The sequence below is a fragment of the Chionomys nivalis genome, chromosome 2, assembly GCF_950005125.1.
Source record: "Chionomys nivalis chromosome 2, mChiNiv1.1, whole genome shotgun sequence".
NCBI lineage: Eukaryota > Metazoa > Chordata > Mammalia > Rodentia > Cricetidae > Chionomys > Chionomys nivalis.
This window is the reverse complement of record NC_080087.1, coordinates 657929-730017: the sequence shown is the minus strand read 5'-3', so window position 1 is coordinate 730017 and position 72089 is coordinate 657929. Positions and strand designations below refer to the sequence as shown.

General features: G+C 34.1%; 6 protein-coding genes across 6 annotated transcripts in view; 2 read left to right on the top strand and 4 right to left on the bottom strand.

Moving 5' to 3' along the window:
• Positions 1–11322: 11322 nt before the first annotated feature.
• LOC130870128 (olfactory receptor 8H1-like) lies at positions 11323–12270 on the bottom strand. Its single transcript, XM_057762714.1, has one exon. It carries the CDS (start codon positions 12268–12270, stop codon positions 11323–11325), a length of 948 nt encoding a protein of 315 aa, XP_057618697.1.
• An 8732-nt stretch (positions 12271–21002) lies between these two features.
• LOC130870202 (olfactory receptor 8H1-like) lies at positions 21003–21950 on the bottom strand. Its single transcript, XM_057762811.1, has one exon. The coding sequence runs from the start codon at positions 21948–21950 to the stop codon at positions 21003–21005; it is 948 nt and encodes a 315-aa protein (XP_057618794.1).
• A 16858-nt stretch (positions 21951–38808) lies between these two features.
• Positions 38809–39756, bottom strand: LOC130870169 (olfactory receptor 8H1-like). Its single transcript, XM_057762773.1, has one exon. The coding sequence runs from the start codon at positions 39754–39756 to the stop codon at positions 38809–38811; it is 948 nt and encodes a 315-aa protein (XP_057618756.1).
• A 10623-nt stretch (positions 39757–50379) lies between these two features.
• On the bottom strand, positions 50380–51324 carry LOC130862999 (olfactory receptor 8H1-like). Its single transcript, XM_057752866.1, has one exon. The coding sequence runs from the start codon at positions 51322–51324 to the stop codon at positions 50380–50382; it is 945 nt and encodes a 314-aa protein (XP_057608849.1).
• Positions 51325–59618: 8294 nt separating this feature from the next.
• LOC130870193 (olfactory receptor 8H1-like) lies at positions 59619–60557 on the top strand. Its single transcript, XM_057762802.1, has one exon. The coding sequence runs from the start codon at positions 59619–59621 to the stop codon at positions 60555–60557; it is 939 nt and encodes a 312-aa protein (XP_057618785.1).
• A 10602-nt stretch (positions 60558–71159) lies between these two features.
• The window catches only part of LOC130870195 (olfactory receptor 8H1-like), a 948-nt gene continuing 18 nt past the window's right edge, over positions 71160–72089 (top strand). The window contains exon 1 of the mRNA XM_057762804.1: positions 71160–72089. This exon is cut by the window's right edge and continues 18 nt beyond it. Within this exon, the coding sequence (XP_057618787.1) occupies positions 71160–72089 (930 nt within the window).

Below are 72089 nucleotides of genomic sequence, written 5' to 3'. Positions count from 1 at the left end.
TTACAGGAAACATACACTTAATCAAAATATCTGAGGACAATATAATTTATAAGAAGAATATTAATTGATAATGATCAGATAAAATAATCTGCAGACTTTAGAACAACATACAAACTGTGACAAACAGACCACCTTCATATGTTCTCTACAATAGATAAAAAGTTACAGACTCTGAGAGAAGGAAATAGGTTTTCTTTTTTGTTAGCTAACTGATAAGTTGTCAGAGTTAACTATTAAGATACCCAAGTGGTCATCTCTAGGGTCATTGCATAAAAACAATACTGAAGATACTCAATAAGCCATATAAGTCATAATGTAATTAAAGAAATATTTGAGACCAGTTATAGACACAGAAAGAATCAAAGAAAGGAAAGGGAATCCTGGAATAGATAGAGTACTTATGTATGAAATTCTAATACAAACTAACTCAAAGTAAATACTGAAGAAAATGAGAGTTGAGTATTAGTTAAGATTGTCTTTCTATGTAAATTTTACTCCAGAATGCATTGAGTTCAACCACTCACCTTGAGAAAGAGTTATTTGATCTCTATCGATCTTGTCTTTATCCTTCCTCCTCTCTTGAATTATTTTTGTTATTAGGCTATAATTTCTTTTTCTGCCACTACTCAGGAAATGAAAATTTTTCCTTTCCTTTAGGACTAGTTTTTACTTAGTTCATCAGAATTTTACAGTTATATATTTTTATTTTAATAATAGTAACTCTTTCCCTCTATATCCCAACCTCATTATTCAACCTTTCCAAATAAAAACTTTTGACAATCCAAATCAGTTTGTTTTCGTATTTCACGTGTAAGTGAAAACATGTGAATTTGTTCCTAGTCTGCTTAGCTTCACTTAACATAATGTTCTCTATTTCTACCAATTTTTCAACAACCAATAGTATTTGTTCATCAAATTTTCTAAGAATACTGAGTTTTGTATATGAGACAAATTTTCTTTATTCCTCTGTTGTTGATATCTAGGCATCTTCTAACCTTTGGTTATTGTGATTTGTTATATGAATATGATTATCTCTAAAGTACAGTGTCTTTCCTTTGTTTAGTAATATGTAAATGTGTGTGTGTCTATTATAGTTGTATTATAAGGAACTTCTCTTGTCTTTTGAGGAACCAACATAAAAAGTCCTAACATGGATTCAGTGATGTATATTCCATCAACACATGCACACACATACTCACAGACACAGACACACACACACCCCACACATACACACACATGTATTAGTATTGGACTTCATCCTTCCCTGCTTTCTCTGATGTATCATGTCACAGTCATTTTCAATAAATAAGATTGATTCTCAATATAGATTTTCTTTGCATTTTGCTCCTGATGTTAACAATATGTGTGTGCTCTTGAGTCAATTGAACTTCTTTTGTGAATTGTCTATTCCACTCAATTGCTCATTTATGGAGTTCTCTTATATAACCACAGAATGGAAATTTTATGTCTTACTGAGAGTCATATTTTGAAAGGCCCTCACCTATCAAAACAAAACAAGAACTAGAAATATCAGTTGAATGCAGATAATTCCTGTGTAGAAGATGACCATAAAGAATGTTCCTGCCTCAATTGAAATGAAAGATTTTGTTGACTCCCAATTGAAGGCCTCACAGTCTTTGAGGAGTGGCTACGGGGTGTAGGGAAGAAGAGTAAGCAGGGAGGGAGAGGTAACTGGGTTTGATATTCAAAGTAAAAGAAGATTGTTTTAAAAATAATTAAAAGGTAGGTACATTCGTTTTTAATTTTATGAAAGTGTATCTTCTGAATTTCAGGAATGTTTTATCTTCTCAGGAAATGTGCTCCTATATAGAGAAGCAATAGAAAATCTGGGCACATGGACAATGTGATATGCTCTTCCTTGCCTTGTCATCATTTGATCATAATTATTAGTCCACTCACAAATATTCTCCTGTACATTCTTCATAAAATATAAAGAAAAGCATATAAGTCTCATGTTACATAAAATGCTCTATAAAACAATATTGCTTTTCTCTAGCTGAATAGTCTTCCCAATTTTATTTTCAAATACATAAAAACTAATGTAGCCAAAACAAACATTCCTCCTTTGTGATTAATAATCCAAACTCATATATACTCTACTAGATATTGATCAGAGTCAGTTGCATATGTCATTTCATGTAGGTCTCGTAAGCATTCCAAAAATATATTTGGTATCACTACTTACTAAAGAAAACAGTACACAAAATTAAATTTTTCCATGTACATCTCTTAAGACTGACTTCCATATTAAAACCTAGCTTTTATGGCTGCAGTCTCCGATTTTAAGCATAGAATGAAGGAAAAAACAGTCATTCCTTCTGACAGTTGTGTTATTCATTCTATAGACCGTTCTGTAAGAATTATTCTAGGTCTTAAGTAAGTCATAAGACACAGTTAAAAAGAAAAAGGAATTTCTTATTCCAAGTATTGAGACTAAAGATAGCTCAGAGGTTAAGTACCGCTCTTGCAGAGTGTTATAAGTAGGTCTCAGTATACAGTTGGCAGCACATAGCCATTCATAACTTCAATAACATGGTGAATCCCATGGACATGGAGGGAGCTACAGGAGTGTAATATATACACATGTAGGCAAAACATTCAAAAGTGAAAAAAAGAAAAAGGCAGTGAGTGTTCAGCCTCTTAATTTTGGCAAAATATCCAGTTTCTAAGAAAGTAAGATGAGGGGAATGAAATTGCAAGGAAAGTTGAGACAACTGCCTATAATTTTTGGCTCAAAATAAAAGAATAAAACAGTTTAGGTACATAGGGCAAAGACAATTTGCCAAATGTCTAAGATTCAATGTCCAATTACCTATAGAGAAGACAAAAATATATTTATGAATTTTATATTGGAAGAAAATGGAGCACCAATACCAGAAAAAGGAGAAACGGTCTATGTTATATTAGGGGTCACATTAGAGATTACTGTATATCTGACTGTTGATGTATGTGCTTTGAATCCAAGCTTTTGGGAGGAACAGGCATTGTAAAAAAAAAACATACGTAAACTGGTGATTTAACATAATATAGGATTTTATTTATACATTAAATTTGAGCTATAGTTTTAAAACTTTTCATATTAGCATCATAAACTAAAAATTATTATTCTTGTTCCTACATCCTCCAAGCTTTTATCTGACTCATGAAACATGAGATTAGACTCAAGACACAAAATTTCCAAATTTTTACCTCAATTTGCTATGTGATTATTCTTATAACATTGACTAAGTTATGCAATGCAATACAAAGGATATAATATATAAAAAAAGAATAATTAAATTGATAAGTACACATAAAATATTTTATGTTGAATATAGCTTTAGTTGGTAATCATACTATATAAATGTTAAAGCAGGTAAGACATCTCACTTAAAATAAAATATTGTTTGCAATTTTGACAGTCTACAAAGTGACAGATTTTGTTGACTACAGTTGCTAACACAAGAGATGTAAGTTTCCTAGACATAGAAATAGACAAGACAAGGAAAGTAGACTTTCAAGTTAAAATATGGTTGGACAACTGCCTTCTAGGTGTGTGTGATTACACATATAGGTTAGTGCATCTCACAGCTTACTTCAGAGAAGCTCCTCATTTCTATGGATAGCAGTGAATGAGGAGATTCTTAACAGTACAAAGTGCTGAGAGTACAGGACAGATGAGCACTCAGTCCTAATAAGACATCAATATCACCCCCTTACAAGGTCCAGGTAACACTGAAGAAGACAGGCAGCTGGGGGGTCGAGTAGAGTAACATGAAACAAACACTGTTTTTTGTCATGTCATTCATGTCACAATGATGAGCTTACAGTAGCTGTGTCTATTGCCCAAGTCCTAGAAACACACACACACACACACACACACACACAGACACACACAATGTCCACATCTTGAGAAGTAGTCCTACCAGTAATTGGAGAAAGGTGAAGAAAATAAGAGGACAATGATAGCAGGAGCTAACACAGTCAAAATACTGTGTATGCAATACTGATGTCCATTTCAGAGACGAGCACTCATTGTAAATTACTCACTGGTTTAACGATTGTCCTATTGATGACAGAGACTTCCCTGATCAAATCTATGAGTAGGAGTAGTTCTATGGTTATAAATATACATTGTACACAGGAATGGTAAAAGTTATTCTACTGTTGAAATCTGTAATGCATAAGCATAAGGTGACAAGGTAACAAGCTAATGCATAAGGTGACAAGCTATTAGGATATATCTGCATTTAAAGGGATTCAATAAAATCTGTATTTATAAATGTATTTATTTTAAATACCAGCAACAAAATATGACAGGAAATGATAGTGAGGCATATACAAAATCAAAGAAAAGCAAACTAGAAAATACTAATTGTGAACATTTATTAAACTGTTTTATTTATAACAAAAACAAACAAATAAGAGTAAAAAAATTATAAATTACAGACAACTTAGTCACTGGAAGAAAAATAAGACAATTGTCATGGAGTATTCATATAGTCTAATGTCAGTCTTTGAAAGAGATAAAATTGGGAAATAGGTAATATTTGAATGAACTGGAAAGCTTAGGCTTGTAAAAATGATCATAATAAAATATATACATATATATATATATATATATATATATATAGAGAGAGAGAGAGAGAGAGAGAAATGTAGGAAAGAAGTAATCTTAAATAAGTAGATGAACTATTTCAGAAATGTAATATATAAATGTATAATTTATATCTATATAACTGTAAAAGATCAACAAAGTTAACCACTAAGAGAGTGGTACTACATTTTCTAAAAGAATGCTTAATGAAATACACATTAGAAAAAAATGGTATTATATACACAGTTACTTCTGAAAATAAATTTAATCCTCTTCCTGAAAATGTTTTTGATTAGAGCAAAATACAAATTTATAGTCAATAATATGCCTTAGAGTATTATCTTCTCTAATACATTAAAGCTCTGTCAATCATTTAATTCAAATGATTTATTTTAAACATTTTACAATTCTAAATTAATAAAAATAAAAGTCAGTGAAAATGTTCTTTCAATATTGCAGATTTTCTGACTTTAAAGTTTAGTAGCTGCACACATAGGGGTTATTCTGTACCTGGAACTCTGACTTGATGTGTATATAGGATATGAGCCTTAAAAGATCTTGTCCACACACTGAGAATACATTTAATTCACAACTTATATTCACAAAGATAGTCAAATATTTGACTTTTCAGTGAATAAAGGAAGTTATAACAGAATATAGAGAAAATGACATGCATTTGTAATGTTACACTATACAAAAGTACAATCAATTTACTAATTGATAAAAATGTGAAAAAATATGTTAATATTTATTTAGTGCTTCTTTTACTTAATAACCATAAACATTTTCCATATTGTCACCAATATTACAATATACCATTTTAATTTTGTTTCAATTATTTAAATCAAATACAAATTTCATAACAATTGTCTTTATTTCTGGCTATTTGTATAATTTTGATTGACTGTAATGTGGCTAAGTACTTATAAATATTCTTCAAATCAGCTACAAATATAATTTAGCAATGTTTTTAAATTATAATAAGCAGAGAATTTCATTTTATCAATGTGTTATATCCATTTTGTTATCACATTGTCTTGTAATCATTACTTACTTTAATCAGATGAGGAAAATGAGACTTAAAAGGTCACTCAGTAGTGATAACAACAACAATAAAAAACCTTTCATATTACAAAGAGAATCACTTTTGATAATGTGAATTTGTCAGTGTAAAGTTCCCTAAGTCAGATATCTGACATTTAATAACATATTAAATAATATATAAGCTTAAGAATTTAAGAATATTTTTTCAATTGCATGTTATTTCTCCTGATAATCTCAAATATTCAGAGCATGTGTTTCATATGCATATTATGATTTTCATTTGACACAGATTTTTGAAGTCCTGTTCTGTGGAATCCCAAACTTTGGTCTTGAACAGGAAGCTCTACACAAATACAGAAAGGAATCAAAGCTTATAGTTTCATGAAGAGAGAGAAGGTAAAGAAGTAATCAATATCCAAGTAGTGGTGGATCGTACATTTAATTCTAGCTCTTGGAATGGAGAGGCAGTAGGATCTTTGTGAGTCTGAGACCATTCTGGTCTACAGAGTGAGTTCCAGAACAGCCAGTGCTACACTGCCTTGAAAAACAAAAACAAAACAAACAAACAAAAACAAACAAACAAACAAAAAGTGATGTGATCAGTACCAAAAAAAAAAAAAAGGTATTTAAATGTCTAGCAACATTGTTATTTAAATTTCTGGGAGCCCTCTCTCTTTTTCACAAGTCTAAGGGCAGCACTTTTCACTTCTTTGTTTCTGAGACTATAAATGAGTGGGTTCAGCATGGGGATCACAATTGTATAGAAAAGAGAAGCAACTTGGTCCTTTCCCAGAGAGTAAGACTTGCTTGGTTTCAAATAACTAAAACTCATAGTTCCATAAGAGACAGTGACTCCCAGAAGATGAGAGGCACAAGTGGAAAAGGCTTTGTGCTTACCTGAAGAAGAATTTATCTTCAAAATTATAGAGTGGACACATATGAAAAGAAAATAATAAAAAGGGACACCAGTAGAGTAGATCCAGCTAAAATGAATATGTTGACCTCAGTGCTCCTGTGCTTTGTCTGCTCCTTAGGAGTTTTCTGTCTCAGGCCTACTTTGGCCTAAGTTACTGACTCTGACCTGTTTCTGTAAATCTTGGTTGGATCCTATTCTTCAGAAGACCCTGGCTTAGAATTGGTCATGCAAAGGTTTCTGGCTCCAGTCTACTGCCTTGGAGATCCCAGGCTCAGGTGTGCCCAGAACTGTAGAGGACCTGGCTCAGGCTTACTCCCTCAGGGGTCATGAACTCATGCTCAGACCCACAGAGGTTCCAAGTTCCTGCCCATTCTTTTTGATATCCCAGACCAATGCCGAGCCCCACAGAGGTCCTGGCTCAGGCCTACACCCTCTGAGGTCCCAGACTCACTCCTGGCCCTGCAGAGATCTCTGGTTCCTGCCTAGTCCCTCAGAGGTCCTAGATTCATGCCCAGACTGGGAGAGGTCCTGGCTCATGCCTATTTCCTAGGAGGTACAGAACTCATGCTCAGACCCACAGAGGTCCTGGCTTAGGTCTACTCCCTTGAAGGTCCCAGATTCACGTCCAGACCTTCTGTAATATTTGGCTATGGCTCACTCACTCAGCAGTTACTCCCTTGTAACTGTTCAGGTGGAGATTGCTGACTCTGGATCAGGTCACTGGCTCAATCCTGATCCGCCTGTGTCCCAGGACTGAATTGGCTCCCAAGACTGGATTGGCTCCTTGATTCTGTTCCTGTGGAGCTTGCTTTCTTAGGCTCACTCTGTCCTAGGTAGCTGGCTCTGTCCCACTCCAATGGAATTTGTTGCTCAAGGTGGCATTCCTTGCCTCAAGCCTACTTTGGCCTAGGTTACCTGCTTTTACCTGTTTCTGTAAATCACAGTCTGGATCCCCTCCTTCAGAAGTATCTGGCTTGGAGTTTGTCATACAAAGGTCTGGCTCCAGTCTACTGCCTCGGAGTTCCCAGGCTCAGGTGTGCCCAGAACTGCAGAGGACCTGGCTCAGGCTTACTCCCTCAGAGGTCCCGGACTCATGCTCAGGCCCACAGAGGTTCCAGGTTCCTGCCTATTCCCTTTGATGTCCCAGGTTCACTCTTACCCAGACTGACAGAGGTCCTGGCTCAGGCTTAGTTCCTGGAGGTCCTGGGGTCCTGGCTTAGGTCTACTCCCTTGAAGGTCCGAGATTCATGTCCAGACCCTCAGTAGTCTCTGGCTCTGGTTTATGTGCTCAATGGTTACTCCCCTTACCTCTTCTGAAAAGGGCAGTTAGTGTTCAGCCTCTTGTTTTGGCCAAAAATCAAATTGCTAATCAAAGTAAGAGGAAGGGAATAAAATCTCAAGAAAAGTGGAGACAACTGCTTATGTATAGTGACTCAAAATAAAAGAAAAATAAAGTTTAGGTACATAGGTCAAAGGCAGAGAATTTGCCACATGTCTAAGAGTCAATGTTCAATTTCCTATACAGACGAAAAAGGAAAACAAAACTATATTTATAAATTTTATATTGGAAGAAAATGGAGCACAAATACTAAAAATAGCAGAATTGGTTCTTTGCCATATTAGAGGTCATATTAGAGATTATTTTATACCTATTGATGTTGTATGTGCCTTGAATTCAAGCTCTTTGGAGGAAGAGGCATAGTAAAAAATAAGTAAATTAGTGATATAACATAATACGATTTTATTTATATTTAAACTTAAGCAATAGTTTTAAAACTTTTCATATTAACATCATAAACTAAGAAATTATTTTCTTGTTGCTACATCCTCCAAGCTTTTATCTTTCTCATGACACATGATATGATTAGACTCAAGAGGCAAAATAGCTCTGGTTTTTACCTCCATTTGCTATGTTGTGATAATTCTTATAATGTTGACTAAGGTATGCAATGCAATACAAAGAATATTATATATAAAGAAATAATAATTATATTGATATGTATACCTAATGTATTTCATGTTGAATATAGTTGTAGTTGGTGATCATACTATATAAATGTTAATATGAAGCAGGTAAGACATCTCACCTAAAACTGAATATTCTTTGCAATTTTGACAGTCTACAAATTGGCAGATTTTGTTGAATACAGTTGCTAACACAAGAGATGTAAGGTTCCTAGACATAGAAATAGACAAGACAAGGAAAGTAGACTTTCAAGTTAAAATATGGTTGGACAACTGCCTTCTAGGTGTGTGTGATTATACATATAGGTTAGTGCATCACCCCCTTACAAGGTCCAGGTAACACTGAAGAAGACAGGCAGCTGGGGATTGAGAAGATTAATATGAAACAAACACTGGTGTTTGTTCGTGTCCTGGATGTCACAATGATGAGCTTACAGAGACTGTGGCTACTGCCCAAGTCCTAGAAACACACAGACGTATATCCTCTCGTTGAAAAGGAGTTTTACCAGTAATTGAAGGATTATGAAAATAATAAGGGGTTAATGATAGCAGGAGCTAATACAAAGACAAAATATTGTGTATAAAATATTGACGTCCTTTATAGAGATATGCACTCATTGTAACTTACCCACTAGTTTAACGATTGTCTTGCTGAGGGCAGATTCTTCCCTGATCAAACCTAAGAGTAGAAGTAGTTCTATGGTTATAAATATACATTGTACACAAGAATGATATCTGTGAAAAAAATGTTTTTATGTTGAAATCTGTAATGCTTTTACATTCCTATGAATAGGATACAAACTATTAGGTTATGTCTGCATTAAAAAAGATTTAATAAAATATGTATTTAAATATATATTTGTATTTAATACCAGCAACAAAATATGACAGAAATGAGGAAAATATACAGAATGAGGCATATTCAAAATCAGAGAAAAACAAACTAGTATATATTTATTGTGAACATTTATTAAGCTGTGTTTTTATTACAAAAATAAAGAAATTGGAGTAACAAAATTATAAATTACAGACAACAAAATTACTAGAGAAAAATAAGACAATTTTCATGGAATATTGATATAGTACAATGCCAGTCTTTGAAAGTGATAAAACAGCGACATATCTAATATTTGAATTAACTGAAAAAATTAGGTTTGTAAAAATAAGCATAATAGAATATATAGAAATGTATTATAGAAATATAATCTTAGATAAGTAGATAAACTTTCAGAAATATATAAATGTATAAATAATATCTATATAACTACAAGAGATAAACAAAGTTAAACACTAAGAGAGTGGTTCTACCTTTTCTAAAACAATTGTTAATGAAATATATATATAAAAGAAATAGTATTATACATATATGTACTTCTCAAAATAAATTTAATCCTCTATATGAAAATGTTTTGAATTACAACAAAATACAAATTTATAGTCAATAATATGCATAAGAGTATTTACTTCCATAATATAGGAAAATTTCTGTCAATAATTTAATTCAATAATTTATTTTTAACATTTTATAAATGTGAATTAATAAGATAAATGTCAGTGAACATATTCACACAGATGATCTGACTTTTTAAAGTTTAGCAGCTGCACACACAGGGGTTATGTCTGTACCCAGAATTCTGAATTGTTGTGTGTATAGGATATGAGCTCTAATCTAATGTGAGACAATAAGTAAGATCTTACACACACACTGAGAATATGCACAATGCACCACTTATATTCACAAAGATGGTCAAATATTTGACTTCTCAGTAAGTGAAAGAAGTTACAAAAGAATATAGAGAAAAGGACATCCATTTGTTATGTTACACTATACAAAAGTACGAACAAGTTATTGATTAATAAGAATATGGAAATATGTGTCATATACTACAGTGTTTCTTTTGCTCAATAACATTAACTAACCATTTTCCATATTGTCACCAATATTACAATTTCTATTTCCTTATGATTTAATTTTGTTTTAATTATTTAAATCAAATACATATTTTATAACTATTGATTTTATATCTGGCATTTGCATAATTTTGATTAACTGAAATGTGGTTAAGTATCTGTAAATATACTTCAAATCAACTACAAATGAAATTTAGCCATGATTTTAAATTATATTAAGCAGAGAATTTTATTTTCATCAATGTATTATATCCATTTTGTAATTATTATTTATTTTATTCAGCTGAGGAAAATGAGATTAAAAAGGTCACTCACTAACTATTGATACATCCAACATAAAAAATCTTTCATAACACAAATGATTGACTTTTAAAAATGTTAATGTGTCAGTGTTATGTTTCCTAAGTAAGATATCTGACAATTAATAACATATTAAGTACTATATTACCTTAAGAATTTAAGAATATTTTTTCAATTTCATGTTATTTCTCCTGATAATTTCAAATATTCAGAGCATGAGTTTACTATAAATGTCTTGATTTTCAATTGACACAGATTTTTAAAGTCCCATTCTGAGAAATGTCCAAACATTTGGAAGGGAAGTTCTACACAAACACAAACAAGGAAACAAAGCTGATAGGTTCTTACAGAGACAGAGAAGGTAAAGAAGTGATCAATATCCAAGTTGTGGTGGCTCGCACATTTAATTCCAGCTTTGAATACAGAGGCAGGAGGATCTTAGTTTGTTTGAGGCCATCCTGGTCTACAGAGTGAGTTTGAAGATAGCTAGTGCTACACTGCCTGGAAAACAAACAAACAAACAAAAAAACACAAACAAGTGATATGATCAGTAGCAAAAAAAAAAGTTTTTAAATATCTGGCAATATTGTTATTTAAATTCCTGGGACCCTTCTTTCTTTTTCAGAAGTCTAAGGGCAGCACTTTTTACTTCCTTGTTTCTGAGACTATAAATGAGTGGGTTCAGCATGGGGATCACAATTGTATAGAAAACAGAAGCTACTTGGTCCTTTCCCAGGGAGTAGGATTTGCTTGGCTTCAAATAAGTAAAAATCATAGTTCCATAAAAGACAGTGACTCCTAGGAGATGAGAGGCACAAGTGGAAAAGGCTTTGTGCTTACCTGAAGAAGAATTTATCTTCAAAATTGTAGAGAGAATGGACACATAGGATAAAGAAATAGTGATAAGAGACAGCAGTAGAGTAGAACCAGCTAAAATGAATATGGTGACTTCAGCCTCATAGGTATTGCTGCAGGACAGGGCTAAAATTGGGAATGTGTCACAAAAGAAGTGGTGGATTACCTTGGATTTGCAGAAATTCAATGTGCTTAAACAGAACACAGTGACAGAGGCATCCATAGCTCCAATCACATAGGATACAGAGATGAGAGCATGGGAGCACCTTGTGGACATAATAACTGGATAGTGTAGGGGATTGCAGATGGCTACATAGCGGTCGTAGGCCATGGAAGACAGTATAAAGCATTCAGTAGCTGCCAAAAGGACAAAAAAGTACAATTGAATGAAGCAGCCCATGAAAGAAATGCTCCTTCTGGAAGTCAGCAGGTTCTCCAAAGTTTTAGGTGTGATGACAGTTGAGTAACTGAGGTCAAGGAATGACAAGTGGGTGAGGAAGAAATACATTGGAGTGTGAAGCTGGACATCTAGACGGATGATGAGCATCATGGCTATGTTCCCCAGCACAGTGGCCATGTATATAAAGAGAAAGAGCAGAGAGAGGACTAGCTGGATTTCCTTGGAATCTGTCAATCCCATAAGCATGAAGTTAGAATCATTTGTGTGGATCCAGGCATTCATAATTAGTGTTTCAATAATCTGCAGAAATTAAACACAATGGTGAATGATTTAAAATGTTTTGTGTATATGCATTTAAAGCCTTTTATTCTACTTGCATTTTCTCGCAAACAATATTATTTTACAGTTTGGGCTGATAATAAATTTAATTGCCCAAGTAGACAGATATATAAAGCATCACTTGAATGAGTGTTCATATTGGTTAGTATACTTCACAATGTTAGTGGAACTGGTACTGTCATGAATTAACTCTGTTAGCCTATAACAAGTATTAGACTGTATAAACTACTATTATCCATTTATTTCATAGTAGATAAAATAAATGAAGAGAATTCAGTACAAACTGATCTTTGTGCATAAATATATTTTGAGCCCATGTTCTACTTATGATTCTGTGTTCCTAATTTTCATTAGCTGAGTTAATTACGCCCAATTTAATCACTGCATTTAATTGTGAACGATACAAAGCAAACTTAATACATGATTAATTCCTTACTTTTAATAATGTCATTTAACTATGATTTTAATAAAATTCACTTCTAATAAGAATATTAAGGGTGCTGAATGTTTCTATTACCTGACAGTCCAAAGTCAGAGTTTTCTATATCTATGGTATCAGATAATATATGTTTATTATAGAATCTCATTCCACCAACTACACATCTCTGTTCATAAAAATTCTGTATTACTTATAAAATTAACAAATGATACCTGTGCACAGATTTTTCTAAATGGAGCTTCTGTTTCACTTTAACCTATCTAATCCATTCTGATTTTAAAAATACTTACTGTGAACCAAAATTCATGAGGAATAAGCAACAAACAAAAACCTCTTTTAATATTTTATGCCCACAAAATTTTATCTGCTCTTCTTTTTTCAAAATAACATACGAAATCTACATGAGGATTTGAAAACATCTGAGCTAAATTTTTATTTTTCATTAGGTCTTTGTTCCAACATTTTCTCTGAATTTATTATTCAGATTGTGAAGATAAATTTAACAGTCTACAAATTTTATGCAGTTCTCTGTGAAATAAAAATCTTTTTGGTGAAGTATGGTCCAAATGAAGCCCAGGAAGTATTATGTTATGAACAGGTGAGTGAATGCCTGGCCTTTCTGCTTGAGGATTCCAGGTTCTTCTTGTAATAACAATGAGCATCACGCAACATGTGGTCATCTACAGGGGCCAATTTCCAAGCAAGATTCCTTGGCACAGTTTCAGAACTAAAGTGCAAGAACAAATTGAGTCAGGGAAAGCATGATCACTTTGTCTACTTTTTGTTGCATGAAATTAAATCTATGTTTACATATTTTTATGTATTGTGCATATTAAATTGACTAAATTGCTAAATAATTTCATAATTTTACATTGTATATGATGGTGATTAAGTATATTTTATCTTTTGTATAGAGATGAATTTTTCTGTCATATGTCAGCTATTTCATCAGTTCACACATTTTTTTCCTTACAATAATTTCAGAATCATTAAAGCACAGAAATGTTCTCAACGCCCATGCATTATTGTACATATAGTATCACAGCAGTAATTCAAAACAGTTCAGACGTTTAAATTTAAATAATAATGCACATCACCTCCTAATTTGGGATATTCAAATCTTTCCTTTCTATATTTTTATTCTCCCCCTCTCTCATGCATTTATGCACGTTCACTGTCTCCCTTTCTTTCTTCCCTCCTTTTCTCCATTTCTGAACCATTTTCTATTCTTTCACTGCTTTTTCCATTTTTACTTAGTTTCTCTTAATTACATTAGCATATATTTATTGTACATACTAATTAAAGTTTTACGAAAGTTTTCACACAGTGGTATAATAAACTTTGATCATGTTAAGGCTTCTTAATTTCCTCTCCTGCCCTGCCTCCTCCCCCTTAGTGGTGGTCTTCTTCCTCCTTGATCATAGTTCCCTTGTAAGCTTCATATTTCATTTTTTTCTACATTCTACATATTGCAGAAAATGTAGTATTTGATGTTGTTGTCACAATGTGATGATTCCCCATTTACATTTGTTTTGTGATGAGCAATATGTTTTGGTCCATCCAATCTCTGATATGCACAAAGAAAAAAACCCAAGAAACACAGACACACAGAACCACACACATTCATTCACACAGTAAATTAGAAATCAGAATATACTAGCAAGTACCTAGAGGACAAAAACCAAGAAACATCCAGAGAGAGCATCATGAGACAAAACCATCATTCCTACAAAAGCACCATTGAGTTTTTTTTTTTAATTGAGTTTTCTTTGCTAAGAATGGGCCCGCACTTAAGTGTGGTCTGTATAGCAAGTGAGACACTGTTGAAGAAATTTAATTTCCCTTTTGTGAGCATTTGTCAGCTGCAGGTAGCTTCTGAGTAAAGAATGGGGACTTGTGTACATTTGTCCTCTCTGACCTAGGACTCTATCTGGCATAGACCTACTCAGGTCCTTTGCATGTTGCTAAAGTCTCTAAGAATTTCTCTTGTGAACAAGCACTGCTTTTCAAAATAAAAATTCTGTATATTCATATCCAGTAGTCATTTTAAGATTAAAACTTACATGTATTGATAGATCTTATGTAAGTCCCTTTAAATATTATAATATGATGAAATTTACAACACATAAGATTCATACTTTCATTGTATGAACTAGGATTTCCACCATAATAAACACATTTGAACCATCCCAGGGATGGCAGTTCTTTATACTGCTCTATGTTACTACATATCCTGGGACACTTGTAAAGTTTACTTTCATATATTTGAAAAAACTAAGGAACAATAACAAATGAACAATAAATTTGATATTACTAAACATTTTAGAGATTGGTTAATTGTAAAAGCTCAATTCATACAATATAATCAGATTAAACTATCTAATTATATGCTGAATAAGGACAACAAGAGACATGCCAACATAGACTGGAGAAAGACCACATACCCATGAACCCTATAAGAAAAATAACAAGCAATTAAATAATTTTGAGAACAGCAGATATAGTCTTGCTCAAGGAAGAGTTCACCAATGGGTTCTCTAATACTGAGTGGTTAACAGAAAAAAAAAACTACAAGTAATACTATATGAACTCAATTTATTGCATTTAGGAATTTGTTTGTATGTATATATACATGATTACATGTAAAATAATGAAAGTAAGTGGTATAAATCAGAAACAGAGCAAGGAGAGGTATGTAGGAGGATTTGAAGGGATGAATCAGAAGGTGGAAATTATGTCATATAAAATAACAAAATTTAAAAAGTGCTAAGTATGAAATAAACTTATAACATGGTTTTTTAAAGGGTGCAACATTTAACTGTAGATCTTTTCTCTAAATCAGCAAAGGCAGAATACAACATTCTCACAGTAACAAAGAAGAGTAGGAGATTCTTATGTATCTCAATTTATTTCATTCTGTTATTACTTTTCTTGAGGTTTCTTCAGAAAGAATGCCTATATCAGAAGTTTAGAATATACGTTACTTGTGTAGTGGATGGCATTATTTTTCGTGAATCATACACTTGATCAAAATTTCTGAGAACAATATAATTCATAAGAAGAATCTTAATTGATAATGATTAGATAAGATAATCACAGACTTTAAAACAACATGCAAACTGTGACAAACAAATCACCTTCACAACTTCTCCACGGCAGATCAAATGTTACAGGCTCTGAGACAAGGAAATAGGTTTTCTCTTTTGTTAGCTAACTAATAATATTTCAGAGCTAACTATTAAGCTATCCTAGAGGTCATGCCTAGGCATATATGCTTAAAAACAATACCAAAGAAACTCAGTAAGTCATATAAGCCATAAAGTAATTAAAGAAATATTTTAGATCAGTTATAGACACAGGAAGAATCAAAGAAGGGAAAGGGAATCCTGGAATAGATAGAGTATTCATGTATAAAATTCTAATACAAACTAACTCAAAGTAAAAATACTGAAGAAAATGAGAGTTGAGCATTGGTTAAGATTGTCTTTCTACATAAATTTTACTTCAGAAGACACTGAGTTTATCCACCCACCCTGAGAAAAGGTTATTTGATCTCTATCTTGTCTTTATCCTTCCTTCTCTCCTGAATTATTTTTGTGTAGGAGAAGGACTGCTTGTTTGTCCATAGCCACTGAGTCCCAAAATAATCACACAGAAAGTAAATCATTGCTTGGCCTTTTAGCTCTAACTTCTCACTGGCTAGATTTTACATCTTAATTTAATCCACCTCCATTAATCTGTGCCTCACCACGAGGTCGTGGACTACCAGAATGGTTCTGTGTCTGTCTCCATTGGGACTACACAGCTTCTCTCTGACTCTGCCCTTATTTCTCCCAGAATTCGGTTCTGCCTTCCTGGCCTACCTCTGCCCTGCCCTGCCAAAGGCTCAAGCCAGCTTTCCTTATTAACCAATCATATTCACAGCACACAGAGGGGAATCCCACATAATTTTTTGCTATTATCTTATAACTTCCTTTTTTGCCACAACTTAGAAAATGGAAAATTTTCATTTCCTTTGGATCTAGTTTTTACTTAGTTAATCAATATTTCATAGTGGTGTTTTTTTATTTAAATAAGAATAACTCTTTACTTCTCTGTCTAATCCTCATTCTTCAACCTGGATGATAATTTTCTCTTCTCTAAATAAGGCCTTTCAATATTTAAAGTTGGTTAGTTTTCATATTTCACATGTAAGTAAAAACATGTGAAATTGTTTCCTGTCTGGTTAATTTCACTTAATAAAATAATCTCCACTTCTGCTTATCATTAAACAACCAATAGTATTTGATCATCAAACACTGCCCAGCCAAATTTCCTAAGAATACTGAATTCTGTGTAGAAGAATATGTTTCTTTACTCCTATGTTGACGATGCCTAGGCTTTTTCTAACCTTTGATTATTGTGATTTGTTATATGAATATGGCTCTCTCTATGGCATAGTGTCTGTTCTTTGTTAGGAATATATATGTGTATGAATATATGTCTATATATTCGCCTAGCTATAATTCAATCCTAGATTTCATGGCTGCATAGCCTCTTATTTTAAGAATAGAATGAAGGAAAGAACAGACAGTCCTTATGACAGTTATGTTATTCATTCAACACATTCAACAGACCCTTCTGTAAGAATTACTGTAAGTCTTAAGTGAGTCAGAAGACACAATAAGAGAGAAAAAGGAATTTCTTATTCCAAGTATTGGGGCTAAAGATAGCTCAGAATTTAAGTACTGCTCTTACAGAGAGTTGTATACAGCTCTCAGTACACATGGCAGCTCAAAGCATTCATAACTTCAATGACAGGGTTTCTGATTCCCTCTTCCATGGAGGGAGTTAAAGGAATGCATAGCATATATATGCATGTAGGCAAAACATTCAAACATTTAAAATTGAAAGGAAGAAAAAGGTAATAAGTGTTCTGTCTCTTTCTTCTGGCCAAAAATCCAGGTGCTAGTGAAAGTAAGATGAGGGGAAAGAAATCTCAATTCAAGTGGAGACAATTACCTGTAATTTTTTGGCCCAAAATAAAGGAAAAAAAAGTGTTAGGTACATAGATAGATCAAAGACAGAGAATTTTCTACATGTCTAAGATTCTATGTTCAATCACCTATATGGAAAAAAAAAGGAAATAGAAAACTATATAAATTTTGTATTTGAAGAAAATATAGTACAAACACCAGAAAAGGAGAATTGGGTCTGTTATATTAGGGGTCATATTAGAGATTATTGTATACCTGAGTGTTGGTATGTACCTTGTATCCAAGTTCCAGGGAGGAAGAGGCTTAGTAAAAAATAAGTAAACTGGTGGTTTGACATAATGTGATTTTATTCATATTTAAACTTAAATTATAATTTTAAAACTTTTCATATTAGCATCATTTCCTAAGAAATTATTGTTCTTGTTGCTACATCCTCCAAGCTTTTATCTTTCTCATGAAACATGCTGACAGTTGAGCTCTCAGTCCTAATAAGACATCGATATCACCCGGTACTAGTTCCAGGTGACACTGAAGAAGACAGGCAGCTGGGGGATTGAGTAGAGCAATATGAAACAAACACTGGTGTTTGTTCATGTCATGGATGACACAATGATGAGTTCACAGTAGCTGTGGCTACTGACCAAGTCCTAGAAACACACTCACTTTCGCAAGCTGAAAAGTAGTCCTACTTATTAAGAAGATAAGAAGGTAATGATAGCAGGGGCTAATGTCTCTGTAGACAAAATACTATGTATACAATCCTGATGTCCTTTTCAGAGATGAACATTCAATGTAAAGTACTCACTGGTTTATCAATTGTCCTACTGATGACAGAGACTTTCCTGATCAAATCTAAGAGTAGAAATAGGTTTATGGTTATAAATATACATTGTACACAAGAATGATATCTGTGGAAAAAATATTCTAATGTTGACATCTGTAATGCTTTTATGTTCCTATAAATAGGTTACAAACTGTTAGGTTATATCTTCATTAAAAAGGATTCAAGAAAATGTGTATTTAAAAATAAATTTGTATTAAATATCAGCAACAGAATATGACAGAATATATACAGAATGAGGCATATTAAAAATCAAAGAAAAACAAACTAGAAAAAATTAATTGTGAACATTTATTAAACTGTTTTATTTATCGCAAAAATAAATGAATAGGAGTAACAAAATTATAAATTACAGGCAACACAGTCACTGGAGGAAAAATAAGACAATGTTTACAAAATATTGATATAGTCTAATGCCAGTCTTTGAAACAGATAAAATAGGAAAATATTTAATACTTGAATGAATCAGAACGCTCGAGATTTTAAAATAAACATAATAAAATATATAGAGAAATGTAGTAAAGAAATATAATCATAATTAGTTGGTAAGCTATTTCAGAAATTTAATATATAAATGTATAATTTATATCTATATAATTATAAGAGATCAACAAAGTTAAACACCAAGGAGAATGGTGTTTCTAAAAGAAAACAAAGCTAAACACCAAGGAGAATGGTGTTTCTAAAAGAAAGCTTCATTGAATATACATTAAAAAAATAATATATATAAATATAATTCTGAAAATAAATTTAATTCTCTATTTGAAAAAGTTTTTGAGTTACAACAAAATACATCATTACAGTCAATAATATACCTTACAGTATTTTTTCTATAATACAATAAAAACTATGTCAATCATTTAATTCAAATGATTCATTTAAACATTTTCAAACGTAAATTAATAAGATAAAGCTCAGTGAAAATATTCTTGCAATATCACAGATGATCTGAAGTTTTTAAAATTTAGCAGTAGCCACCAAAGGTATTATTTATGTGCCTGGAATTCTGACTTGATGTGTGCACAGGTTATGAGCACTAAAGCAATATAAGATAAGAAGTAAGATCTTAGCCACACTCTGAGAATATGGTCAACGCATAACTTTTATTCACAAAGATGGTCAAATATATGTCATTTAAGTGAATGAAGAAAGTTACAAAGAATATAGAGGAATGGCATGCATTTTTATATACACTAAATAAAAGTACAATTAAGTTATTGATTGATAAGTATGAGAAAATATTTTTTAATATTTATTACAGTACTTCTACTAAATAACTTTAAATATTTTCAATATTGGCACCAATATTACAATATAACATTACCTTATCATTTAATTATGCTTCAATTATTTAAATCAAACACAATTTTTTTGACTATTGATTTTGCTTCTGGCTATTTGTATAATTTTGATTAACTGAAATGTGGTTAAATATCTGTAAATATTCTTCAAACCAACTACAAATAAAATTTAGCAATGTTTTTAAATTATAATAAGCAGAGAATTTCATTTTTTTTTTTTTTTTTTTGGTTTTTCGAGACAGGGTTTCTCTGTGGCTTTGGAGCTTGTCCTGGAACTAGCTCTTGTAGACCAGGCTGGTCTCGAACTCACAGAGATCCGCCTACCTCTGCCTCCCAAGTGCTGGGATTAAAGGCGTGCGCCACCACCGCCCGGCGAGAATTTCATTTTCATCAGTGTGTTATATATCCATTTTGTTATCACATTGACTTGTAACTATTATTTATATTATTCAACTGAGGAAAATGAGACTTAAAATGTCACTCATTTACTAGTGATAAGACCAATAATAAAAATGTTTCATATTACAAAGAGAATTACTTTTGAAAATCTTAATGTGTCAGCATAATGTTCACTAAGTCAGATATCTGACATTTAATAATATATTAAGTACTATATAAGCTTAATCATTTCAAGAATATTTTCGCACATTGAATGCTATCTGTCCTGATAGACTCAAATATTTAAAGCATGGGTTTCATATGCATGTCCTGATTTTTAGTAATGACACAGACTTATATGTCCCCTTCTCAAAAATGCTGAAACTTTGGTAGTGGAAGGGAAGCTCTACACAAATACAAAAGAAACCAACCAACCAACCAATCAAACAAACAAACAAACAAAAAAAAAAAACCCACAAAGCTGATAGGTTCATGCTGAGAGAGAAGGTAAAGAAGCACTTAATATCCCAGTGGTGGTGGCTCACACCTTTAATCCCTGCCCTTGGAAAGCCAGGCATAAGGATCTTTGTGACTTTGAGGATATCTTGGCTACAGAGAGAAAGAGTTCCAGAACAGCCAGGGCCACATTGCCTTGAAGACAAAAACAAACAAAAACAAGCAAACAAACAAGTGATGTGATCAGTAGGAAAAGAGAAGTGTTTAAATCTGTAGCAACATTGTTATTTAAATTTCTGGGAGCCCTCTTTCTTTTTCACAAGTCTAAGGACAGCACTTTTCACTTCTTTGTTTCTGAGACTATAAATGAGTGGATTCAGCATAGGGATCACAATTGTATAGAAAACAGAAGCTATTTGATCTTTTCCCAGGGAGTAGGACTTGCTTGGCTTCATATAAGTAAAGATCACAGTTCCATAGAAGACAGTGACCCCCAGGAGATGAGAGGCACAAGTGGAAAAGGCTTTGTGCTTACCTGAAGAAGAATTTATCTTCAAAATTGTAGAGAGAATGGACACATAGGATGAGAATAGAGGGATAAGGGACAGGACTACAGTAATACCAGCTAGAACGAATATGGTGACTTCAGCATCATGGGTATCACTGCAGGACAGGGCTAAAATTGGGAACACATCACAGAAGAAATGATGGATTACCTTGGATTTGCAGAAATTCAAGGTGATTATGCGAAAGACAGTGCCAGAGGAATCCATAGCTCCAATCACGTAGGATACAGAGATGAGAGCATGGCAGCGCCTTGTGGACATAATAACTGGATAGTGTAGGGGATTGCAGATGGCTACATAGCGGTCGTAGGCCATTGAGGAGAGTATAAAGCATTCAGTAACAGCCAAGAGGGCAAAAAGATACAATTGACTGAAGCAGCCCATCAAAGAAATGCTCTTTCTTGAAGTAAGGAGATTCTCTAAGGTTTTAGGTGTTATGACAGTTGAGTAACTGAGGTCAAGAAATGACAAGTGAGTGAGGAAGAAATACATCGGAGTGTGAAGCTGGACATCTAGATGAATGATTAGCATCATGGCTATGTTCCCCAGCACAGTGGCCATGTATATGAAAAGAAAGAGGAGAGAGAGGACTAGCTGGATCTCCTTAGAATCTGTCAATCCCAGAAGCATGAAGTTAAACTCACTTGTGTGGTTCCAGACATTCATAGTTAATTGTTTTAAAATCTGCAGAAATTAAACACAAAACCTACCTGTAATGATTTAAAATGTGTTTCGTATATGCATTTAAAGTCTTTTATTTTAATTGCATTTTCTCTCAAACAATATATTTTTACAATTTGAGGTTGTATAAAATTTAATTGCCCAAATAGACAGATATATAAAGCATCACTTGTGTATTAGTTTATATTGGTTAGCATATTTCACAATGTTAGTGGATCTGGTACTGTTATAAAATAATTCCTTTACACTACAACAAATATTAGCCTCTATAAAATACACCTTATTATCCATTTATTTTATATTAGGTAAATAATTCAAAAATTCAAATAAATGAAGAGAATCTAATACAATTGTGTCTTTGTATATAAGTAGATTTTGAGCATAAATATGACTTAGGGTTCTGTGTCACTGATTTTTATTATATGAGTTTATTAAGCCAATTTAAGTATTGCATTAATAGTAAACAAAGATGCAAAGCAAACCTAATACATCATTAATTCCTTTTTAAAAAATAATTTAAATTATTCTCAGATTAAAAATTAATCACTTCTAATAAAAATATTAATGTTGATAGGATGTTTCTATTATTTGATAGTTCAAAGTCAAAGTTTTCTAAAACTGCAGTATCAGATGATATTTGTTTATTATAGAATCTCATTCCACCAACTACACATCTCTATTCATAAAAATTCTGAGTTACTTATAAAATTAACAAATGATAACTGTGCACAGATATTTTTTATTGGATCATCTGTTTCACTTTAACTTATGTAATCCATTCTGATTTTAAAAATACTTACTGTGAACCAAAATTCATGAGTAATAAGCAAACAAACAAAAACTTCTTTTAATATTCTATGCCCTCCAAATTTTATCTGCTCTTCTTTTTTCAAAATAACATAGGAAATCGACAAAAGGATTGGAAATCATCTGTACTAAATCATTTATTATTCTTTAGGTATTTTTTCCTACATTTTCTCTGAATTCATTATTCATATTGTGAAGATAAATTTAACAACCTAGAAATTTTATGCAGTTCTCTGTGAAATTAAAATGTTCTTGGTAAAGTATGGCCCAAATATGAAGCCCAGGAATTATTGTAGTATTAATAGGTAAGCGGCTTCCTTGCCCTTCTGCCTTATGATTCCAGGTTCTTCATATGTAAGAACAATGAGCATCATGCAACATGTGGTCATCTACAGGGGCCAATTTCCAAGCAAGATTACTTGGCACACTTTCAGAACTGAAGCTCAAAAATAATTGAGTGAGGAAAAGCATGATCACTCTGTCTTTCTGATGCACCAAATTAAATCTATATTCACATATTTTTATGTAGTGTGCATATTAAATTGACTAAATTGCTAAATAATTTCATGATTTACATTTATACAGGCAATAATAAATTAAGTATAATTTATCTAATGTAGAAATTTGACTTTTTCTCTGTTATGTCAGCTACTTCATCAGTATCACTAATTTTTTTTCTTACAATCATTTCAAAATCGGTAAAGGGCAGAAATATTCACAATGCCCATGCATTATTATAGGTACAGTATCACAGCAGTAATCCAAAACTGTTCAGACATTTAAATTTAAATAATAATGCACATCACTTCTCAAACTGGGAAACTAAAACTTAGCTTTATATATTTTTATTCTCTCTCCTCTCTCATGCATTTATATACTTTCAGTGGCTTCCTTTCTTTCTTCTTCTTTCTCTATTTCTTTTCTTTCACTGTTCTTTCCATTTTTACTTGTATCATTTAATTATATTAGCATATATTTATTGTACATACTAATTAAAGTTTTATGAAAAGTTTTCACATGAGTGTATAATGTACTTTATCATACTAGTGCTTTCAGATCCCTCTCCTGTACTGCCTCCTCCATCTTTGTGGTCTTCTTTGTCCTTGCTCATAGTTCCCTGGTTTCCTATATCATTCTTTCTAAATTCTATATATTGTAGAAAAATGTAGTATTTGATGTTGTAATCACAATGTGATGATTCCCCATTTACACTTATTTTCTGATATGCATTAGGCTTTTGTCCATCCAATCTCTGAGAAGTTCATGTGATATATGCCAGATTTTATTTACCCTCTCCTAGTTAGGAGCTGAAATTATGTCCACCTTTCGCTATTTGATTAGCATATAGATAAACCAGCATCTCTATTGTATGATATCTTTATGTGCATATGAAGTAACAATACAGTGATCATTTGCTAATTGTCTTTACTTTTTAATATGTAAACTACATATTAGTTCATAACCTAAATGAACTAATTTACATCCCAATTCCAAATAGCTGTGCATAAAGGAGTATCTATTTCCCACTTTACCAAGCATTTGATGTTTGACTTCTTGATGACAGTCTCTATGACACACTGAGAGTGATCCTCAGTAGAAATTGAATTTACATTCCCGAAACATAGGATGTTAAATTTTTTTATGTAGTTATACACTACCTCTATTTCTTTGGAGAAGTGCTTGCTTTTTTCAGCATGTCTTATGTTGGTAGCTCATGTGGTGTTTTTGTATCTCATATTTTTAATTCTATAAATATTTCCTCAGTCACCTATATATTAAGTTTTTCTCTCATACTGTTTTATAAATCTGGATTTTGTTATTTGTTTTATTTATCTTGCTATCTTTTGAAATAGTTAAGGCCACACATTAAAATAGCACCACCAACAATGTCAGGTAATTATTTTTTAATGCTTTGGACAATTCAACTGGATGAAATGTCTGACTTTGTGTTTAATCTCTATTCTCTTTCTTTAACTCATTTTCCTGAAATTTTTTGATTATACAATGTGTTGACCCACCATTATCATGAGACTCAAACTTTAAAGAAAGAAGGAAATGTTAAAGGTGCTAGTTCCAGGTGGACCAGATCCAAAGATACAAAGAAATCCCATCTCACAAAACCAATAAATAATAATAATAATAATAATAAAGAAAAAGAAAGGTCTATGTTGGAAAACACAAAGGACTGTGTCTGCGTAGTGCATGCAAAGCTTTTCTCTTTTTTAAAATTAAAGCAAATATAATATGAAAGATCATTCACAGTGAAGTTAAGCAAATGACAGAAGAGTGAGGAAATACACCAGGTGTTATATCTTATTATCTCTGGCCATATGAAAAAAGCCAAGGATATTTCTCCTAGGCTTTTATATTTCCCACTGAGATTGTGGGGGAATGACAGGGCATTCCCATTCTGTCCTTGCTTTCAAGTACATTGACTTTCCATGGTTGTGCAATTCTTCCAGAAAGCCACCTTATTGGAAGAACTTTTTGCACTTTGCCACATTCACAGATCAAAGTGAGTTTAGTTTTCTCCCAGATGCTCCAACACCACCATGCTGTTTTCATAACTCTATGTATCATAAGTTTAAATGGGATATGCTTATGCCTTCAACATTACTTTAGGGTTTATCCTCAAGATTTTAATTGATGATACTTTTTTCTATATAATTTTTAGATATTCTTCTAGGTTTTAGTAAGTGTCATTGGAGTTTAATAGAGTTGAATCATTTTTACTATTATGGCTATTTTTAAAATATTAATTCTTTTGAACTATGAGCATGGAAGGTCTTTCATTTTCACATACATTTTCAATTTTGTTCTTAAGTTTGCTGTATATTCCATAATTGTTTCTTGTATACTTTCATATATTCAGTGTTAGTTTTAGCTTCTGGTTTTACAATTAGAAACATGATTATTTTCCTGATATTTTCTATGTCTGTTATTGTAGAAAAGCTACTTATTTATCTATGTATAAAATTAATATCAACCAAATGTAGGTGAATTATGTCATATTTAACAAAAATTTCAAGAAAGTCTTAAAAGTTTGTATTCCCCAAATTAAATAGTCCTTTTTAGTATTTAAGATTAAACTTTATAATTCACTGATACTTTGAAGTTAATCATATTTTAAATATGGGTAGTTATGCTTTGAGCCTTTGTCAGAGAAACTTCTTTTACTGTAGGTAGCTGTTAGTGATGAGACTCTTAACTAGCAGTGGTACCATGTGTAAGAGAGTAACAATGCTCACTGTTAGAATGAACATTGGTAATTACCCTTTTCAAGACTTAACAGATATCTTGGAAAATAGGAAGAAAGAACATAAGGGACAAAGGATAAGGAACAGTGTCATTGGAAGTTGTTTTTTGCATATCACTTGGAATAATATAATCAGAGCATATGTGGACATATCATGTAATTAAGTATGAGAAACTCAGGATCAAACATGGTCAAAGAGAGTCAATATGTACCTTAAACAATTTTTAAATTATTTATAATCAAATATATAAAAATTAGGACCCAGGGTTGAAGAGTTGCTCAGGGCTGAAGAACAATAACTATTCTTTTTGAGGACTTACTTCTGATTCCCCAAAACAATGTGGCAGATAAAAACCACATGAAACACCTATTCAGATCAATCTTCTGTATTATTTGGGCACTTGGTGCACATATAGGCCAAGCATACTAAACACAAAAAAATAAATAATTACATTTAGAAAATATACTGAAACGCCTAACAAATATGGATTCTAGACAGCAAATATACCAGAAAAATCTCCTAGACAAAATTTGTACTGAAAAAAAAATTCAGCCACAATACTTTTTAGTAGAGGAAAATGCCCATATCTAAATAGATTTTAATGTAGGTAAATATTATACTCATTTAGAAGGTGAGTAAAATTGTCAATTTTGCTTTCATGAAAAAATCATTAGTTAAATACTAAGGTGGAGCCAGAACACTTAACTTCAAATATAAAGAGAGCATTCAGGAAACAAAAATTAAGCCAATTTTTTTAATACCAAAATACATAAATTGCTAAATTTTAATGATTCATGTAATCATAAAGATGAGACTTAAATAATCTATTTAGGAAGTGTTATAAATAATTAGTAATTAAATTTCAAACTTGTAAAAAGTAAATATATTTGTAAAGTAACATTGAATGAAAGAAAGGTAACTCAAGAAGCAATTACATAACGTGTACATAAAATTAAAAAGATAAAGAAAATGTTAATATTCATTCTTGAAGAGATAAAGACCTGAAGGCCTAGGAATACTGAGAGAAACTAGACAGGAAAGTTGGCTTCACTGTTGACAACTGGTGGCTGTTAGGATGCACAACCTTCCTTCTGCTGATATCTTCTACTTTAAGACTACAGGGAACTGTAGGAAACAGACCTACAGATGGAACCTTCCATCCCTACTCTTTGAGGCGCTATAATCTCACCACCTCTCTGAGACATGCTTACACAGTGATGGAGGTGGATCATCTTTCTATCTGTTGTTCCATTGGTTAAGTAATAAAGAAACTGCCTTGGCCCCTTTAATAGGACAGAAAATTAGGTAGGCGGAGTAGACAGAACAGAATGCTGGGAGAAAGAAGCCGAGTGAGGAGTCGCCATGATTCTCCCACTCCAGACAGACGCAGGTTAAGATCTTTCCTGGTAAGCCAGCTCATGGTACTACACAGAATATTAGAAATGGGTTAGATCAATATGTAAGAGCTAGCCAATAAGAGGCTGGAACTAATGGGCCAGGCAGTGATTAAAAGAATACAGTTTCCGTGTAATTATTTCAGGGCATAAGCTAGCCATGCGGGCGGCCAGGTGCCGGGGACGCAGCCCTGCCGCTTATATTACAACAGAGTGGCACCCAACGTGCTAATGAACTCCACGTAAAACCTGAGAGGGCTTAAAAAGGAGAGAGAGAGAATTTAAGACAGCTTTTTGCTGTTTGTGGGTTGCATGCGGCAAAGAAATTGTCCTGACTCAGCAACAGGAAAAAACTGGCTGTTTTAAAATTGCCTGCTTTCTGGGCTGTGCCGCCATTGTGATCTCTGTCTGGCTCCTGCAGGAGACAGAGCTTTTGAATGGAGCATTTGGAGTAAAGTGCTATGATTTGTTTGATGGCAACTAGACTCACTGTGTGCCTAAAAGGAAGTCATTTTGTGCTGCGGCTCAGAGGCACAAACAGCTCCACCATGCTACTGGTGCAATGTGCAAGGATCAGAGGCACGAGCGGCTCCGCCATGTTGGACTGGGCGGGGCAAGCAGGCAGTACCTGTTTTTGACCTAGGAATGACACAGCTTAGATTCTTAAGCGCTTAGCGATTTAAAAGCACAAAACAAAGTGCTCCTGGATACTAAAAAATTACAGATTCACAATAGAACTGATTCAGACACTGTTGGATGAATATACGTAAGCTTGAGAGAGAGAAAAAAATATATATAAAGAACAAAGTTAATGTCTTAAAAAAAAGGGTAAAGTCTTTAAAGAGACAGAGTACAGATAGTTGTAGATTAAAAGAAATAAAGAAAAATAAGCCACGTAAAAATGGAAAATTCACAGAGAGTCTGGATACTTTGTATTATTGTGTTTTCTTTAAAATTTTTGACTGTAAAGGAGCTAAATGCAGAGAGACATTTCATTATATGGGCTGCCAAGCGGAACCAGAATGGATATCATAAGGGTATTATGATTTCAGAATATGGGTCTAAGGATATGATGCTTTGGAGAGGGTCTTCTTTTGTTTTCACAGAGGATGAGACTCTGTGGATTGTGTCTATCCCGATATGGTATGATAGACCACGCCCTCCTGAAAGGTTGCTGTGAACACCTTCAGAAAATTACTTCACTCAACTGCCGACTGAGATGACCCTGACACACAGGTTACACCATGAAAGATCTGAATACAGCGCCCCCATTCAGCAGGAAGCAGTTTGGAGAGAAAAAAACTGCGCCCATATTCCCAAATATGGTTTATAAATGTTCTTTTACATTTAAAGGGGGATATGATATAGATATAAATAATTTGCATTGGTATGGATTATAAGGTCAATTTTGTTATGTGTATATGTATTTCTGATCTTGATTAAGGTATTGTGATTGTGTAGTTCATTTAAAAATGTAATGTATAATTAGGAAATATAGGTTGCTAATGGATAATCATCGATAATAGTAAAGCTTGTAGTCATGTTAGTTAGATTTTCTAGATGAGCATAGATATATTTCAGCTAGATAGGCATTCTTCATATCTTTCAAAGACTGCAGAATATGGCATTTAATGTTTTAATAACTTAGGGCTTTTCATGATAATGAGACACGTCTGCTCCTGGCAGCACCAATCTACTTCAAGAGGAAGATGGGCACCGAAGAGGCTCCTTAAGGAGTTTGATAGCCATTTGGGCAAGAAACTGCTCTTGCCTGGACTGTTGCATAAACTGGACACAGAGAACCCACAGAAAGAGGACTGCTGAACTTGCCTAAAGGTGAGATGGTTTTTCGGGGTTCCTGACTCATGAGTCTGCGAGACATTCTGCAAGACACAGCAAAAAGTGACTGAACTGTCTTTGGAATTTCCTGCTTGATGAAAATGTCTGCTAGATACTATGGACCTGAAGGCTGAAGATGGATGCCCCAACAGTACAAAAGAACTTTGGGTGACTGTCCAGGCAACAAGATGTCTCTGTCATTTCTAGAATTTTGGATTTCTTGTTTACTTAGGTAATATTATATCCTTCTGGAGTCTTTGATGGAGTTGAAGAATGGTTAGTTATAGTTTTCCTTAGTTATGATAAGAGATAAAATAGATATAAATATTGTAACTGTAATTCTTGCTTGATAACTATTTTGTTATATGTAATCTTACTATGTTAAAGTGAAAGCCATTTTTTGTTTAAACAGAAAAAGGGGAAATGATGGAGGTGGGTCATCTTTCTATCTGTTGTTTCATTGGTTAAGTAATAAAGAAACTGCCTTGGCCCCTTTAATAGGACAGAAAATTAGGTAGGCGGAGTAGACAGAACAGAATGCTGGGAGAAAGAAGCCGAGTGAGGAGTCGCCATGATTCTCCCACTCCAGACAGACGCAGGTTAAGATCTTTCCTGGTAAGCCAGCTCATGGTACTACACAGAATATTAGAAATGGGTTAGATCAATATGTAAGAGCTAGCCAATAAGAGGCTGGAACTAATGGGCCAGGCAGTGATTAAAAGAATACAGTTTCCGTGTAATTATTTCAGGGCATAAGCTAGCCATGCGGGCGGCTGGGTGCCGGGGACGCAGCCCCGCCGCTCATATTACTACAACACAGTCTCTGCTTCCTCAGAGAAACAGTGATCCTTTAGTTGATCTGATCAAAGGGACATTCTGCTTCTGCTGAGGTCTGTCAGCATTTTATTACTCCTGGGTCTACTCGGTTAATCCCAACAAAACTTTTGGTATGATCTGCATGCTATCCCTCTCTTCTTGATGACTTTCCTTCTCTACCCTCACACATCTTCTCTTTTGTAAGACTCACCACTTTAGAATCATGGCTGTTTGTGAGATCAGTGTGATGTAACAGCAGTCCTGATTTGAATCATCCAGATTTTTTGGTGAATTATTTAAATTAAGCTTGGGTCAATTCCACATCTACCCTCTCTTCACTATCTTCTGACTTCATCAGCAAAGACTCTTTGTCGATTGTCTTTTAGACTGAATCTTCCAGGATTTCATTGAGAAGGCAAGGACTAGACAATGTCTGAAGGCTCCCCAGACTTAGATCCTCTCCTGAATTCTAGGAATTCCTCAACTTTGCTCTCAAGTTATGCCACCTGATTTCCACACACAGGACACACCCCAAACTAAAAATCAGGCTAGGTACTGTGAACTCTCTTCTGCTCAGGATAATGACAGGGCAAACAAATGTAGCATTCCACTTGTTTTATGAGATAGTTCAAAATGGTTTGCACCCAAGGACACTTTTGGTGTGCATAATATTAACCCTCATAAATTTATGTCTTGCCAACATCAGATCTGCTACTCTTGGGCAGCTTTCCCTTCAGATCTGGGCCCAATATTGATTTTAAAAAACCACCTGGCCTAAATTCAATGCTTTCAACTTCTAAAAACTGATCAACTTACATAAGTTAATAGATAAAATGGCAAAAAAATAAAAGAAATCTAAATGTTTCTATTGTCAAGTCTCTGCTTTATCCTTATTTCTATATTTCTGTCCTTCCCTTATCTGTCCATTTCTTTTTTTTTTGTTTTCTTTTTTTTCTTTTTTTTTATTTGTCCATTTCTGATCTTCAGATTTTACCAACTCAAATATCTAAACCTAGATCTCTCTCTCAGATGATAAGTCCCTTCCTTATTAACATAAAAGTATATTATTAGCAAATTTTCTTGTGCTGTTTAAGCTAACAGAAACGTGAGACTTGGTGGAATATGACCTTTCAACTCCGTAAGCAAAGTCCTTTAAACAGTGTCCAGGGCAGTCTAGCCCCTCGATGCTACAACGGGGAAAAGGAAAAAATGTTATCCAACACTTTCCTCCATTCTGGACCTGGGCAGTTCACATTCCTTAGGAGTGATTTCTCAAGTTATCTTTATCACTTCTACAATGTGAGAGTCATCTATCTAGTCTTGTGAGTTATGTCACTCTGTCATGTACCCATGGCCCACACCATTTGAGTTGAGACTATGAAAACCCTTATGTTTTGTGTTTTTTTTTCCACTTTGCTCTTTTAGGCTTATCAGCCTAGGACCTCAATACCATCTAACTCTATACCCATACTACCCTGCCTAATTAAAATAGCATTAAAAGAAAAGGGGGATTGCATTACTATATGGGGGATATAATCTTGAAAACTAACATGCGCTTCCTTCTCATTTTGGCTGGTTGACCTCATCAAGGTGGAATTAAGCATATGCTGTGGCTGACCACGTTACTAATAATATCTTAAAAGGGCAACTGTCATATAACTTCACACCATCTTGGTTACTGTGACTACATGGCCCAAACCAAATTGGTGACACTCATAAAGTTTCACAGGACAGGTCTTTCTCTACAGCCTTCCTCTAAACACCATCATTTCATCTCTACTGACAACTCCTGTAGATACTGCCTGGTAACTTGCTGACCAACGTGGGCAGATAGACTGCGTTCACATTCACTTCCACACTCACAACAATTTATGCAGTCTTATTCACAGCTTCTTATTAAACTATCTGAAGTGGATTCTCTTCTCTGTCCCCATTTCAATTAGTCTACATAGATCCTGGTAACACATCTACCTGTTCTCTTGTCTGTTGAGGCTCTCAGCCCACAACCCTTACCCATTCCCATTACTTAATGATAGCTCCCCATATCTAGAAGCTCTTTCTACACATATCCAAAAATATATAAAAATATTAGAAGGAAGAAATCCTGTAAGGCTGCATAATGATGTTTCTAGAAGCTCTGTATTATTAATGTTGTGTGGAATATACAGCTAAGAGTCATTGGGTATAGATGCCCCAGAGGCTTCAAAACCAATATAGGTTTTTCCTACTCCTCTTCATTGTCCACCTGAATTAGATGATAACACCATATTACTAGAGACTACCTAGGCCCCACAATATACAATATGGAATAATAAAGCTATTATTGTTCTGAATAACGTCTCTATGCTTGCCAACTGGAAATATCAGTTAAATGCAGCTAATTCCTGTGCACAGGATAATCCTAGAACATATCTGCCTCAAGTGATGTGACAGACTTTGCTGACTTTCTATGGAAGATGTCATCATCTCTGAGGAATGGATGGGGGATGGAGAGGAGAACACTAAACAAAGAGGGAGAGGTAACTGGGATTGGTATACAAAATCATAGAAGATTGTTTAAAAAATAATAAAATTTCTATTTAATGGAAGTGTTTCTTCTGAAATTCAGGAATGTTTTTGCTTTTTCTCAGGAAATGAGCTCCTATAAAGAGAGGCACGAAGGAATCTGAGCACATGGACATTGCGACATGCCCTTCCTTGCTGTGCCACCAGTTGATCACATTTATTAGTTCATTCACAAATATTCTCTTGACAATTCTTCATAAAATATAAAGAAAAACATATAAATACTAATGTCACATAAAAAGTTTAATAAAACAATATTGTTTTTCTCTCCTAATTTTATTTTCAAATGTACAAAAACTAATGAAGCTGAAAGAAATATTCCTCATTTGTGATTAATAATCCACACTTACATGTACTCTACAAGACATTGAGCCCATTTAGTCACACATATCATTTTATGTAGGTCTTGTAAGTATTCCAAAATATATATTTGGCATCACTACTTACTACAGAAAACAGTACCCAAAATAATTTTTTTTCAACTAAATCTCATAAGACTGGCTTCAGGATTAAAACTTAGCTTTCAAGGCTTCATAGACTTTTATTTTAAGTGTATTATATTAGAATGAAGGAAAGAACAGATGTTCTCTCTGACACCTCTGCTATTCATTCTACAGACCATTCTGTACGAATTATTGTAGGTCTTAAGTAAGTCAGAAGACAGAAAAAGAGGAAAAACGGAATTTCTTTTTCCAATATTTGGCTCTTAAGATTGCTCAGAGGTTAAGTCCTGCTCTTACAGAGTGTTATATACTGCTCTCAGGACACATGGAGCCCACAACCATTCATAACTTCAATTACAGGGTGTCTGATCTCCTCTTACATGGAGAGAGCTACAAGAATGTATAGCATATATATGCATCTAGGCAAAACATTCAACATTTAAAATAAAAAGAGTAAAAGGTAGTGGTGTTTAGCCTCTTGCTTCTGGCCAAAATTTCATTTGAAAGTAAGATGAAGAGAATGAGACATCAAGCCAAGTGTGGACAATTACCTGTAACTTTCAGGCTAAAAATAAAGGAAAGAATGAGTTTAGTTACATAGATCTAAGGCAGAGAATTTGCCACATGTCTAAGTTTCAATGTTCATTTACCTATAGAGAAAAAAGAAAAACAAAACTATATTTATAAATTTTATATTGTAAGAAAATATAGCACAAATACTTGAAAAGGAGAATATGATCTATGTTATATTAGGGGTTATATTAGAGATTATTGTATACCTGACTGTTGTTGTATGTACCTTGAATCCAAGCTCTTGAGAGGCAGAGGCATAGTAAAAAATTAAGTAAACTGGTGATTTTACATAATATGATTTTATTTATACATTAAACTTAAGGTATAATTTTAAAACTCCATATTAGCATCCTAAACTAAGAAATTACTATTCTTACATCTTACATCTCCTGCAAGAAGTGGCTTGTTTGTCCCAGCCTCCCAAAACCATAATAATCAGACAGAAACTGTATCAATTATATCACTGCTTGGCCCTTTGGCTCTGGCTTTTTATTAGCTAACTTTTACATTTTAATTTAACCCATTTCTATTAATCTGTAGATAACTACAAGGTCATGGCCTATCAAAAATTTGCTACATCTGTCTCCAGCAGCAGATCCATGGTGTCCCCTGACTCCACCCCTCTTTCTCATAGCAATCAATCCAATACTCCCTGCCTATCTCAGTTCTGCCTTATCAACAGGCCAAGGAAGTTTCTTTATTCATTAATGGTAATCACAGCACACAGAGGGAACTCCCACATTACTTCCCCTTTTCTGTTTAAATAAAATAGAAAGTTATAACTATAACATGGCAAAATCACATATAAAAAACAGGTATCAAACAAGAATTACAGTTACATTATTTATATCTACTTTATCATTTATCATAACTAAGGAAAATTATAATTATAACTATAAATTCTTCAACTCTATCAAAGACTCCAGAAAGATATAATATTACCTAAGTAAACAGGAAGTGCATTGTAAGCAACTTCTAAAACTCTAGAATTGACAGAGACATCTTGCTGCCTGGACAGTCACCCAAAGTTTTTCAGTACCGTTGGGGCATCCATCTTCAGCCAACAAGCACATAGTATCCAGCAGACTTGTCCATGAAACAGGAAATTTCAAAGGCAGTTCTGCCTATATTGTCAGTTTGTCAGTCATTTTCTTCTGTGTCCTGCAGAATGTAATGCAGACTCTTTCATGAAGCAGGAACCCCGAAGGATCGTCTCACCTTTAGACAAGTTCAGAAGTCATTTCTCTTTGGATCCTGTATGTCCAGATAAGCAGTCCCGGCAAGAGCAGTTTCTTGCCCAAATGGCTAGCAGACTCCAAAAGGAGCCTCTTCAATGTCCATCTTCCTCTTGAAGTAGCTGGTGCTGCTAGAAGCAGATTATTTCATTGTCATGAAGAGTTCTAAATTTTTAAAACATTTAAATGCCATATTCTGAAGGTCTCTGAATGATTTAAAGAATACGTATCTAACTGAAATATATCTCTATACATTTAGAAAATCTAACTAGCATGACTGCAAGCTTGACTATTATTGATGATTATCTATTAACCTAAATTTTTAAATTATACATTACATTTTTAAAAATGAACTACACAATCACAAACCCTTGGTCAAGAGCAGAAATATACATTATACAAGATTGACCATAAATTTGTATCAATTAACTAAGATCCATACCAATGCAAATCTCTATAGCATATCCACCTTTAAATATAAACAAACATTTATAGGCAATATTTGGGAATATTGATGCAGTTATTTCCAAACAGCTTCCTTCTGTTTATTGAGTAAAGTAATTTTTGAGGGTATTTTTGGGGTGTTCATGGTGACCTTTCGGGCGGCCTTGGTCCATAAAACCATATTTGTCTGGTAGCAATCTACGGCTCTCATCTTCTGTGAAAATAAAGAAGAATCTCTTTCCCAAAGTAACATATCCTTATACTCACATTTTGGAATCAAGATACCTTTATGTTGGTTTAACTCATCAGTCCATACAAAGAAATGACTCTCTTCACTTGGCTCATTCACAGTCAAAGTGTCAAAGATAATGCAATAATATACATAATTAAGACTCTCAGCCGGGCGGTGGTGGCGCACATCTTTAATCCCAGCAATCGGGAGGCAGAGGCAGGTGAATCTCTGTGAGTTCGAGACCAGCCTGGTCTACAAGAGCTAGTTCCAGGACAGGCTCCAAAGCCACAGAGAAACCCTGTCTCGAAAAAAAAAAAAAAAAAAAGACTCTCTGTAAATTTTTCATTTGATTTAGCTGATTTAGCTTATTTTTCTTTATGTACTCTGTCTCTTTAAAGACTTTACTGTTTTTAACCATTTACTTCTTTTTATAATTTTCTATACTCTTTTTCTTCTATCTCCCAATCCTACATACATTTAGCCAACACTGTGACCCACTTATGCGTCTTTTTTATCTGAGAATAAGTGACAGCTGAGCTCTCAGTCCTAATAAGACATCGACATCACCCCCTTACAAGGTCCACATAACGCTGAAGAAGACAGGCAGCTGGGGGGTCGAGTAGAGTAATATGAAACAAACACTGTTTTTTGTCATGTCATGGATGTCACAATGATGAATGTAAAGCAGCTGTGGCTACTTGCGCAGGTCCTAGAAACACACATACATACGTTCACAAGCTGAAACGTAGTCTTACCAGTAATTGGAAAAACATGAAGAAAATAAGAGGGAAATGATAGCAGGGGCTAATACAGTGAAAATACTGTGTATGCGTTACTGATGTCCTTTTCAGAGATGAGCACTCATTGTAAATTACTCACTGTATTAATGATTATCCCACTAATGACAGAGACTTCCCTGATCAAATCTAAGAGTAGAAATAGGTCTATGATTATAAATATACATTGTACACAAGAAATATATCAGTGAAAAGATATTCTAGTGATGAAATCGGGAATGTCTTTACATTCCTTGAAATAGGTTACAAACTATTAAGTTATATCTGCATTAAAAAGATTTCAATAAAAAAAGTATTTAAAAATAAATGTGTATTAAATACCACCAACAAAATAAGACAGAAAATGAGGAAAATATATGGAATGAGGCATATTGAAATTCTAAATAAAACAAACTAGAAAATATTTAAAGGAAATATTTATTAAATGTTTTATCATTTATCACAAACATAAACCAATAGTAGTAACAAAAGTATAAATTATAGACAAAACAGGTGATGCAGAAAATATGAGACAAGGTTCATAGTACAATGCAAGTCTATGAAAGAGATAAAACAGGGAAATATCTAATATATGGATGAACTGGAATGCTTCCATTTGTGAAAAAAAGCACAGAAGAGTATATAGGGAAATTTAGTAAATAAACAAGATGCTAATTTAATAGATAAATATTTAAGAAATATCAATTATAAATGCATAATTAATATCTCTATAACTATAAGAGAACATGAACTGGAGTGCTTGCATTTGTGAAAATAAGCACAGTAGAATATATTTGGAAGTGTAGTAAATAAACATAATCCTAAATTAATAGATAAATATTTAATAAATATAAAATATAAATGTATAAATTCTATCTCTATAACTATAAGAGATCAACAAAGTTAAATACTATGAGTGTGGCACTACATTTTTCTAAAACAATGCTTAAATAAAATATACATTAAACAGAAATAATATGATATATGCATTTAACTCTGAAAATAAATTTAATACTCTATCTAAAAAATGATTATGACTTACAACAAAATATAAATTTATAGCCAATATTTTGCCTTAGGGTGTTTCCTTTATATAATACAATAAAGACTGTCAATCCTTTAATTCAAAGATTTATTTAAACATTTTACAAATGTAAAATAATAAGATAAAAGTCAGTGAAACAGTATTAGGAAAGTATTTTTGTGTTATTGCGTATGACCTGATGCTTTAAAATTTAGCAGCTGCACACACACTTGTTATTACTGTACCGAGAAATCTGACTTGATGTGTGTGTATGATAAGAGCTCTAAAGGAATGAAGATAAGAAGTAAGATCTTAGGCCACACACTGAGAATATGTTTAGTACACAACTTATATTCACAAATATGGTCAAGCATTTGACTTTTAAGTGAATGAAAAAAGTTACAAAAAATGTAGAGGAAATGACATGCATTTGTTATGTTACAGTATATAAAAGTACAATCAAGCTATTGATTGATAAGAATGTGGAAATATGTGTTAATAACTATTACAGTGCTTCTTTTCCTTAACAACCTTAAAGATTTTCCATATTGTCACCAATATTACAATATACCAGTTTGTTATCATGTAATTTTACTTAAAATATTTAACCCAAATCTAAATTGTAGGTCTATTGATTTCACTTCCAGTTATTTGAATAATTGTGACTAATAGATAAGAGTTTAAATATCTGTAAATATTCTTCAAACCAACTACGGATAAAATTTAACAATATTTTTGAATTATAATAAGCAGAGATTTTCATTTTCATTGATGTGTTATTTCCATTTTGTTATCACATTGTCATCTGATTATTATTTATTTTATGCAACTGAGGAAAATAAGGATTAAAATGTCACTCACTTACTAGTGATAAGATCAATAATAAAATCTTCCATATTACAAAGAAAATGACTTTTGAAAATGTTAATGAGTCAGTGTTTGTGCCCTAAATCATATATCTAACATTTGGTAATATATTAAGTACTATATAGGCTTAAGAAATTCAAGCATATTTTATCAAAATATCTGTTATTTGACCTGATAATATCAAATATTTAGAGCATGGGTTTCATATTCATGTCCTGATTTTCAATAATGACAAAGACTTTTAAAGTCCCATTCTGAAAAATGCCTAAACTTTGATCGTGGAAGGGAAACTCTACATAAAAAGAGAAAAAAAGAAACAAATATGGCAGTTTCAAGCAGAGAGAGAATGTAAAGAAGTGATCAATAGCCTAGCAGTGGTGGTGCACACCTTTAATCCCAGCCCTTGAAAGAGAGAGGCAGTAGGACCTTTGTGTGTTTGAGGTGAGTTCCAGGACAGCCAAGGCCACACTGCCTCCAAAACAAAAGTAAACAAACAAACAAAAAACCAAGCAAACAAAAAAGTGATGTGATCACTAGGAAAAGAGAAATGTTTAAATATCTAACAACATTATTATTTAAATTTCTGTGAGTCCTCTCCTTTTTTCATAAGTCTAATGACAGCACTTTTCACTTCTTTGTTTCTGAGACTATAAATGAGTGGATTCAGCATGGGGATCACAATTGTATAAAAAACAGAAGCTACTTGATCCTTTCCCAGGGAGTAGGACTTACTAGGCTTCATATAAGTAAAGATCACAGTTCCATAGAAGACAGTGACCCCCAGGAGATGAGAGGCACAAGTGGAAAAGGCTTTGTGCTTACCTGAAGAAGAATTTATCTTCAAAATTGTAGAGAGAATGGACATATAGGATGAGGATATAGTGATAAGGGACAGGACTACAGTAATACCAGCTAAAATGAATATGGAGACTTCAGCATCATGGGTATCACTGCAGGACAGGGCTAAAATTGGGAATGCATCACAAAAGAAATGATTGATTACCTTAGATTTGCAGAAATTCAGTGTGCTCATGGGAAAGACAGTGCTAGAGGAATCCATAGCTCCAATCACATAGGATACAGTGATTAGAGCATGGCAGCGCCTTGTGGACATAATAACTGGATAGTGTAAGGGATTACAGATGGCTACATAGCGGTCATAGGCCATGGAAGACAGTATAAAACATTCAGTACCTGCCAAGACGCCAAAAAAGTACATTTGAATGAAGCAGCCCATGAAGGAAATGCTCTTTCTGGAAGTCAGCAGGTTCTCTAAGGTTTTAGGTGTGATGACAGTTGAGTAAACGAGGTCAAGGAATGACAAGTGGGTGAGGAAAAAATACATCGGAGTGTGAAGCTGGACATCTAGACGAATGATTAGCATCATGCCTATGTTCCCCAGCACAGTGGCCATGTATATAAAGAGAAAGAGTGCAGAGAGGGCTAGCTGGATCTCCTTGGAATCTGTCAATCCCATAAGTATAAAGTTAGGCTCATTTGTTTGATTCCAGGCATTCATGGTTAATGGTTCGAAAATCTCCAGAAGTTAAACACAATATTTAACCTGAAAGATTTAAAATGTTTTGTGTATATGCATTCAAAACTCTTTTATTCTAATTATGTTTTCTCTCAAACAATATTATTTTACACATTGAGGTTGTATAAAATTTATTTGCCCAAATAGACAGATATATAAAGCATCACTTCTTTATGTTCTTATACTGGTTATCATACTTCACAATGTTCGTGGAACCGATACTCTTATAAAATAATTCCTTTAGGCTACAACAAATATTAGCCTCTATAAACTACGACATATCATCCATTTCTTTTATATTAGGTAAATAATGCAAAAAGATCAAATAAAAGAAAAGAATACAATATAATTGTGTCTATTTATATAAATAAATTTTTGAGCCCAAATTCTACTTATGATTCTGTGTCCCTAATTTTTATTACTTGTTAATTAAACCAAATTTAAATATTGCAATTCTGGGTTACTTATAAGATTAACAAATGATACATGTACAGAGATATTTCGTTTCACTTTAACTTATCTAATCCATTCTGATATTAAAAATACTTACTGTGAACCAAAATTCATGAGGAATAAGCAAACAAACAAATCCTCTTTTAATATTCTATGCCCCAAAATTTTATCTGCTCTTCTTTTTTTCAAAATAACATAGAAAATCTACATAAGGACTGGAAAACATCTCTACTAAATTAAAACATTTATTTTCCTTTAGGTATTTGTTCCAACATTTTCTCTGAATTCATTATTCATATTGTGAAGATGAATTTAACATTCCAGAAATTTTATGCTGTTTTTTGTGAAATGAATTTTTTTTTGGTAAAATATGGCCCAAATGAAGTGCAGGAATTATTGTGATATAAACCGGTGAGTCGCTGCCTGGCTTGTTTGCTTGAGGATTCCAGCTTCTTCATATGTAAGAAAAATGAGCGTCACGCAACATGTGGTCATCTACAGGGGCCAATTTCCAAGCACGATTCCTTGGCACAGTTTCAGAACTAAAGTGCAAGAACAAATTGAGTCAGGAAAACCATGATCACTCTGTTCTTTCTGATGCACCAAATTAAATATATGTGCACATATTTTTATGTATCATACATATTAAATTTATTGAATTGCTTAATAATTTCATAATGTACATTTGTATATGGCAATAATCAATTAAGTATATTTTATCTACTGTGGAAAGACAAATTTTTCTGTGATATGTCAGTTACTTCATCAGTATTACTTATTTTTCTCATACAATCATTTCATAATTGATAAAGCACAGAAATGTTCTCTATTCCCATGCGTTATTGTACCAGTGCAGCAGAAACTCAAGACTGCTCAGATATGTAAATTTAAATAATAATGCACATCACTTCTGACATTGGAACACTAAAACTTTCCTTTTTATATTTTTATTCTCTCTCCTCTTTCATGAATTTATTTACCTTTACTGCCTCCCTTTCTTTCCTCTTCTTTCTCTATTTCTGAACTATTTTCTTTTCTTTTACTGTTCTTTCCATTTTTATTTAGTTTCATTTAATTACATAAGCATATATTTATTGTACACACTAAAGTTTTATGAGAAGTTTTCACACAGGTGTATAATGGACTTTGATCATATTGGTGCTTCCTAATTACCTCTTTTCTGTCCAGCCTTCTCCCTCTTAGTGGTCATCTCTCTCCTTGATCATAGTTCCTTTGCTTCACATTTCATTCTTTCTAAATTCTACATATTGTAGAAAAATGTAGTATTTGATGTTGTAATCACAATGTGAATATTCTCCATTTGCATTCATTTTGTGATAAGCAATATGCTTTGGTCCATCCAATCTCTGAGAAGTAAATGTGACATATGCCAGAATCTGATAGAAGAGAAAGTGGGAAGTAGTCTACAACACATGAGCACAGGAGATCACCTCCTATGTATAACCCCAGTAGCACAGACAACAAGAGCAACAGTGAATAAATGGGACCTCCTGAAACTGAGAAGCATCTGTAAAACAAAGGACACTCTCATTAAGACAAAAAGACATCCTACTGAATGGGAGAAGATCTTCACCAACCCCGCATCAGAAAAAGGTCTAATCTCCAAAATATATAAAGAACTCAAGAAACTGAACATGAAAATTCTAGTGAACCCAATTAAAAAATGGGGTACTGAACTGAACAGAGCATTCTTATCAGACGAAGTTCAAATGGCCAAAAGACACTTAAGGTCATGCTCAACCTCCTTAGCGATCAGGGAAATGCAAATCAAAACAACTTTGAGATACCATCTTACACCTGTCAGAATGGCTAAAATCAAAAACACCAATGATAGCCTGTGCTGGAGATGCTGTGGAGTAACGGGAACACTCATCCATTGCTGGTGGGAATGCAAACTTGTGCAACCACTTTGGAAATCAGTGTGATGGTTTCTCAGGAAATTGGAAATCAATCTACCACAGGACCCAGCAATTCCACTCTTTGGAATATACCCAAGAGATGCCCAAATATACTACAAATGCATTAGTTCAACTATGTTCATAGCAGCATTAATTGTAATTGCCAGATCCTGGAAACAACCTAGATGCCCCTCAAGAATGGATAAAGAAAGTACTACTCAGCTGTAAAAAATAATGACATTTTGAATTTTGCATACAAATGGATGGAAATAGAAAACACTATCCTGAGTGAGATAACCCAGACCCAAAAAGATGGATATGGTTTGTACTCACTAATTAGTGGACTCTAGCCATAAACAAAGGACATTAAGCCTATCGTTCACAAGCCTAGAGAAGTCAAATAACAAGAGGCACACAAAGAAAAACATATAGAGATCCTCTTGGAAATTAGAAGCAAACAAGATTGCCAGGCAAAAGTTGGGAGCATGGGGATGGGGTTAGGGGTGGGGACAGGGTTGGGAGAAGGGGAGAGGAGGAGAAGGGACAGACTGGAGAGAGCTTGGGGGAGTGGGAGGGTGGAGATGGAGGAAGGGCAGATATGGGAGCAGGGAAGAAAATATCTACATTAAGTGAGCCATTTTAGGGTTGGCAAGAGACTTGACTCTAGAGCGGTTTCCAGGTGTCCACGGGGATGTCCCCAGCTAGGTCGTTCGGTAGTGAGTAGAGGGTGTCTGAACTGACCTGCCCCACTATCACACTGATGATTATTTTGAATATCACCATAGAATCTTCGTCCGGCGTTGGATGGAGATAGAGACAGAGACCCACATCAGAGCAGCGGACTTAGCCAACAAGGTCCAGTTGAAGAGCAGAAGGAGGGAGTAGATGAGCAAGAAAGTCAGGACCACGAGGGGTTGGTCCATCAACTGAGGCAGTATGCTTGTTCTAATGGGAGCTCACCAAATCCAACTGGACCCGGTCTGAATGAGCATGCGATCAAACTGGACTCTCTGAATGTGGCTGAAAATGGGGGCTGAAAATGAGAAGCCATTGATATAGGCACTGGTACTTGTCTCTACTGCGTGGACTGGCTTTTTGGAACCCTAGTCTATTTGAATGTAAAGTTTCCTAGGCCTGGATATTAGGGGAATGGGGGAGGCTTGGACTTCCCACAGGGAAGGGTTCCCTGCCCTCTCTTAAGGAGGGAGGAGAAGGAAGGAGGGTGAGTGGAGGAGCTGGAGGGGATTGGGAGGAGGAGAGGAAGTGTAAAATTTTGAATGGAAAAATAAATTAAAAATTAATAAAAAAGAAGGACATGTTAAAAGGATCTATGTACTCTGTGTGTTTGAGCAGTGCATACAAAGATCTCCTCATTGTTTATATGAAAGAAAGTATACTATAAGGTGTCATTCACAGTAAGATGAAGCAAATGAAAGAACAGTGAGAAAATACACCAGGTGTTATCTCTTGTCAACTCTGATCACCTGAAAAAAGCCAAGAATATTCCTCCTAGGCTTTTATATTTCCCACTGAGATGATGGGGAAATGACAGGGCATTCCTATCATGTCTTTGCTTTCAAGTATACTGAATTGCCATGTTTGTACAATTCTTCTAGAAAGACACCTCATTGGAAAAACAGTCTACACTCTTTCCCATTCATAGGTCAAGGTCAGTTCATAGTTTTGTTCCAGTTGCTCCAATATCATTATGCTATTGTCATAACTCTCGATTCATAATTTTAAATGGGATATGCTTATGCCTTCAACATTGCTTTACCTGTCTCCACAAAATTTTATTAAGGATTCTTTTCTTCTACATAATTTTTAGACATTTTTTCTTTGTTTTAGTAAGTGTCAATGGAAACTTGATAGAGATGAATCATTTTTATATTACGGCTATTTTCAAAATATTCTTTTGATCTATGAGCATGGAAGGTCTTTCATTTTTACATATGTTTTTAATTTTGTTTGTAAGATTGTTGTATTTATTATAACTTTTTCTGTATACTTTCATATATTCATTGTTAGCTTTAGCTTCCATTTCTACAATTACAAACATAATTATTTTCCTGATTTCTTTTTATGTGTGTTATAGATTTGTAGAAAAGCTACATATTTATCTATGTTTAAATTAATATCAACTGAATTAATATGAGTTATGTCAGATTTAAAAACTCTCCAAGAAATCTTGAAAGTTTTATTTACTAAATAAAATAAGCTTTTTCCTTTCTTAGTATTAAACTTTATAATCCACTGACACTATATTGAAATATGGGTATATATTGAAATATGGGTAGTTATGCTGGGAGCCTTTGTCAGAGAAGCTCTTTTCAGTAGGTGCTGTGAATGATGAGACTCCTAACTAGCAGAGGTACCAAGAGTAAGTGATTATTTAATGCTCAGGGTTAGACTGAACAGTGGAAATGAATATTGGTCATAACCCTCAAGACTCAGCAGATATCCGGAAAAGAGGTAGAAAGAATGTAAAGTTCAAACGATAAAGAACAGTGCCATTAAAATCTATCTCCTGGACCTGACCTTGAATTATATAACCAGAGCATATATACACATATCACCTGTGGTAGATGAAAACCATGTGTAACTCCAATTTAAATGGATCTTTTGTACTATTTGGGCACTTGGTGCACATATAATCCAAACATCCTAAACATAAAACAATAAATAATTACATTTGGAAAATGTACAGAAACACTAGAAAATATAGATTCTAGATAACAAATATACCAGAAAAATATCTTAAACAATAAATGTACTAGATACAAAACTAAGTCATAATACTTTTTAGTTGAGAATAAAGCCCATACCTAAGTATTATTTAAGTGTAGGGAAATATTATACTCATTTAGAAGATATGAAAAATTGTCAATTTTGTATTTGTGAAAAATCATTAAGTAACTAAATACTAAGCTGGAACCTGGTTTTCTTAAAATGCTAGCAGGACCCTGGCGGGCTCATGGAGCGAGCAGGTGTGAGCCCAATGGGGACGGAGCCTTTAGCAGGTCCCCAGTGAGGAACCCCAGAGCATCCTAGCTGTAATTGGCGGTGGACGCGTGGCAGATGGGCAGGAATGCGGTGTGACTGGGGCAGGCTGGTGATCCCACCATGCGGCGAGCGGGCTGCCGAGCCTGTTCTTTTTTTTTTTTTTTTTTTTTTTTTTTAGGTTTTTTTTTATTTTATTTTATTCTTTTTTAATTAAAATTTCCTCCTCCTCCCCGTTTCCCATTTCCCTCCCCCTCCTCCCACACATTGCCCCCTCCCCCCTCTCCCCACTCCTCTCCCCCTCCCCCCACTCCATTCCCCCTGCCTCTGAAGAGCAGTCCAAATTCCCTGCCCTGCTGGAAGTCCAAGGTCCTCCCACTTCTATCTAGGTCCAGGAAGGTGAGCATCCAAACAAGCTAGGCTCCCTCAAAGCCAGTTCATGTATTAGGATCGAAACCTAGTGCCATTGTCCTTGGCTTCTCATCAGGAGATAGAGACAGAGACACAATTTGGAGCAAACCTGCCCGCAGTGAGTCCAGGTAGAGCCAAGTGGCTGCAGGTTTCTCAACAGCAGGGGGCCACGCATCATGCAGACCCATAGACACAGAAAATAGCCATAAAACATTTATTGAGCGAGTAAGAAAGAGAGAGAGACAGAGAGAGACAGAGAGAGAGACAGAGAGAAGGAGAGACAGAGACACACACGTGCCCATGCCAAGGGAACAGGAAGGGAAAGGGGGCAAGATGGCAGTGAAGGTAAGGTCAGAGGTAATGGGAGTGGGCGTGGCTTGTCCCCCAAAGAGACCGGACACCACAACAGAACCAGAACACTTAACTTTAATATGAAGAGCACATTCAGGAAACAAAAATTTAATTTAATTTTTAAATAAAAAATGTATGTTTTTAAATTTTAATAATTCATGAAATTATATTTATGAGACTCAAATAATCTCATTAGGAATTGTTGTAAAATTATAGTAAAGAAATTTCAAACTTGTAAAATGGAAATATATTTGTAAAGTAAGAATGAATGGAAGAAAGAGAACTTGAGAGGCAATTACATGATGTGTACATAAAATTTAAAAATGTAAAGGGAATGTTAATATTAATTCTAGAAGAGTTAAAGAACTGAAAGCCTAGGTGAACTGACAAGATCTAGACAGGAAAGTTGGCTTCACCCTTGACACCTGGTGGCTGTTAGGACCCACAACCTTCCTTCTGCTGATATCTTCTACTTTTAGACTACAGGGAACTGTAGGAAACTGACCTGCCTATGGAACCTTCCATCCTTACCCTTTGAGGTCCTATAATCTCGCAACCTCAGAGACATGCTTGCACAGTCTCTGCTTTCTCAGAGAGACAGTGATCCTTCAGTTGATCTGATTAATGAACAACTCTGCTTCTGCTCATGTCTGTTAACATTTTGTTTCTTTTGGTTCTAATAGGTTAATCCTGATCTAACATTTGGTGCATCCTGCATGCTAGTGCTCCCCTCCCCTCTTTATGACTTCCCTTCTCTCCCCCCACCCATCTTCTATTTTGTAAGTCCCATCCCTTCAGAATTATAGCTGTTTGTGGGCTCAGTGTGATTTACAACCAATAGTCATGATTTGAATCCTCTAGGTTTTTGGTGAATTATGTGAAATAAACTTGGGTCATTTCCTCATCTACCTCCTCTCTCTCTATCTTCTGACTTCATCAGCAAAGACTCTGTGTTGATTGTCTTTTAGACTAAATCATCCACAATCTTACTGAGAAGCTAAGTCCTGGACAAGGTCTGCAGGCACCTCAGACTCAGGTCCTCTTCTGAATTCCAGGAATTTTTCAACTTTGCTCTCAGCTTTTGCACCTGATTTCCACACACAGGACACATCCTCAACTGAAAGTCAGAGTAGGTGCTCAGGACACTTTTGACTCTGCATAATGACTTGACAAACAAATGGAGCATTCCACTTGTTGCATAAGATAGGTCAAAATTGTTTGTGTCCAAGGACACTTTAGGTGTCATAATATTAACTCTCAAAAATGTAGGTCTTATCAACAACATATCTGCTACTCTCAGGCAGCTTTCCCTTCAGATCTGGGCCCAATATCAATTTAACAACAACCACACCTGGCCTAAATTCAGGGCTTTCTACTTTGAAAATCTAGTTAATTTAGATAAGTTGATAGATAAGAAAGAAAAAAAGAGAGAAAAGAAATCTAAACTTCTCTATTGTCACGTCTCTGCTCTATCTTCATTTCTGTCCTTCTCTTTATTCCTCCTCCATTTCTGCTCTTCACATTTTACCAACTCAAATTTCTAAACCTAAATCCCTAAACTCTCACTCAGATGCTAATCTGAGTGATAAGACCCTTCCATATATATATATATATATATATATATATATATATATATATATATATATATATAAAACCTTTTACCTTATCAAATTATTCTGTCCTGTTTATGTTAACAGAAGTTTTAGCCATGGTGGGATTTGATCTTTCAACTCCTGAAGCAAAGTTCTGTAAAATGTATCCAGGGAAAGTCTAGCCCCTCGATGTTTCAATTGGGAAAAGGAGGACAATCTAATCCAACCCTTTCTTCCATTCTGGACCTGGGCAGTTCATATTAATTAGGATGTGATTTATCAAAAGATCTTGATCACTCCTACAATGTGAGAATCATCTACCTAGTTTTGTGAACCATGTCACATTGTCATGTACATATGGACTCAGAACTTTTGAACGAGAATGATATCCTCGTGCTCTTTTAGGCCTATCTGCCTAGGCCATAAGCAATCTCCCTCTATACCCATAGTACCCTGATTAATAAAAATAGCATTTAAAGAAAAGGGGGATTACATTACTATGTGGGGGATATAAGCTTGAAAGGTATCATGCATTTCCTTCACATTTGGACAGCATGACCTCATCGAGGTGGAATTAAGCATGTTCTGTGACTGACCACATTGCTATAATATCTTAAAAGGGGCAACTGTTATATAACTTCACCACCATCTTGGTTGCTGTGATTACATGGCAAAACCAAACTGATGACACTCATAAAATTTCACGGGGCAGGTCTATCTCTATAGCCTTCTTCCACAACACCGTCATTTTGTCTCTCCCGACAACTCCTTTAGATACTGCTTGGTAACCTGCTGACCAACGTGGGCAGATGGACTGCATTCAGATTCACTTCCACACTTCACAACTTGTGCAGTCTTATTCCTAGCATTTTATTTAACTTTCTGAAGTGGATTCTCTTCTCTGCTCCCATTTCAACTAGTCTACATAGATCCTGGTAAACACATCCACTTTTCCTCTTGTCAGTTGTTGCTTTCGGCCCACAATACTTTTACCCATTCCCATTACTTAATTATAGCTCCCCATACCTAGAAGCATTTTCTACGTATATCAATAAATATGTAAAAAATGAATTAGAAGGAAGAGATCCTCCAAGTCTGCATAAAGTTTCTAAAAGCTAAGAGTTATTAGTGTCAGGTGTGGGATACTTACCTAAGAGTCATTGGTTATAGAGGCCCTAGAGGCTTCAAAACCAGTATAGATTCTTCTACTTCTCTTGATTGCCCACCAGAATTAGATGATAATACCATGTTACTAATGACAACTAGTCTCCACAATATATAATATGAATAATAAAGCCATAATTGTTCAGAATAACTTCTCCATGTTTGTTAACTCATGTAGGCTAATGAGGGAGAAGAGGCATCAACATTCTTTAATGAAGTTAAATACAATGAGTGGCAGTACACTTTTGAAAACAGTTAAATAAAATATATATTAAACAGAAATAATAAAATATATACATTTAATTTTGAAAATAAATTTGATACTCTATCTGAAAATGTTTGTGACTTACAAAAAAAATATTTATTTTCAATATTATGTTTTAGACTTTCTTTTCTATAATGCAGTGAGAGCTCTGTCAATTCTTTAATTGAAAGATTTTTTTAAACATTTAACGAATGTAAATTAATAAGATAAAAGTTAGTGAAACAGTATAAAGAAAATATTCTTGCATTATTGCAGATAATGTGACTTTTTAAAGTTTAGCCTTTGCACACACCGGGGTTATCTCTGCACCCAGAATTCTGACTTGATGTGTGTGTAGGGTAAGAGCTCTAAAGCAATGTAAGAAAAGGAGGAAGATCTTGGCCACATACTGAGAATATGTTCAGTGCAAAACTTATATTCACAAAGATGGTCAAATATTTGACTTTTAAGTGAATGAAGAAAGTTATAAAAACGTAGTGGAAATGACACGCATTTGTTATGTTACATGATACAAAAGTACAATGAAGATATTGATTGATAGGAAGGAAGAAATATGTGTTGATAATTATTACAGTGCATCTTTGCCTTAACAACCTTAAATATTTTCCATATTGTAACCAATATCACATTTACAATTTCATTATCTTTTAATTTTACTAAAATTATTTAATACAAATCTAAATTTTAGACTTTTGATTTCATTTCCAGCTATCTGAATAATTGTGATTAACAGATAAGTGGTTAAATATCTGAAAATATTCTTCAAACCAACTCCAAATGAAATTTAGCCAAGTTTTTGAATTATAATAAGCAGAAATTTATATCCATTTTGTTATCTCATTGTCAAGATGTTATTATTATTTTATGCAACTGAGGAAAATGATGATTAAAATTTCACTCACTTACTAGTGATAAGACCAATAATAAAATCTTCCATATCAGAAAGAGAATGACTTGAAAATGTTATGTACCCTAAATCATATATATGACATGTAATAATATATTAACTACTATATAAGCTTTAAAAATTCAAGTATATTTCCTCAATTTATGTGCTATATATCCTGATAATCTCAAATATTTAAAAATTGAGTTTCATACATATGTCTTGATTTTTCAATAATGACACAGACTTTTAAAGTTCCATTCTGAGAAATGCCCAAACTTTGGTTGGGGAAGGGAAGCTCACACAAATATAGAAAAAAAAAAAAAAAACCTGATAGATTCATGCAGAGAGAGTAGGTAAAAAAGTGATCAATAGCCTAACAGTGGTGGCTCACACCTTTAATCCCAGCCCTTGAAAGGATCTTTGTGATTTTGAGGCCATCCTGTTCTACAGAGCGAGTTCCTGGACAGCCAAAGCCACACTGCATTGAAAACAAAAACAAACAAACAAATGATGTGATCAGTAAGAAAAGAGATGTGTTTAAATGTCTAGCAACATTGTTATTTAAAATTCTGTGAGTCCTCTCCTTTTTTTCACAAGTCTAATGACAGCACTTTTCACTCCTTTGTTTCTGAGACTATAAATGAGTGGATTCAGCATGGGGATCACAATTGTATAGAAAACAGAAGCCACTTGGTCCTTTCCCAGGGAGTAGGACTTGCTTGGCTTCATATAAGTAAAGATCACAGTTCCATAGAAGATGGTGACTCCCAGGAGATGAGAGGCACAAGTGGAAAAGGCTTTGTGCTTACCTGAAGAAGAATTTATCTTCAAAATTGTAGAGAGAATGGACACATAGGATGAGAATAGAGGGATAAGGGACAGGACTACAGTAATACCAGCTAAAATGAATATGGAGACTTCAGCATCATGGGTATTACTGCAGGACAGGGCTAAAATTGGGAATGCATCGCAAAAGAAATGATGAATTACCTTGGATTTGCAGAAATTCAGTGGGCTTATGTGAAAGACAGTGACAGAGGCATCCATAGCTCCAATCATGTAGGATACAGAGATAAGAGCATGGCAGCGCCTTGTGGACATAATAACTGGATAGTGTAGGGGATTGCAGATGGCTACATAGCGGTCATAGGCCATGGAAAACAGTATAAAGCATTCAGTAACTGCCAAGAGGCCAAAAAGGTACAATTGAATGAAGCAGCCCATGAAGGAAATGCTCTTTCTGGAAGTCAGCAGGTTCTCTAAGGTTTTAGGTGTGATGGCAGTTGAGTAAATCAGGTCAAGGGATGACAATTGGGTGAGGAAGAAATACATCTGAGTGTGAAGCTGGACATCTAGATGAATGATTAGCATCATGCCTGTGTTCCCCAGCACAGTGGCCATGTATATAAAGAGAAAGAGGACAGAGAGGACTAGCTGGATCTCCTTGGAATCTGTCAATCCCATAAGCGTGAAGTTAGACTCATTTGTTTGGTTCCAGGCATTCATAATGGTTCTAAAATCTACAGAAATTAAAGACAATACTTAACCTAAATGATTTAAAATATGTTGTGTATATGCATTTGAAAGTCTTTTATTCTAATTGCATTTTATCTCAAACAATAATATTTTACAGTTTGCGGTTGTATAAAATTTAATTGCCCAAATAGACAGATATATAAAGCATTACTTGTTTATGAGCTCATATTGGTTAGCATATTTCACAATGTTGGTGGAACTGGTATTGTCATGAAATAATTCCTTTAGGCTACAACAAATATTAGCCTCTATAAACTACTACTTATCCCTTTCTTTTATATTAGAGAAATAATGCAAAAATTTCAAATAAATGAAGAGAATTTAATACAGTTCTGTCTATGTATATAAAAAGATTTTGAGACCAAATTATACTTATGATTCTGTTTCCCTAATTTTTATTGTGTGAGTTAATTAAGCCCAGTTTAAATATTACATAAATAGTAAAGAAAGATGTAAATCAAACCTTATACATGATTAATTCCTTAATAATGTCAATTAAGTCTGATTACAAATAAATTCACTTCTAATAGGAATATTTGTTTATTATAGAATCTCATTCCAAAAACTACACATCTTTGTCAATATTAATTATGACTTACTTATAAAATTAACAAATGATACATGTGCACAAAATTTTTTTGGAGCTTCTATTTCCACTTTGACTCATCTAATCCATTCTGGTTTTAAAGATACTTACTGTGAACCATAATTACTGAGGAATAAGCAATCAAACAAAAACCTCTTATAAGATTCTATGCTCCAAAATATTTACCTGTTCTTCTTTTTTCAATATAACATAGAAAATTTACATAAGGATTGGAAATCATCTGTACTAAATCAATTTTTTCCTTTATGTATTTGTTCCAATATTTTCTCTGAATTTATTATTTGTATTGTGTAGATAAATTTAACACCCTAGATATTGTATGCAGTTCTCTGTGAAACGAAAATTTTCTTGGTAAAGTATGGCCCAAATGAAGCCCAGGAATTGTTGTGGTATAAATAGGTGAGTGGCTGCCTTGCCTTTCTGCATTATGAATCCAGGTTCTTCATATGTAAGAACAATGAACATCACCCAACATGTGGTCATTTACGGGGCCAATTTCCAAGCACGATTCCTTGGCACAGTTTCTGAACTAAAGTGCAAGAACAAATTACATCAGGAAAAGTATGATCATGATCACTCTATTCTTTCTGATGCACCAAATAAAATCTATGTGCACATATTTTATGTAGTGTGCATATTAAATTGACTCAATTACAAATAATTTACATTTGTACATGACAATAATCAATTAAGTATATTTTATCTACTTTGGAAAGTTGAATTTTTCTGTTATATGTTAACTATTTCATCAGTATCACTCATTTTGTTCTTACAATCATTTCAGCAGTGAGAAAGTGCAGAAATGTTCACAATGCCCATGCATAATTGTACCAGTGCGGTATTACAGCTGTAACTCAAAACTGTTCAGACATTTAAATTAAATAATAGTGCACATCACTTCTGACATTGGAACACTAAAACTTTCCTTTTTATATTTGTATTCTTTCTCCTTCTCTTTCATGCATTTTTTACCTTTACTGCCTCCCTTTCTTTCCTCTTTTTTCTCTATTTCTGAACAATTTTCTTTTCTTTTACTGTTCTTCCCATTTTTACTTAGTTTCATTTAATTACATAAGCATATATTTATTGTACACACTAAAGTTTTATGAGAAGTTTTCACACAGGTGTATAATGGGCTTTGATCATATTGGTGCTTCCTAATTCCCTCTCCTGTCCTGCCTCCTCCCACTTAGTGGTCATCTCTCTCCTTGATCATAGTTCCCTTGTTTCATATTTCATTCTTTCTAAATTCTACATATTGTAGAAAAAGGTAGTATTTGATGTTGTAATCACAATGTGAATATTCCCCAATTGCATTCATTTTGTGATAAGCAATATGCTTTGGTCCATCCAATCTCTGAGAAGTAAACGTGATATATACCAGATTTTATTTATTCTCTCATTTCTAGTTAGAAGCTGAAATTATTTCCACCTTTCACTCTTTGTTTAGCACATAGGAGTACCAGGATCTCCACTGTATAATATATGTAGTTTTATGTGCGTATGCCGTAACAGTACAGTGATCATTTGCTAATTGTCTTTATTTTTAATACGTAAACTACATATCTGTTCATAACATACTTGGACTAATTGACATTCCAATTCTAATTAGCCATGCATATAGTAGTAACTATTTCCCTCTTTTACCAAACATTTGATGTTTTATTTTTTGATGACAGTCACTATGCCATGCTGAGACTGGTCCTTAGTAGAGATTTGAAATTACATTTCCAACATATAGGGTGTTAAACTTTTTTTATGTTGTTATACAGTGCTTGTATTTCATTGGAGAAATGCCTGCTCTTTTCAGAAGGTCCTATATGGGTAGCTCATGTGTTGTTTTTGCATCTCATTTTTTTAAGAGTACAAATATGTTCTTCAACAATATATAATTGTTAAGTTTCTGTCCCATATTCTTTTGTGAATTTGGATACAGTTGTTTGTTTTGTCTTGCTATCTTTTGAAATAGTCAAAGCCACACATGAAAACAGCACCATCAACAATATGAAGTAATTATTTTTAAAAGCTTTGGGGAATTGCAGTGGATGAAATATGTAACTTTGTGCTTAATCTCTATTTTCTTTCCATCATTATTTTTTTCTGGATTTTTTTTGATTATACACTGTGTTGATGCGCCCTATCCAAGAGAAAAATCTTTGTATGTAGAAAGGCATGTTAAAAGGATCTATGTGGTGAAACCTGGTACTCTGTGTTTGAGCAGCGTATACAAAGATCTCCTCATTTTTTATATGAAAGAAAGTATACTATAAGGTGTCACTCACAGAAACATGAAGCAAATGAAAGAACAGTGAGAAAATACACCAGGTGTTATCTCCTGTCAACTCTGATCACCTGAAAACAGCCAAGAATATTCCTCCTAGGCTTTTATATTTCCCACTGAGATGATGGGGAAATGACAGGGCATTCCTATCATGTCTTTGCTTTCAAGTATACTGAACTGCCATGCTTGTACAATTCTTCTAGAAAGACACCTCATTGGAAAAACAGTCTACACTCTGTCCCATTCATAGGTCAAGGTCAGTTCATAGTTTTCTCCCAGTTGCTCCAATATCATTATGCTGTTATCATAACTCTAGATTCATTTTAAATAGGATATGCTTATGCCTCCAACATTGCTTTACCAGTTTCCTCAAGATTTTATTAAGGATTCTTTTCTTCTACATAATTTTTAGACATTTTTTCTTTGTTTTAGTAAGTGTCAATGGAAACTTGATGGAGATGAATCATTTTTACATTATGGCTATTTTCAAAATATTAATTCTTTTGATCTATGAGCATGGAAGGTCTTTCATTTTTACATATATTTTCAATTTTGTTCATAAGCATGTTGTACTTTCTATTATAATTTTTTCTGTATACTCTCATATATTCATTGTTAGCTTTAGCTTCCATTTCTACAATTACAAACATAATTATTTTCCTGATTTCTTTTTATGTGTGTTATTGATTTGTAGAAAAGCTACATATTTATCTATGTTTAAATTAATATCAACTGAATTAATATGAGTTATGTCAGATTTAAAAACTTTCCAAGAAATTTTGAAAGTTTTATTTACTAAATAAAATAAGCTTTTCCTTCCTTAGGATTAAACTTTATAATTCACTGACACTCAAGAGTTAATTATATTGAAATATGGGTAGCTATGCTGGGAGCATTTGTCAGAGAAGCTCTTTTGCAGTAGGTGTTCCAAGTGATGAGACTCCTAACTAGCAGAGGTACCAAGAGTAAGTGATTATTTAATGCTCAGAGTTAGACTGAACAATGGTAGTGAATATTCATAACCCTCCTCAATACTCAGCAGATATCCTGGAAAAGAGGCAGAAAGTATGTAAAGGTCAAATGATAAGGAACAGTGTCATTAAAATCAATCTCCTGGACCTGACCTTGAATTATATAACCAGAGCATATATAGACACATCACCTGGTTAAGTATAAGAAATTCAGGATCAAAGATGGTTCAAAGTCCATGTGTACACTATAAACATTTTTTAAATTATTTATAAACAAAAATAGAGACCTAAAGAGTTGCTCAGTGCTAACTAATCTTGAGGACTTAGGTTCAATTACCCAAAACTATGTGGTAGAGAAAAATCATGTGTAACGTCAATTTAAATGGATCTTTTGTACTATTTGGAGACTTAGTGCATATATAATCCAAAATTCCTAAACATAAAACAATAAATAATTACATTTGGAAAATATACAGAAACACTAAAAAATGTAGATTCTAGATTACAAATATACCAGAAAAATATCTTAGACAACAAATACTAGATAAAAAACTAAGCCATAATACTTTTTAGTTGAGGATAACGCCCATATCTAAGTAGATTTAAAGTGTAGAGGAATATTATACTCATTTAGAAGATATGAAAAATTGTCAATTTTGTATTTGTAAAAAATCATCAAATAGATAAATACTAAGGTGGAACCAGAACACTTAACTTTAAATATGAAGAGAACATTCAGGAAACAAAAATTAAGTTTAATTTTTATATAACAAAATATATGATTCTAAATTTTAATTATTCATGAAATTGTACTGATGAGACTCAAATAATCTCATTAGGAATTGTTGTAAAATTATAGTAAAGAAATTTCAAACTTGTAAAATGGAAATATATTTGTAAAGTAAGTTTGAATGGAAGAAAGGCAACTAGAGAGGCAATTTCATGATGTGTACATAAAATTTAAAAACATAAAGGGAATGCTAATATTAATTCTAGAAGAGTTAAAGAACTGAAAGTCTAGGTGGACTGACAAGATCTAGACAGGAAAATTGGCTTCACCCTTGACACCTGGTGGCTGTTAGGACCCACAACCTTCCTTCTGCTGATATCTTCTACTTTTAGACTACAGGGAACTGTAGGAAACTGACCTGCCTATGGAACCTTCCATCCTTACCCTTTGAGGTCCTATAATCTCGCAACCTCAGAGACATGCTTGCACAGTCTCTGCTTTCTCAGAGAGACAGTGATCCTTCAGTTGATCTGATTAATGAACAACTCTGCTTCTGCTCATGTCTGTTAACATTTTGTTTCTTTTGGTTCTAATAGGTTAATCCCGATCTAACATTTGGTGCATCCTGCATGCTAGTGCTCCCCTCCCCTCTTTATGACTTCCCTTCTCTCCCCCCACCCATCTTCTATTTTGTAAGTCCCATCCCTTCAGAATTATAGCTGTTTGTGGGCTCAGTGTGATTTACAACCAATAGTCATGATTTGAATCCTCTGGATTTTTGGTAAATTTTGTAAATTAAGACTTGGTCATTTCCTCATCTACTTCCCTCAAGCAGATCGAAGACATCAACATTGATCATGATAGATGAGAATGTGGGAAGTAGCTTTGAAAGCATTAGAACAGGGAACAACCTTAATTATAACACCAGAAGCACAGACACTGAGATCAAAAACTGGTAAATGAGAAAAAGCTTCTGAAAGGCAAAGGAAACTGTGCTATTTATTTATTGGAGTTGAATAAAGTATACATTTATATTTATGTTTTCTTCAGTTTTTCCATTACATATTTTGTAAATCATAATCAACACCCTGTCATATTTTGCTATTAATAGTGAAGAAAGCATACTATCACCTATAATATTCAATCTTACTTATACTATACATTCAATCTTATATATTCAATCTTATGCTTTGCAACAGAAGAAACAAGGTTATCAGTAAATAGTAAATCTGGGATTTTATCACAGAAGCTTTATTTAAAATATAGTATTTCTTATTGTTCATAACCATATTTTCTCAGCTATGTGAAGAATGTAAAGGTAAAAATTAGAATGTTTCTGAATTTTTATGTGTGTGTGTGTGTGTCTGTGAACACGTGTAGATGTGTTTCATAAAAGTCTGAATGATGGACCATCTAGTTTCTCATTGTGCAATTTGGCCTACCTAAATTAGATTATGTTCCTGATATGTTTCAGTGAAAATTTGCATATGTATTCCAATGATTCTTTATAGTAATGAAGGATGGAAATGAGGCAGTGTTAGATTAAGACACATGGCAACTGGGACCCATCAGCCATAGTATGACTTTCTTTCCTGCAAGTATAACATGATTACTATCATGGAGTAAAAGAATATTTTGGCTAGGTAGTCATGGCAACTAATTGAGTGCAACAATACAAAGGTAGTTAGGTATATGTGTACGGTAATGGTAACGAACTATTTATGTTGCCTAGTAGGTGGAAGAGGGAAGAGTAACAAAATATCATCTGGGTGCCCAGTTATTACTTTCTTCGGTTCTCTTGCAACTACAAGTGATCTTGGAAGATGCTAGAGTTCATAGGAAATGAAGAGTTACCAGAAGTGGGGACTTAAAGATGCAGCATCCATAAGGTTACTCTCAGTGATAGAGTGGGAATCTGCAATAACACAGCTGTATTGGTTTCACACACACACCTCTGTAAGTAAGCCCTCACATATGTCCTGTAAGTGAGCCCAAGAAGCTCATAATTCACCAAGAAAAAAGGAAGGGTAAAGTCTTCAAATAGTCAGAGTACAGATAGTCATAGATTAAAAGGAATAAAGAAAAATAAGTCACATAAAGATGAAATATTCAAAGAGAGTCTGGATTATGTATATTATTGTATATTCTTTGAATTTTTTGACTGTGATGGAGCTAAATACAGAGAGACATTTCATTGTGTGGTGATGGAGGTGGGTCTTGTATTAATCTGTTGCTTTCATTGGTTAATTAATAAAGAAACTGCCTAGGCCCATTTGATAGGCCAACCCTTAGGTGGGTGGAGTAAACAGAACAGAATGCTGGGAGAAAGAAGCTGAGTCAGGGAGTCGCCATGATTCTCCCACTTCAGACAGACGCAGGTTAAGATCTTTCCTGGTAAGCCAGCTCGTGGTACTACACAGAATATTAGAAATGGGTTAGATCAGTATGTAAGAGCTAGCCAATAAGAGGCTGGAACTAATGGGCCAGGCAGTGTTCAAAAGAAAAAAAAAATCTGTCTTAGGAACTGCCCCTGGAGGATGACCATGTTACGTGATGCTCATGGCATTTCAACATAAATTCTGGTGTCATGGAAAGAGATAAAGTCATAGAATTCTCTATTTATAGTCACACTTGTTCTTAAGATAAATTTGCAACATAACTTCCTTTAAAATTGACTTTGAAAAAGAACTGAGGAAAGTGTCAAGGATAATTCATTTAATTTCTGAATGTTTTTCAAATGAATTCACAAAAAAGAAGAATAATCAGAAGGAAAACAGAAGCTCTAAGACTGACAGGCTCAAATCCATGAATATATTTTATCTTTCTATGTGAAAAAATTTGGGAGATGAATATTTCAGCTCAATGCTATTGGAAATATTTCATCTCCTTTTTTTTTCTACCAACTTTGGCACTCAGAGTAAGTATTTTATAAGTTGTGACTGTTTGAAACTGCTAAAGTAGAGATTATGTTTAAAAGTTAAAGTTCACATATCATTTTGTGCTTACAAAAGTAGCATTGGCATTGTGACAAACAGAATCGGTGGAAAGAGATTGCACCAGGGATGATTAATCTTTCAGTAAAATAATTATACCTAAAAAATGTTTTTAGTGGTCAGAAAAAGTATGCCACACTTAGTAATAGTTATTTGTCTTAACATAGCCTATTAAAATTAAGAAAAACAATTAGGGTTGATTTGTATTGAAAAAGCCATGAAATGATGCATTAAAGTTTTTTCTGTCCTTCTACATTAAATTTGAATTTCATTTAGACTCTCTGGAATAAATTTGTGGCTAATATCCTTTCATGTCTTCCATTTTTAACATGATCCTAAATTCTACATGAATATGTGCTGAGTTCACATTAGTTATCTGAGTTCTGTAACTTAGATCCTGTGTAAAGTGAGGGGATATTATTATGATGTCCATGATAACAGCTCATGTAGGTTAAGCATATAAAAGAAAGTTATTTAGATTAGCACCATTTTTCTTGGAATTAGCACATATATTATCACTTATGATATCATAACTCAGTATCAACTTGTACTTCTATTTGAAAATATGTTTACAGTTCTTTAATATAGTCATAAAAGTACAGTGACAAACATGCACAAAAAATCCTATGCCAAAAAAACCTATGCATTACCTATAATTTCTCATCATTTAGAGTAACTCACTATGAACACCTGGAATCACACAAATAAACCAGACTTCGTCCTCTTGGGACTGACAGATTCCAAAGATCTCCAGCTGGTACTCTCTGTGGTGTTTCTCCTGATATACATGGTCACTGTGCTGGGGAACACAGGCATGATGCTAATTATTTGTCTAGATGTCCAGCTTCACACCCCAATGTATTTCTTCCTCATCCATCTGTCATTTGCTGACCTCAGTTACTCTACTGCCATCACACTTAAAACTTTAGAGAACCTGCTGACTTCAAACAAGAGCATTTCCTTCACAGATTGTTTTGCACAAATGTACATTTTTATCCTTTTGGCAGGCACTGAATGTTTTCTGCTTTCCTCAATGGCCTATGATAGCTACATAGCTATCTGCAAACCTTTATATTGTCCAACTATTATGTCTTCACGATGCTGCCTTACCCTGCTCACTGGATCCTACATTATTGGAACTGTGGATTCCTCTGCTGGTGTGTTTGCCATGATTACACTACATTTCTGCAAGTCCAACATCATCCATCATTTTTACTGTGACACATCTCCACTTTTATCTCTGTCCTGCAGTGACACAAATGGAGTTGAAATAATAATATTCATTTTTGCAAGTTCCACCCTTCTTTGGTCCCTTATCACAATATCTGTATCCTACGTGTTTGTTCTTTCTACTATTTTGAAGATCAATTCCACTTCAGGAAAGCAAAAAGCCTTCTCCACCTGTGCCTCTCACCTCCTTGGAGTGACTCTCTTTTACAGTACTCTGGTCTTTACTTATTTAAAACCAAATAAGTCCTACTCCCTGGGAAAGGATCAAGTAGCTTCTGTGTTTTACACCATTGTTTTCCCTATGCTGAACCCACTCATTTACAGTCTCAGGAACAAAGAAGTGAAAGGTGCTGTTGTTAGATTAGTGAAGAAGAGACAAGGATCCAGGTAGTTGAGTGAGGGTAGGTGGTGAGTCACAAAGTTTTCAATTGTGCCTGTCTTTAAAAAGTTACAATTAATTTTCTATTTCTATTATTGTTTGTCTTTTCTCATACATAAGTGGTTAACAGCCAGGAATGATGTTTTAGATTTCAGTTTTTCTTACTGAATTTCAAGGAACACATACTAAGAAATATATTTTTTTTCTATTTTAAGGAATACTAGTTTGTAAAGGATAAAAATATGTTTGAAATTCTTACAGTCATACATATAAAATTTTAGACCCATTGAACAATTCATTATATATAATGTAAAGATAGATACTACAAAAGCTACACTTTCTGAAATCATGCATTTTATAATGTGCAATCACCTATTTGTTAAATACTTCCGGATAAGTCTAAGTTATTATTCAATTTTTTCAACAGTACAAGATAAATAGTAATCTCAGATACATGTGACAAGATAATGGAAGTAATGTACTTAAGGAACCAATAAAAATGCTGTTTATCATCATTAAGAGACTCCTATTCCTCACGTATTTATATGTTCAATGTCATTCCTTGAAGAATATTCACTGGCATTTTATAAATTACTTTAAGATTATTTAATTCACAATCATGTTAGTATGCTAAAAATATATTTCATTGTTTTAAATTTTGAATTTTATATAAAATTATGAAGTAGTATTAAGTTATTGTTAAAATTATTGTGTTTTAAATTGTAATGTGTTGGTAATAATCTTAAAACTTTTAAAGACAGAAACAATAAAAGTTATTGACCAAATCAATTCTTCAGTCTAGACAATAAATTGGGAGTGTTTGTCAGTGCCTGTTACACAGAAGCAAAATTCCTCTACATTTTCTTGTAGCATTATTCATTAATTTCAAATTGTGTCATTTGATCCTCTCTTTACGACAGCAAACTGAGATAACTGTCTTCTCAATGACTGGGGCAAATCAGTACTGCCTGCTTAGGTTGTTTTAGACATAGTATACTGTAAATCTATCAAACTTAATATCTCCCTGCAGTACTGCTGCTTTTATGTACATCTATTATACTTCTGACACCCTTACATTTAATATCAATATCTACAGTTAATTTTCTTTTAGAATATATCTTTGTGTGTAAAAAAATTTAAAAATAAATTCTTTAATTAAATGATTATTCATTTTTTTTACATTGTCTCCACCTACACACTTGTATGTGTCCTGATAAGTTTCTGTATTCTATGTCTGTGTTTGTTGTTTGATTTTTCAGATAATGTATTTATTTGAAATGGAAAAGTAAATATAGAAGAAACTGAAATCTCCAGTCTAAAATGTATGTTTTTTCAGTGCTTACAAATGAACCCTCTTCTTTTACTTCTATTTTTTGTAATTTCCTTTCATTTTTTAAAAAAGAAAACAAACTCTCTTTTTTTATTTACAAACCAACATCAGTTCCCACTTCTTCCCATCCTCCCATTCCCTCCATCTATTCTTTCCGCCCCATCCCTAATCCACTTTTCAGAGGGTACTGTACTTCACTTTAGGGAAGATCCAAGGCCCTCCTTACTATATCTAGACTGTGCAATGTATCCTTCCAAAGAGAATAGGTTCAAGCAGTGCCTGTGTTTGTGTTTGTTTCATGTATTCTTGAGGGTTCATGGGAAGGGGAAGACCAGAGGTTAGTGTTAGGTGCCCTTCTCTATTGTTCTCCACGTTGGTTTTTGAGACAGGTTCTCTTATTGAACCTGGTACTCACCTATTGCTATGCTGGCTGGTCAGGGACTTCTGGGGATGCAATTATCTTTGCTACCCCACATTAGGCTTTTAGATATAAATCTACTTGCTAGGATTCTTATGTTGATCTGAGAATGAACTGACATCCTTATGCTTGTGTGCCAGGAATTACCAGCTGAGCAAATAAATGTCCATTTTCATATTTAAAAAGGTAACACACAAAAACAAATAATTAATAGTGAATTCATATTTTCTTTAATAATAGGAACTTTGAAAGACACAGGATTAACATTTTCTTTAATAAAATTTTCTAATATGCATATAATCCCCTATTTTCATAAGTATTTCACATAGTGGCTACATTATATCAAAATGCTGTAGAAATATTTCATTTTAGTTTTCTTCTGGTATCTGTATTTTCTATCATATGTTTTTATATATTCCTATTAGTTTAGTGTTGTTATTAGAAACAGTAAATAAAAATATTTATAGGTTTTCTTTTTTGACTTTTGTCTTTTCTGACCCTGAATACTTACATTTTGTGCTTATGGGTTCTTTCCTTTTTTCCATTCATTTGGTTTATAATTTTACCTTTCTTTCATGTATATTTTTACCACAATTTCAAAAACTGCTAGTATCTCTTTGTGTTGATTACAAAGTGGCGTCCAACATTGGGCTATTTTGCCCCCGCCCCGGCACAGGGGGGGTGCAAGCTCCATCTTTCCCAGCCTTTCTGAGCAAGTTAGTTACGGGAGCTCAGGAAGTGGCTCAGGAAGTGCGTTTGGGCAAGCATAGCCTGCTAGCTTTTACAGCGCGCTCCCTGCTCGCTTTCCCTTCCCCCACTCCAGGCCATGATACAGTCTCAGAGCAACGACCCCCACAGAGCAGTGAATAGCTCCCTGGAAGGACACAGAGAGAATTTAACACAGCTTTTTGCTGTTTGTGGGTTGCGTGCTGCAAAGAAATTGTCCTGACTCAGCAACGGGAAAAAACTGGCTGTTTTAAAATGCCGGCTTTCTGCACTGTGCTGCCATTGCGATCTCTGTCTGGCTCCTGCAGGAGAAAGAGTCTTTGAATGGAGCATTTGGAATAAAGTGCTATGATTTGTTTAATGGCAACTAGACTCGCTGTGTGCCTAAAAGGAAGTCATTGCGTGCTGTGGCTCAGAGGCACAAGCAGCTCCACCACGCTACTTGTGCAGTGTGCAAGGATCAGAGGCACGAGCGGCTCCTCCACGTTGGACTGGGTGGGGCAAGCAGGCAGTACCTGTTTTTGACCTAGGAATGTCACAGCTTAGATTCTTAAGCGCTTAGCAATTTAAAAGCACAAAGTGCTCCTGGATAGTAAAAAAATTACAGATTCACAATAGAACAGATTCAGACACTGTTGGATGAATGTACGTAGGCTTGAGAGAAAGAAGAAAAAAATATAGAGAATAAAGTTAATGGTTTACAGATAGTTATAGATTAAAAGAAATAAAGAAAAATAAGCCATGTAAAAATGGAAAATTCACAGAGAGTCTGGATTATGTACATTGTGTTTTCTTTAAACTTTTTGACTGTAAAGGAGCTAAATACAGAGAGACATTTCATTATATGGGCTGCCAAGAGGACGAGACTCTGTGGATTGTGTCTATCCCAATATGGTATGATAGACCACGCCCTCCTGAAAGGTTGCTGTGAACACCTTCAAAAAATTACTTCACTCAACTGTCAACTGAGGTGACCCTGGCACACAGGTTACACCATGAAAGACCTAATTAACGACGCCCCTATTCAGCAGGAAGCAGTTCGGAGAGAAAAAAAACTGTGCCCATGTTCCCAAATATTGTTTATAAATGTTCTTTTACATTTAAAGGGGGATATGATATAGATATGAATAATTTGCATTGCTGTGGATTTGAAGGTCAATTTTGTTATATGTATATGCATATTTCTAATCTTGATTAAGGTATTGTTATTATATAGTTCATTTAAAAATGTAATGTATATAGGTTGTTAATGGATAATCATCAATAATTGTCAAGCTTTTAGTCATATTAGATTTTCTAGATGTGCATAGATATATTTCAGCTAGATAGGCATTCTTCATATCTTTCAAAGACTGCAGTATATGGCATTTAATATTTTAATAACTTAGGGCTTTTCATGACAATGAGACACGTCTGCTCCTGGCAGCACCAATCTACTTCAAGAGGAAGATGGGCACCGAAGAGGCTCTTTAAGGAGTTTGATAGCCATTTGGGCAAGAAACTGCTCTTGCCTGGACTGATGCATAAACTGGACACAAAGAACCCGCAGAGAGAGGACTGCTGAACTTGCCTAAAGGTGAGATGGTCTTTTGGGGTTCCTGACTCATGAAAGAGTCTGTGAGACATTCTGCAGGACACAGCAGAAAGTGACTGAACTGTCTTTGGAATTTCCTGCTTGATGAAAATGTCTGCTGGATACTATGGGCCTGAAGGCTGAAGATGGATGCCCCAATGGTACCAAAGAACTTTGGGTGACTGTCCAGGCAGCGAGATGTCTCTGTCATTTCTAGAGTTTGAAGTATCTTACTTCTTGTTTGCTTAGGTAATATTATATCCTTCTAGAGTCTTTGATGGAGTTGAAGAATGGTTAGTTATAGTTATAGTTTTCCTTAGTTATGATAAGAGATAAAATAGATATAAATATTGTAACTGTAATTCTTACTTGATAACTGTTTTGTTATATGTAATTTTACTATGTTAAAGTTAAATCCTTTCTTTTTTGTTTAAACAGAAAAAGGGGAAATGATGGGGGTGGGTCTTATATTTATCTGTTGCTTTCATTGGTTAATTAATAAAGAAAACTGCTTGGCCCTGATAGGACAGAAAATGAGGTAGGCGGAGTAGACAGAACAGAATGCTGGGAGAAAGAAGCCGAGTCAGTGAGTCGCCATGATTCTCTCACTCCAGACAGACGCAGGTTAAGATCTTTCCTGGTAAGCCAGCTCGTGGTACTACACAGAATATTAGAAATGGGTTATATCAAAATGTAAGAGCTAGCCAATAAGAGGCTGGAACTAATGGGTCAGGCAGTATTTAAAAGAAAACAGTTTCCGTGTAATTATTTCGGGGCATAAGCTAGCCATGTGGGCGGCTGGGTGCTGGGGACGCAGCCCCACTGCTTGTATTACAACATTACAAAAGACAACAGTATATTTTATGTTACAGATAAAATCTGAATGGAAAATAATCTTGCATTTTAAATAAAATAAATACTAAACTTCCTAACTTCTTAACATTAGAGGTGTCAAAAGGATATATGTGCTTTTTTGTTTACAACTTCCAGTCAGTATGAAGTGTTAGCCTTTTTCTAAAATTTGATCATACACATCATTCTTCATATACTTGTGAACAATTTTAAGCTATTATATCTTAGACAATCAGGCCATCCCTACTTGTGTTTGTGTATTAACATGAACATGGGGATTTTCATTGAATTGTATTTTCATCCAGAATATTCTGATTACAGTTTTCCATTTTCCCATCCCTAAACAGAAATTTAAAAGTGTTCAATGTATCATGAAAAATATTCTTCTTGATGCCAAATAAGTTAACATATGAATTCATACAAATTGTCCCCCATCCTAAGAACATACTTTAAAGTTATACAATCCATCAAACTTGGAAACACAAATTTTATTTTATTTATTTATTTATTTATTTGGATTTTTTTTCGAGACAGGATTTCTCCGTAGTTTTTTTTTTTTTTTTTTTTTTTTTTGGTTCCTGTCCTGGAACTAGCTCTTGTAGACCAGGCTGGCCTCGAACTCACAGAGATCCACCTGCCTCTGCCTCGCGAGTGCTGGGATTAAAGGCATGCGCCACCACCGCCCGGCTCACAAATTTTATTTATTTTGATTATTTTTCCTGTGGTTCAGCTGCTTATTTACTTTTATCCTTTATATTGAAAGTAGATTTCTTTCATAAAATATTCTTTTCAGTTTTTCCCATCCTTAATCCCTCCCATATCTTCCTGACCATCACACTCACACAAATCCACTATATTTCTTTCTCTCATTAGGAAAAATAGCAGGGAACAATGATAACAACAGCAACAAAAGCAGAGTTGAACGAAAACAAATACAAACAAACTAAAGAAAAACCTGAGGAAACACATACACACAAAAAACACGCAAAGAAACACACATACATTTACACAGAATATTAGAAATTATAATATATAAACAAAAGACCTAGAACATAAAAACCATGAAATGTCCAGAAAGAACAGCATGAGAAAAAAATCATAGTGTCAAAAACAACCTTGAGTTAACTTTGAGCTAACTTTTCTTTGCTAAGTTCTAGTATCTTGTGTGTCTTTATGTGTGAATTTCTAATAGCTTCCCAAACCCCTTGCTATAATTAGCCACTGAGAGAGTACTTCATTCCTATGGAATCTCATTTATCATCAGTTTAATTCAAGAGTCACTATTTTTTTTAAGCAAAGGTGGTATAGGAGTGACCCATTATATGAATTTCTTCAGTGGTATCACAACCCATGTTGCCCCAAATCCATCACACTGATAGTTTAAGGCATAGACATAGCCTTAGTTTAGGGGTGCACATAAGTATATGAAGAGTCATTCTCCAGATTAGAATGTAGTGTGGACTTTAAAGTTTAGGTTCAATGACTTTAGGTGACCCACTTGCCATCACATTCACTTACTAGAAACATTTTATACTAATATTATCCTCACAGTTTTGGCCCCTGAAACTAAAAGTGTTGGCTTCCAAAGGGAAAATACTGCTGTTGGTGATAATCCAATTTCTATTGAAATAAAAAATATGACTTTAGTACTTAGGTCTCATAAGAAGAGACTAGCATTCACTAAAGAAGACAAGCAACTTTGCAAGGATAAATACTTTTATTTATCCAGGAATGTGGAGCTGTAGTAATCTTTGTGATTATCAAAATGGGAACAGAATTAGTAGAGATGTTGGTTTCAGCTGGGTGGTGATTTGAATTATCTAGTCCAATTGTGACAGCAATTGTACAATTAAATTATTTCTACCTACATATCACATAATGTGCATGAATTAAGTTCTCACAAAGATATGGATTTGGATAATGCCACTAGGTATGCCAGGGAGGTCAGTGGAAGTACTAAAATAGATACTAAAGAAGGGAGACATTATCAATTGTAGCTTCTAAGCCAGCTGTTGATAATTGACCACAGTTTACTACTGTGATGATTAAGCTTAACTGTCAATCTGAGGAAAGAAATATGTAGGATTATTAAGGACATACCTTCAGCATCCCCATGGGGGCTTTCCAGAACAGTCTAATAGAGGAAGAAAAGGTCCTGAATGTGGGAGGCACTATAATGTATGCTAAGATCCCAGACTGATTGCAAAGCAGTAAGGGAGAGAGCAAGCTAAATTTTACTATTCAACTCTTTCAGCTGCCCAAACTGCCAAGATATAAGTAATGTATGTAAATAACCTTTTGTTACTATGCATTACCTACATAATTACCTGCACCCTCAGTTGTTGATAAAAGGAAGTGGCTGCCCCCTGATTTACTTTCTGTAAATTAATTTGTAACAGTCATAGATCAGCAATACATCTACTAAGCTTGACAGTATTTTCTTCCATAGGAACTCTGGATGACCTGTATATAGAAGTTTGTACAAAACATATAAATCTAATCAATGGTATATATTTATCAGAGTATAAAAAAGTGGTATATATTGTAAACAAGGACATGTTATCAGATCTTTCAGTCATCAAGTTATAGCTTCAAATATTGATGTCAGTTCTCAGTTTTTTTTTCTTTTTTAGGAACTTCCTCAGTTCAAGAGTGTTTCTTTACTTGATTCATTCCTATTTTGGAGAATGTGTAACCTAAATATTAATCAATGTAGAGATATTAATGATGTCCTCATTAATATCTAAAGTTAAGTCTGAAGTTAACTTCTGCTTTAGAGAACATTACATGACTCCCAATATCCTGTAAATTGCACTACTTTTAACTGTAACCACTCCTGTATTTTCCTCTGTCTTTCCTTATGTTTGTTCCCACTAAACATTTTCCGGTGAATAGCCAGACCATTAAGTTTAAATTTATATTAAGTGTTCTACTTTCTATGAAACCCTTCCATAATTACTCTTCTTCATACAGAATTACTCCATCTAAATCTCCATAGATGATGTCCTTTAGCCTTTGTATTATATCACCCTTGAAAGGGAAGATCTGAATCTTCTCTTTCAGGTGCTCTGATACTGCTGATGATATTATATGCAATGAGTCTATATAGCTGAAAAGCTCAAAGTATTTACTAGAAAGTCTTTCCTGTAACGATTTGCTAAACTTTGGTTCAGACAATGACTTTTTTTTATACTCAGCTAGTACTTCCACAGATGGAAGTTTTTGTCTCAACATTCTGCTGCTTGTTTCATTCTACAATGATTTTTTTTATGTTTCTGACTCTTTAATTGAGTTAAAATTATCCATCAGATAACTTTCTTTCTAACCCTGTAACCACAGAAACTACCTCTATTATGTGTTATGCATAATAATACACTAATTTAACATCAAATTTTATAGAACCAAATAAAGTTGTATCTGTCAAAAAGAAAGGATAGGATAGAATAGAATAGAATAGGTCCTATACTTAAGTGTGGTTTATGTAGCAAGGAGACGCTGGTGAATAAATTTAATTTTCTTTTTGTGAGCAGTTGTTTATTGGAGGTAGCTTCTGAGTTAAGAATGGGGCCTTGTGTACATTTGCCTTCTCTGACCTAGGACACCTCTGGCTTAGACATATGCAGGTCCTGTGCATGTTGCCCAGATCTCTATGAGTTTTTATGTGCATCAGTTCTTTTGTGTATAGAACTTGTTTTATTGGTTGTCTTCCATTTCCCACTGGCTCTTACAGTCTTTATGCCTCCACTTCCACAATGTTCTATGAAAACTGAGAAGACAGGGGTTTGATGCGGGCATCCCATTTAGAACCGAGTGTACCAAACCCTTTCTCTTTCTGCATGTTGTCCAGTGGTGGATCTGTTCCCAACTATTGTGGAGAGAAGTTTCTCTGAAAATAACTTTTCACAGCCAATCCAGTGTTCCTCTGGCTCCTGCAACCATTGTGTTCTCTCTTTTCTGAAATAATTCTGAGACTTAGGTGCTGGAGGTTTTTTTCCATTTCTATCTCTGTCCCTGTCCCTGTCTCTGTCTCTCTCTCTCTTTCTTATTTTGTAAATGCATCTGTTGGGCCTGGGCTCCCTAAATGTGCAATTTGATTGGTTGTAGTTTTCTATAATGGTATCCTTATACTGCAAAGAGAAATTTTTTGATGGGAAGGGAGAAACACAACTGTCAGTTAATATAGGGACACATATTCCATTGTTCTTACTTAACAGATTTTAATTATTGCAGAACTGTTCCTTTGATTTAAATTTTTTATTGCTGGAAATGTTATTATTTATAATCACATTAACTTTCAAATTAAAATAATAACACTGTCTAGCCACACAACTTAAAAATGCACTGTTGTGAATAGAGTGTCATCTAAATATTATACCTAATATTTAGTAAACTAGTGGGCATATAAAAGATAATCTATAAAAAAGATAACACATTTATCATTTTCTTCTTTATAGGGCTCTCAGGGAACAGCAATACCTTTGCTGAATTACTCCTTTGACCTAAGTTCTTGAAAACTTGCCAAGAAGTCTTTCTTAGGAAGAGCCACTGGAGGATGACCACGTCACGTGATGCTCATGACATTTCAACATAAATTCTGATGTCATGGAAAGAAATAAAAGACATAGAATGCTTTGTTCATGTTCGCAGTTTTTCTTTGTATAAATTTGTGGCATAACTTCCTTTAAAATTGACTTTGACTGAGAACTTAAGAAAGCATCAAGGATAATTCAGTTAACTTCTGAAATTTTTCAAATGAGTTCACAAAAAAAGAAAAAGAACCAAAAGGAAAATAAAAGCTCTAAGACTGACAGGTTCAAATCCATAAATATATTTTCTCCTTCATTTGTGAGAAAATTTGGGAGTTGAATATTTTCAGTCCAATGCGGAAATATTTTGCCTCGTTTTTTTACTACCCACTTTGGCACTCAGAGTAAGTATTTTTTAAATTGTGAAATTTTGAAGCTGTCAAAATAGAGATTATATTTAAAACTTAAAGTGCACATATCATTTGGTACTTACAAAGGTACATTGTGATTGTGACAAACAGAATAGGTGGAGGAGACTTCACCAGGGATTATTCATCTTTCAGTAAAATAAATTTACTTAAAATTGTTTTGAATAGTGAAAAACAATACCCAATAATTATTAGTAGTTATTTTTCTTAACATAGCCTATTAAAGTTCAGTAAAAACAAATATGGTTAATTGCTATTGTAAAAGCCATTAAATTATGATTCAAAGTTGTCTCCTATACTTCTTCATTAAATGTGAAATTTCATTTAGACTTAATGGAATAAGGGTGTGGTTAAGATCTTTTAGTGTCTTTGATTTTAAAAATAATCCTTGACTCTACATGAATTTGTGCTAAGTTCACATTATCTGTGTTTTGCAACTTAGATCTTGTGTAAAGTGAGGGGATAGTATTATCATGTTCATGATAACAACTCATGCAGGTTAAACATATGAAAGGAAATTATTCCGACTAGCACCAGTTTTTTTGGAATTATAACACTCATTTTCACTTATATAAATAATTGTCACTTTGTACATCTATTTGGAAATCTTTTTACAGTTCTATAACATATTATAAAAGTTATAATATGTATATAAAATATATATTATATATAAAAGTACAGTGACAAACATGCACAAAAAATCCTATGCCAAAAAAACCTATGCATTACCTATGATTTCTCATCATTTAGAGTAACTCACTATGAACACCTGGAATCACACAAATAAACCAGACTTCATCCTCTTGGGACTGACAGATTCCAAAGATCTCCAGCTGGTAATCTCTGTGGTGTTTCTCCTGATATACATGGTCACTGTGCTGGGGAACACAGGCATGATGCTGATCATTTATCTAGATGTCCAGCTTCACACTCCGATGTATTTTTTTCTCATCCATCTCTCATTTGTTGACCTCAGTTACTCGACTGCCATCACACCTAAAACCTTAGAGAACCTGCTGACTTCAAACAAGAGCATTTCCTTCATAGATTGTTTTGCACAAATGTACATTTTTATCCTTTTGGCAGGCACTGAATGTTTTCTGCTTTCCTCAATGGCCTATGACCGCTACATAGCAATCTGCAAACCTTTACATTATCCTACCATTATGTCTTCACGATGTTGTCTTGCCCTCCTTACTGGGTCCTACATGATTGGAACTGTGGATTCCTCTGTCACTGTGTTTGCCATGATTACACTACATTTCTGCAAGTCCAACGTCATCCATCATTTTTACTGTGACACATCTCCACTTTTATCTCTGTCCTGCAGTGACACAAATCTAGTGGAAATAATTATATTCATCTTTGCAGGTTCAACCCTTCTTGTTTCCCTGATTACAATATTTGTATCCTACATGTTTGTTCTTTCTACTATTTTGAAGATCAATTCCATTTCAGGAAAGCAAAAAGCCTTCTCCACTTGTGCCTCTCACATCCTTGGAGTCACTGTCTTTTACAGTACTCTAATTTTTACTTATTTAAAACCAAGTAAATCGTATTCCCTGGGAAAGGATCAAGTAGCTTCTGTGTTTTACACCATTGTGATCCCCATGCTGAACCCACTCATTTACAGTCTCAGGAACAAAGAAGTGAAAGGTGCTGTTGTAAGATTAGTGAAGAAGAGACAAGGA

Bases quoted from the DNA above. Each gene is read 5' to 3' on its own strand.
- LOC130870128 (XM_057762714.1), bottom strand. From the start codon at position 12,270: ATGAATGCCTGGATCCACACAAATGATTCTAACTTCATGCTTATGGGA.
- LOC130870202 (XM_057762811.1), bottom strand. From the start codon at position 21,950: ATGAATGTCTGGAACCACACAAGTGAGTTTAACTTCATGCTTCTGGGA.
- LOC130870169 (XM_057762773.1), bottom strand. From the start codon at position 39,756: ATGAATGCCTGGAATCAAACAAATGAGCCTAACTTTATACTTATGGGA.
- LOC130862999 (XM_057752866.1), bottom strand. From the start codon at position 51,324: ATGAATGCCTGGAACCAAACAAATGAGTCTAACTTCACGCTTATGGGA.
- LOC130870193 (XM_057762802.1), top strand. From the start codon at position 59,619: ATGAACACCTGGAATCACACAAATAAACCAGACTTCGTCCTCTTGGGA.